This window comes from Natator depressus, chromosome 24 (genome assembly GCF_965152275.1).
Source record: "Natator depressus isolate rNatDep1 chromosome 24, rNatDep2.hap1, whole genome shotgun sequence".
NCBI classification, from domain to species: Eukaryota; Metazoa; Chordata; order Testudines; family Cheloniidae; genus Natator; species Natator depressus.
In genome coordinates this window covers 9,488,528-9,545,223 of record NC_134257.1, presented here as the reverse complement: position 1 = coordinate 9,545,223, position 56,696 = coordinate 9,488,528, and the positions used below count along the sequence as shown (strand labels likewise).

Sequence of the window (56,696 nt, the reverse complement as noted above, 5' to 3'; positions counted from 1 at the left end):
CTGGGGGGAAATCTAAGACTGGGAGTGAGTTGGGGTCACTCTGCAGTATAACCAAGACTGGTAAGAGCACCCAGACTTAGCTGGGAGTGACTTGCATGCTGGAGGCTGTTTGTGAGCAGTCCAGCCTGGAGGTTACAGCAGCGAAGCAGTGTAAAGGGCACCCCAGGCTGACACAGCTATTCATTGGTCTGGATTGAACTCCAGGTATGTCACACCTCCACAGGAACAGGGGGAGGCATACGGGGCATGCACAGCACTGACAGACACTGCAATTCGAAAGAACCTGATTTTGCATGCATGAGGCATGTGCACATGTACGGCGGGATCCACAGTGACAGTAACTGGAAGAAGCAGAGGCACTGTCAGGGGCCAGGGAGGAGGGGCAGTGGGAAGGAGCTGAGGACTCTGTGGAGACCAAGAATGCCAGTTGGTAGGAACCAGAGTGGGGAGCTGCGTAGTAGGTGGAACTGAAAGCATTGGAGCCTGGTCATGGGAGGGCACCAGGGATGGTTGTGGGGGAGCCAGAGTAGAAGGGACCTGCAGGCCAATAGCTTAGGGAGTCTGTGCAGATAAGCAGGGTGTAGGAGGCAGTGTGGCCTAGTGAACAGAGCACTGGACTGGTTCTATTCCCAGCTCTGCTGCTGGCCTACTGGGTGACCTTAAGCAAGTCATTCCCCTGCTCTGTGCCTCAGTTTCCCTGTCTGTAAAACATGCAGTCTAAAGGCCAGAGAGCCATGCCAGCGTGGGCTGCACTTGTTCTCCCTCTGCTGTGAGCTCAGCTAAGCAGAGACAGACCTTCAGTGCAGCACTAGGGGGTGCTGTGTATGGGAGTTTCCATTTTGCAGCTATGGGACAATGCCCGAGATTCTAGTGTGCCATAAATAGAAAATTAGAAATGTGGATATGGAATCAAAAAGCAGGTGATTTCATTCCTCCTGATAAAGCAGTTTCCGCCCATTTCTTATGCAAAAAATATCAGCTGCCCATAGTAGGTGGCAGTCACTTCCACCCCAGCAATTAGACCATACATAGACACATGACCAAACGGTACCACTAGAAGATCTGGTTAAGAGGGTTGGTAGTAGCAGACACCTTGCAGGCGATACAAATGGCTTAATTCTGTAATGTCTCGTAGTGACAGTGGCAGTGGGTAAGCCAAGATTGGGCAGGACATGAGCAATGTATCGAGTGCCGTAGCTCGACGAATTTATTGAGAACAAAATCTTTAACAGCTTTTGCAAGGCTTCGAAGGCTCCAGCTAAAGCAGGTTTCACTCAGCAGCCAAAATGCTGGGAAGGCCATCAGCCGGCAGAATTGTTTTCTGCCCCCTACTGGTGTGTTCTCTGCAAAGAGCTCTCCACTGTTCTGCTGCCCAGGTGTGCTCCTCCCCAGAAGTCTGCATACTAGTGTTACCAGATGAATTAAACCTTTCACTGAACAGACGTGTCTGTGAGTAACCAGACATGGAACGCTCAGGGGATGGAATTCTAACACCGCCCCCGAGAGATCCTGGATATGAAGCTTCCCGAATGGGCTGGGAGGCTCCCAGTTGTGGGCACCCACTCCCCCTGTTGCTTTCATTGACAGAGCAAGGGAATTATGCGGGGGAGGCAGTCCAGGCTACAGCTCTAGGGTTGACTGAATCGTACAGATCCTTGGGAATAGGCCAAGACTTTAGCCACAGAGACCCTGCGTGCAGCATGGTCACTGTCAGAGAGGGGACGCTGGAGCAGATGAACAGGACCTAGGGATCCCTTGCTGCTGACTGGAAGAGGGGTGCATAGGGTTTTACAAGGATCGCCAGCCGAATATCAGATATCTGCCAATATCAGGTGGCACATGAGGTCTCTACAAGAGCCAGTGATCACCATAATAATTGTGATTAAGTTCTGATACTGTTTAAGGAGTTATGAATCTGTGCAGAAAATTGTGTTCTTAAGGGCTTGGAGTCCATGAGGGTACGTATCTTGGAAATGTTCCTATCTGGTAGGACGTAGCTGACACTTATCTCCCTGTCTGGCCATGGGACTGTGTTGTCCGCCTATTGGCACAATGAGCCAGATGCCAACTGAGAGACTGTGAAATCTACAAGAGAAACAAGCAGGGGGCAGGACGGTCCCGTTTATGAATAAAGACAAAGGCTTGGTCTGGTCTGTCTCAGCATGCAAAAGGATGAACTGAATCCTTCCCCAAGGAGGCAAACTGACAGCATGCATATCTCTTGGAGGGAGGGTCACAGGTGGAAAACACTGCAAGGATTTTGGGTGAGCAATATTTTATTAGGCATGAAATTTGCATGAGCAAGACTTCATTAGACATGATGCTATCTTATTAATCTAGGCTCTAAAATGTGTGATGATTTAATGTCATATGCAGCCATTTGTTTCCAATCTCTCTACTTGCTATGACCGGAGTCTCTGTGCTCTGTTAAATAAACTTAGACTTGTTTAGAGTGACATCACAGTCTAAGTGCTGTGTGTTAAGCAGAGCAGTGATGCGGGGTGGAGTTGGTACACTGGCGAGTATAGTTTCTTTAGAAGCAGCTGATCAGTGAATACTGCGAGTGGCCAGTGGAGCAGGGGCTGGATGCTCCACGGAGACAATGGGAGCTCTCAGGGGTTGGTCTGTGGCTACTGCTAAGCAGAAGAGGGACAGCGGGGCCTGTGTTGGCCTAGAGGGGAGGGCTGATGGAGTTGGGGAACAGAGCTGACCCTGGCAGGCACAGACAAGGCTATTTTGTGTTAAGGGCAGGTGGTAGCGAGGTGCCAGCGAGGTGCCCACAGCCCTGGATACTCCCAGGCAGCATCACAATGGGGCCTGGATCTGATTCTGCGTGGCTCCTCCCATCCCCAATTCTGAGCCCAGCTGCATTTCCCTGGGGCTTTCCTGGTCATGAGGAAAAGTGGGAGCAGGCATCCCCCAGAAATTCACGCCCTCCCACCTGGAGTCACTCCCCAGCCCACGCCCCACAGCAGCAGGGCACGGGTCAGGGAGTCATGTTGGGCTCAGAGTCCTCAGCCCTGTGTAGGCAGCTGCTGCTCTTTTGCCCGCTCAGGACGTATTAACCCTTTGGGAGCCACAGCCAACCCCTCTGCCACATCCCCCTGTCTGGCAGTGTGGGAAGTGTCAGGATGGATTCAGCGCCACAGTGGAAGCTCCTCTCCTCTCAGTGCTGTCTCTGCTCCCACGCGGCAAGGACGTTCACTGTGAGGATCCCAGCCAGCAGGGTTCCCAGCACCCCCAGCACAAGGATCCCCTTGGCATGGCAGTAGGGCAGTGACATGGCCTGGGGCAGGGTGGGAACCTGGAATAAATCAATGGTTAGGAGATTTCCTCAGTCTGGAAAACCCATATCCGCACCAGGTGCTGGGAGCTCCAACTCCGAAGAGCCTGGATGGGGATGGGACGCAGATGCCCAGCTGTTCCCGTTGGGCCGGATGCAGCACAATGCTCAGTACCCCCAGCCATAGATCTTCCTGCCTAGCACCAGGATGGGGTGTAGGAATTGGGGAGTAGCCCTTTAAAAAGCCTGCAAGCCCTCCAGTGGTGCTCCCTGTGCCCTAGAACCCAGCCAGAGCAGCAGTGTGTATATATAAGAGCCAGCCCTGCACAGGCCGTTCCGTGCAGCATGCGCTCAAGGGGGAGGGATGGAGCGAGTGTCACCTTCACAGGCCGCCTTGGGGGAGGCGCTGGCTGAGCTGTTGCTAATGGGATTCATGGCCGTGCAGGTGACGGGCGAGTCCTCATCTCCCAGTCTGTGCTGGACCAGCACAGATTCCTCAATGGAGAAAACAGGGGCCCCTGCTGAGCGTGTCCAGATGTATTTGATGGTCTTGTTCCCCTCCCCGGCGCTGCAGGTGAAGGTCACATTGCAGGTGCCGTTCCCAGCCATCATAGACTGGATTCTGATCTCCGGCTCCGACAGTTGCTCTGGGGCCCAGGTTGGGGGTGGGAAATACAAAATAACATTGTACAGAGGCTGCTGTGGATAGAACCGACTGCAGGTCCCTCCCTGCGACAGCCAGAGGCTACAGTGGTGGGGAGTGCTGAAACCCGAGGGTTAATGGCCTCCCACTTAGAGACTGATTCCCACAGGTGAGAACAATGCCAGCCTCCCAGAGGTTAGCTGAGCCCCCCTCCAGTGGCAGACCCTGATTCTGTAGGACTTTCAGTGTTAAAAAGTAAGAAAAAAATCATTATCCGCCTGCGTTTTGAGGTGAGATTTTCATAATGCTCTGAAAGGTGCAAATAGCTGCCATGGGGGGCGTGTCTGATCTACAATCACAGATCCCCTTAAAACCAGTGGAGGCCAAACATCCTATTTCAGGCTCCACAGAAGGAGCCACCCAGTCCCTTTATATCAAAAACCTCTGCTACAAACAACAGAGGGAATGCCCAAGGAAGGTCAGAGCTAAGCTGAGTGGGCTGAGGGGTTTCTCTGCTTGTAGATGCAGGGACTAGGAGACTGGTAGCAGGTGGAGTGTGTTTTACGCACTATCTACTCAAGAAAGACTTTGCCACCAAGGCTATATCGGAAGAGGCACGCCAGCCAACTCTCCTAGCAGAGAAGTGGCTTATATCAGCAAGAGTTCCTTAGCTTATACTAGCTCACCCGATGACATAAACTATTCCAGCAACAGGACCTATTTGCTGGCATAAAAGCGTCAACACGAAACCTTTTGCCGGCAATGCTATGGCAGTTAGGAGAAGGATTTTTCACACTCATGACTGACACAAGTATGTCAGCAAATCTTTTAAGTGTAGCAGCCTGAGCTGCACAAAGCGAGGAGGAGGAGTGAGTGTGACAACTCTGAGAGGGAACAGAGATATGGGGCTTCTTGGGCACGGAGCCCACTGGAGGGGCAGATGTGGGGGTTCTGAGCTACCTGCTCTTCTGTATTTCTACTACAGCCAGGGAGATATGACTCTATGGACGTTCTTTGTAAATAAGCAAGATGGCACCAGAGTACCCCTCCCTTGGAGTGTTGATTTCTCCTCCTAGCAGAAACAGCCATGGATGTTGGCAACCCGCTCAGGCCCAAGAGGCAACGCTCCATATGGCACCCAGTCATAACAACTCTCTGCTCTGTGAGGGCATTACAGAGCCTGGATTTGTAAGGATTTGTGGGACTAGAACCCAGCTCTGCAGAGCCCAGGACAGCTACATTGCCACTGGGAGGCGGTAGAGAGTCATTTCCAAGGCGCACTAGGGAGATCAAGCGCTGCAGGAAGTACCACCCGAAGGGACTAGAGTGACAGCACCCTGCAGCCTTCTGATTGGTGCAGGCTCACTATTTAAACTGAGGGTGGACTAGGAAGTTATCTGGGCACCTACATAAATTTCTGGCCTGCTGTGATGTCACACCTCACCTTGCTTTCTGATCTCTGACCCTGGCCTGACCCGACCTGACCCTCACCTCCTGATTCAAGTTTGGTAACTATCTCTGATCTCTACTCTCTGACCCTAGCCTGACTCTGACTCTTGCCTACGAAGCCCAGCTTCAGCATTTACTCTGATCCCTGCTTGCTGATTACCACTTCATGGATATCCTTGAACCTGTGGGCACTAGCCCAGCTGTGACCACTAGGTCAGACCACCTACACCCTGGTCCTTTGCACTGGGCCACTTTCTATAAGAGCTGACCTTGCTCTGCTGTACCCAAACTAAATTTCTGGGGCCCAGTTGCCAACTCTTGTGACGTTATAGCAAGTCTTATGATTTTTAGTGTTGTTTTTTTTCATCCTCCTAGTGCAGGAGGATCTCAGCTTTCATTTAAAAAAGAAATAAGTCTGTAGCTTTCATAGCTGCAGGGCAAAGCTTGGTAGCCTGAAGCAAGTGAGACCCTAAAGGCCCCAAAGCCAGAAGGCAACTAACCCTCCACTCCAACATTTATTATTTTTAACATAATCTCATGATCTTGGGGTCCTGACTTTGATTTTTGAATATTTGGGCCTGGTGATACTGTCAGAAAATCACTGGCAATTTTTAAATCAAGATTGGATGTTTTCCTAAAAGATCTCCTCTGGTTAAAATGCAAATCCTTTTGGGGCAGGTTATCCAGGAGGTCAGACTAAAGGATCACAATGGTTCCTTCTGGTCTTGGAATCTATACAAATTTTATGCCACCTGCAAGCCCAGCCCAGCCCAGCCATCTTTGATGCTGACCAGTGCTGAAACAGCATTACAAGGTTTCTGCAGAGCTGGGGTCTATTTTAAGCACAAATCCCCCCTCCACCTCCACACACTCACTGTGAATGTGCAGGTCATAGCTATAGAAGATATTGCTATCTGCAGTTGCTGTCTCCCAGCTGTACATGCCAACGTCTGCCAGCATCAGGTTGCTGATCTCCAGCGAATAGCTCTGGTTGTGGAGTCTTGCTCTCCCTCGATATCTCTCGTCCTCCATCGAAACGTGGGGCAGCGCTCCAGGGGCCCCTGGAGTGATAACTGCTAAAGGCCTATGTGACGCATAGGCTTCAGCATTGGCAGGGGAGGGGCCGTGCCAGGTGATGCTTTGGAAGGCTCCAGGATTGAGGAGAGGGAAAATGACAGATTCTCCCAGAATTCCGTTCATTGACACTGGGAGACAAGATACTGTGAACGGACTTGCATCTAACACAGAAGACAAAGGAGACTTGAGGAAACTGACCAAGTTCTGTCCCCCCACTCCCTTCCAGCCCTGGTTTCCCAGCCCTGTCACTTGAAGGGGGCTTTCTGTACAATGGTAATAAGCCCCAGCCCTTCTCTAGCATGGCCCAGGCTGGAGTTTTTCACTCACAGGAGTGATTTGGGTCTCACAGCCCCACTGTGCAGCAGAGAATTACAGTCCCAGCCCTTTACAATTCCCCCTCCTGTGCCCCCTGCACAGGGATTCATGGTATTCAGTGGCATTGAGTCACCATACTGGACAGCAGAAGCTCCAAAGAGCCAGCCCCGAGCTTGTATCTCTGTTTAGCAGAGAAGGAAATGGAAGCCGGCGGGAAGGGGCACAATGAGTCACTGGCAGAGCCAGGAATAGGAGCAGCTGGATTCAGTGGCCATGAGTCCAGGCTGAAGGTTTCATGCTGCTTCGCACCTGCCCCATACTCCCTGCTGCCCGTGCAGGGGTGTCAGGGCTTCAGAGAGGCAGCACGTCTCGCAGCACAGCCCTCCTGGCTGGCTCCCAGACCTGCGTTCTCTCCTTCTTCCCCTAGGCTTCATGAAATACGCTAACTGTGACCAGAGTCTTGTGCACCCAGCCATCTGAGCTGCAGCCTGTTCCTCTCTATGCCCAGCCATCGGAGACACACCCCATTTTCCCTCCAGCGCAGGCTGGATCTCAGAGATGGATTACTCGACGATTGCCTGTTCTGCTCATACCCTCTAAAGTTCCTGGCCGTTGCCACTGTCAGAAGACAAGATACTGGGCTAGATGGACCATTGGTCTGACTCAGTATGGCCGTTCTTATGACTTCAGACCAGCTAACAATGGGAGCTTCTGTGCTTCTCTTTCTTGCTATTAACCGGAGTTGACTTTGGAAATAATGTCCCCATCCCCTTGATGTAACTCCCCCAAGACTGATGGGCCCCACAGGGTGGATATGGCCCTGCGTCACTTACCTCTGGGCTGGGAAACCATAAGCAAGAAGAGAAGGAAGGCACAGGGAGCTCCCGCCATTGGTGCAGGGTGGGCTGCAGAGCAGTGAGCAGTTGAAGGGCAGGTGCCCCAGCCAATCAGTCAGAGACTGAGGTGATCTGAGCATCTGGGTCTGGATGACAGGGATTCTGGGATCGCCCCACTGAGCAGTGAGGGCTGTGCGAGAATAAATCGAACGTCAGCAGCTTCGAAGCTTCCTTCCCGTCATATCTTGATTTAAGTAAGGCTCTTGACAGTCCAACATGACATCTGCATAAGCAAACTAGGGAAATATGGTCTAGATTAGATTACTAGAATGTGGGTGCACAACTGGTTGAAAAACCATATTCAAAGAGTAGTTATCAATGGTTTGCCATCAAACAGGGAGGCAGTATTTAGTGGGGGTCTCACAGGGGTCAGTCCGTGGTCTGGGTACTATTCAATATTTTCATTAATTACTTGGGTAATGGAATGGAGAATACGCTTATAAAATTTGCAGATGACACCAAGCTGGGAACAGTTGCAAGCATTTTGTAGGACAGAATTAGAGTTCAGAATGACCTTGACAAATTGGAGAACTGGTCTGAATTCAACAAGATGAAATTCAATAAAGACAAGTGCAAAGTACTTAATTTAGGAAGGAAAAATCAAATACACAACTACAAAAATGGGGAACAAATGGCTAGGTGGGATTACTGGTGAAAAGGCTCTAGCGATGATAGTGGATCAAAAATTGAATATAGAACAATAATGTGATGCAGTTGTGAAAAAGGCTAATATCACTCTGGGGTGTATGAAGAGTGCCATATGTAAGACACAGAAGGTAATTGTCCCACGCTACTTGGCACTGACGAGGCCTCAGCAGGAGTAGTGTGTCCGATTCTGTGCACCGCACTTTAGGAAAGAGCTGGACAAATTGCAGAGAGTCCAGAGGTGAGCAGCAAAAGCGATAAAGGTTTTGAAAACCTGACCTGTGAGGAAAGGTTAAAGAAACTGGGCATGTTCAGTCTTGAGAAAGGAAGACTGAGGGAGGACCTAGTAACAGTCTTCAAGTACATTAAGGGCTGTTATAAAGAGGATGGGGATCAATTGTCCTGCATGTCCACTAGAGGTAGGACAAGAAGTAATGCACTTCATCTGCACCAAGGGAGATTTAGGTTAGATATTAGGACTAACTCTAAGCCCTGGTCTACACTAGGACTTTAGGTCGAATTTAGCAGCATTAAATCGATGTAAACCTGCACCCGTCCACACGATGAAGCCCTTTATTTCGACTTAAAGGGCTCTTAAAATCGATTTCCTTACTCCACCCCTGACAAGTGGATTAGCGCTTAAATCGGCCTTGCCGGGTCGAATTTGGGGTACTGTGGACACAATTCGACGGTATTGGCCTCCGGGAGCTATCCCAGAGTGCTCTATTTTGACCGCTCTGGACAGCACTCTCAACTCAGATGCACTGGCCAGGTAGACAGGAAAAGAACCGCGAACTTTTGAATCTCATTTCCTGTTTGGCCAGCGTGGCAAGCTGCAGGTGACCATGCAGAGCTCATCAGCAGAGGTGACCATGATGGAGTCCCAGAATCGCAAAAGAGCTCCAGCATGGACCGAACGGGAGGTACGGGATCTGATCGCTGTATGGGGAGAGGAATCCGTGCTATCAGAACTCCGTTCCAGTTTTCGAAATGCCAAAACCTTTGTCAAAATCTCCCAGGGCATGAAGGACAGAGGCCATAACAGGGACCCGAAGCAGTGCCGCGTGAAACTGAAGGAGCTGAGGCAAGCCTACCAGAAAACCAGAGAGGTGAACGGCCGCTCCGGGTCAGAGCCCCAAACATGCAGCTTCTATGATGAGCTGCATGCCATTTTAGGGGGTTCAGCCACCACTACCCCAGCCATGTTGTTTGACTCCTTCAATGGAGATGGAGGCAATACGGAAGCAGGTTTTGGGGACGAAGAAGATGATGATGATGATGATGAGGTTGTAGATAGCTCACAGCAAGCAAGCGGAGAAACCGGTTTTCCCGACAGCCAGGAACTGTTTCTCACCCTGGACCTGGAGCCAGTACCCCCCGAACCCACCCAAGGCTGCCTCCTGGACCCAGCAGGCGGAGAAGGGACCTCCGGTGAGTGTACCTTTTAAAATACTATACACGGTTTAAAAGCAAGCATGTGAAAGGATTAATTTGCCCTGGCATTCGCAGCTCTCCTGGATATACTCCCAAAGCCTTTGCAAAAGGTTTCTGGGGAGGGCAGACTTATTGCGTCCTTCATGGTAGGACACTTTACCACTCCAGGCCAGTAACATGTACTCGGGAATCATTGTACAACAAAGCATTGCAGTGTATGTTTGCTGGCGTTCAAACAACATCCGTTCTTTATCTCTCTGTGTTATCCTCAGGAGAGTGAGATATAATCCATGGTCACCTGGTTGAAATAGGGTGCTTTTCTTCAGGGCACACTCAGAGGAGCCCATTCCTGCTGGGCTGTTTGCCTGCGGCTGAACAGAAATGTTCCCCGCTGTTAGCCACAGGGAGGGGGGAGGGTTGAGGGGGTAGCCACGCGGTGGGGGGAGGCAAAATGCGACCTTGTAACAAAAGCACATGTGCTATGTATGTAATGTTAACAGCAAGGTTTACCCTGAAAGAGTGTAGCCACTGTTTTATAAAATGTGTCTTTTTAAATGCCGCTGTCCCTTTTTTTTTTCTCCACCAGCTGCATGTGTTTCAATGATCACAGGATCTTCTCCTTCCCAGAGGCTAGTGAAGATTAGAAAGAAAAAAAAAACGCACTCGAGATGAAATGTTCTCCGAGCTCATGCTGTCCTCCCACACTGACAGAGCACAGACGAATGCGTGGAGGCAAATAATGTCAGAGTGCAGGAAAGCACAAAATGACCGGGAGAAGAGGTGGCGGGCTGAAGAGAGTAAGTTGCGGGCTGAAGAGAGGGCTGAAGCTGAAAGGTGGCGGCAGCGTGATGAGAGGAGGCAGGATTCAATGCTGAGGCTGCTGAAGGATCAAACCAGTATGCTCCAGTGTATGGTTGAGCTGCAGCAAAGGCAGCTGGAGCACAGACCCCCGCTACAGCCCCTGTGTAACCAACCGCCCTCCTCCCCAAGTTCCATAGCCTCCACACCCAGACGCCCAAGAACGCGGTGGGGGGCCTCCGTCCACCCAGCCACTCCACCCCAGAGGATTGCCCAAGCAACAGAAGGCTGGCATTCAATAGGTTTTAAAGTTGTAAACTTTTAAAGTGCTGTGTGGCATTTTCCTTCCCTCCTCCACCACCCCTCCTGGGCTACCTTGGTAGTCATCCCCCTATTTGTGTGATGAATGAATAAAGAATGCATGAATGTGAAGCAACAATGACTTTATTGCCTCTGCAAGCGGTGATCGAAGGGAGGAGGAGAGGGTGGTTAGCTTACAGGGAAGTAGAGTGAACCAAGGGGCGGGGGGTTTCATCAAGGAGAAACAAACAGAACTTTCACACCGTAGCCTGGCCAGTCATGAAACTGGTTTTCAAAGCCTCTCTGATGCGTACCGCACCCTCCTGTGCTCTTCTAACCGCCCTGGTGTCTGGCTGCGCGTAACCAGCAGCCAGGCGATTTGCCTCAACCTCCCACCCCGCCATAAACGTCTCCCCTTTACTCTCACAGATATTGTGGAGCACACAGCAAGCAGTAATAACAGTGGGAATATTGGTTTCGCTGAGGTCTAAGCGAGTCAGTAAACTGCGCCAGTGCGCCTTTAAACGTCCAGATGCACATTCTACCACCATTCTGCACTTGCTCAGCCTGTAGTTGAACAGCTCCTGACTACTGTCCAGGCTGCCTGTGTACGGCTTCATGAGCCATGGCATTAAGGGGTAGGCTGGGTCCCCAAGGATACATATAGGCATTTCAACATCACCAACAGTTATTTTCTGGTCTGGGAATAAAGTCCCTTCTTGCAGCTTTTGAAACAGACCAGAGTTCCTGAAGATGCGAGCGTCATGTACCTTTCCCGGCCATCCCACGTTGATGTTGGTGAAACGTCCCTTGTGATCCACCAGAGCTTGCAGCACTATTGAAAAGTACCCCTTGCGGTTTATGTACTCGCCGGCTTGGTGCTCCGGTGCCAAGATAGGGATATGGGTTCCGTCTATGGCCCCACCACAGTTAGGGAATCCCATTGCAGCAAAGCCATCCACTATGACCTGCACATTTCCCAGGGTCACTACCCTTGATATCAGCAGATCTTTGATTGCGTGGGCTACTTGCATCACAGCAGCCCCAACACTAGATTTGCCCACTCCAAATTGATTCCCAACTGACTGGTAGCTGTCTGGCGTTGCAAGCTTCCACAGGGCTATTGCCACTCACTTCTCAACTGTGAGGGCTGCTCTCATCTTGGTATTCATGCGCTTCAGGGCAGGGGAGAGCAAGTCACAAAGTTCCATGAAAGTGCCCTTACGCATGCGAAAGTTTCGCAGCCACTGGGAATCGTCCCAGACCTGCAACACTATGCGGTCCCACCAGTCTGTGCTTGTTTCCTGAGCCCAGAATCGGCGTTCCACAGCATGAACCTGCCCCATTAGCACCATGATGCATGCATTGGCAGGGCCCATGCTTTCAGAGAAATCTGTGTCCATGTCCTGATCACTCACGTGACCGCGCTGACGTCGCCTCCTCGCCCGGTATCACTTTGCCAGGTTCTGGTGCTGCATATACTGCTGGATAATGCGTGTGGTGTTTAATGTGCTCCTAATTGCCAAAGTGAGCTGAGCGGCCTCCATGCTTGCCTTGGTATGGCGTCCGCACAGAAAAAAGGCGCGGAATGATTGTCTGCCGTTGCTCTGATGGAGGGAGGGGCGACTGACGACACGGCTTACAGGGTTGGCTTCAGGGAGCTAAAATCAACAAAGGGGGTGGCTTTACATCAAGGAGTATTTCAGGCAGGACTTCACGGAGGGTTCCAATAAGAAATGGTGCACCTAAGTTATTATTCTTATTGGAACAAGGAGGTTAGCCTGGCCTCTGATTGATACATGGCTAGATTTACCTCGCTGCACCTTCTCTGTGAGTGACTGCAGTGTGACCTAGAGGAATGAGTCCCCTAGACGGGGGAGGAGGCAAATGAGTACAAAACAAATCTGGTCTATTTCTTGTTTTGATCCACTCCATCTATCTTTTACATCTTTGGCTGGTAGCAGACGGTGCAGAAGGACTGCATGCCATCCACATCTCATGGCTGCTCGGCAGAAGACGGTACAATAGGACTGCTAGCAATCCATATTGCCTGCCTGCTCACCATAAGACGGTTCAATAGGACTGACTGTAGGACTAAAGACAATGACCTGGTCAAGTCACTCCAACTTTAGTCCCTGCGCCCATGTCTGCCCAGGCGCTCCCAGCCAACGCGGCCAGGAGCACCTTGGACATGACGAGGACGGCTACCAGTCGTATTGTACCGTCTGCTGCCACAAGGCAATGGGTTGCTGCTACTGTGTAGCAATGCAGTACCGCGTCTGCCAGCACCCAGGAGACATACGGTGACGGTTACCTGAGCGGGCTCCATGCTTGCGGTGGTATGGCGTCCGCACAGGTAACTCAGGAAAAAAGGCGCAAAACGATTGTCTGCCCTTGCTTTCACGGAGGGAGGGAGGGAAGGGGGGACTGACGATATGTACCCAGAACCACCCGCGACAATGTTTTAGCCCCATCAGGCATTGGGATCTCAACCCAGAATTCCAATGGGCAGCGGAGACTGCGGGAACTGTGGGATAGCTACCCACAGTGCAACGCTCCGGAAGTCAACTCTAGCCTCGGTACTGTGGAAGCACTCCGCCGAGTTAATGCACTTAATGCACTTAGAGCATTTTCTGTGGGGACACACACACTCGAATATATAAAACCGATTTCTAAAAAACCGACTTCTATAAATTCGACCTTATTCCATAGTGTAGACATACTCTCAGGGTAGTTAAGCTCTGGAAGAGCCTTCCAAGGGAGGCTATGAAATCCCTGCCATTGGAGGTTTTTAAGAACAGGTTGGACAACCCCCTGGCAGGGCTGATTTAGGTTTACATGGTCCTGCCTCGCATAGGCAGCTGGACTAGGTTCCTTCCAGCCCAACATTACTATGATTCTCTGTTCTCCCCTGCAGCAGGACACAGGTTATATGCCCGATCTCCCCACCCCTTCCTGCCTGCCACTCCCTGCAGCAGGTCTCCATGTGGCAATAAAGTCCTTTGGGATGGGGCTCTGACACCGCCCCTTGGGAGATGGTTTCCCCAGATGGTACATCAACCCACCAGGCCAGCTCCCCTGAGACTCAGCCTGGACATGCCCTTCCTTGGCACATTCCCATTGTTCCAGGGACTCTCAGTTGGTCATGCTAATAACGCCTTTCCCTCCATGGCGCTCAGGGCCTGTCAGATCTTTGCAGGCTCCCACGGTGTTCCTGTCTCAGTTGTCACATGAGCATTCCCTCCAGATTTAGCTCTTTTAATCTTTCCTCCCTCCAGCCCACTGACCCTCCCCATTGCTCTCCCCTGAATCAGCTCCAGATTGTCCATCTGCCTCCGGCCAGGGCAGAGGGCCAAAGATTGAGGGGCAAACCCCAAGCGCGCGCACTGGGCGTTGTAAACCAGGACAGATCTATTTACATGGGGATGGGGTCTGCTGCTCCTCAGGAGCAACAGCCAGGGGTTCGGTTGAAAGCACTGGGGCTCCAGGCTGGGAGGCAAGGCTGAATGGACAGAACCCTGGATCAGCTAGTCTCTTGCCTGGAGTAATTATAAAGGAGAGGAGGTCAGCGGTAAAGGCATTAGACCAGTTTCACAGCCAGGGCTTCCCCCCTGAAGGAGTTTTCGGGCTCTACTCAAAGCAGAGCATCAGGGGATTGTCGTTTGCCAGCCCCTGCGACCTTTAGTTTTCCGCCTTGAAGGGAGAGAATCCAGAAACCAGGTTTGTGCAAAGCTGCTGAAAGCTCAGCTGTGCTCCAGGGTCATCCCGTGGGAGCAGGGGCCGTAGGGAAGAGGAAGTGACCTCGGGAGTGCAGGAGAGGTTGGGGGTTGTCTCAGATTCACAGGGTCCAGGCTACGCCCCAGCCTTGAAGCAGTCTCCTAGAAGTCACCCCTTTCGTGGGCTGGACCCTATGGGCCCACGCTGCTCCACAAGGGTAGCCCTGCAGCCTCAACAGCTCCAGCGAACCCTGGTTCTCTCCGGAGCTCCCTGCAGTGAGTCCTGCCAAAGTCAGACTCCTGAGACAGACTTTACATCTTTAGGCAGTGATGCAACTTCAGCGAGTATTTGCAGGGACGCCAGGCAGCCGTGTCACAGCAAGGGGACATTTATTAGTCACCTGGAATACAACATCTGGAAGTCTTTAGGTTAGCGGCAGAGAGGTAATCTTGAGAGAGAGCTCATATTGGAGAGAGCCACGTGGCCTGAGATCGATGTTCTGCTGAATACAAGTAGTCTCTTCTTGTCCCTTGTGTGTGTTCCCAATCCCAGCAGTAACCTTAACACTCCGCCACCTCTTAACTTTGTTCTGCAGCACGGGGCTTTTCGCTGTACTTCCCCGCAGAGAAGTGGGTAGGTGGGGGAAGTAGCTTACTCTAGGAGTTAACGTTCACTCAGTGTGGCTCCCATTCAAAGGTGTTGATTTTAGCACAGACAGCCCTTGTGCCTTGGTATCTCAACCTTCTAGTCCTGATCTCCCATGTCCCAGGGAGAACATGAATTCTTTCCCCACAAGGGATAGCGATGCCGAGGGGGGTGGGTACAGGGCCACAAGAGAGTTCACAAAGATATTACCAATGATTCCTACATTTGTCACAGGAGGCCAGCTGTCTTACAAGGCTGAACCTTGGACTTCCAAAGTACAGCGTGGGTTGGAATTCCTTCCCACCCTTCCCCAGCACCGAGGGGGCATAGGAGGACGATCCCCCGATAACCAGTAAGAAACATTATCACAGGAAGAGAGTCAACCTGTGCCGAGCACAGGAAACAAGATAACCAACTCCAGCTACACGGTGCCTGGGAACTTATCTTCCTCACTGGCAATGAAACCAGGGTGGATAAAAATCAATGATTTTTTTAATTTAAATCGGATTTTTTGATAGGTTTTTTCCTCAAAAAAACATTTTATCTAAACATAGTTTTAATTAAGATACATTATAGCTCAAAGATATCTCATCATGGAATAGTGATTATAAATTCTAATTCTATAGTATGAGACAATATATTCATGTAATGTTTAAGAAAAGTTTTGTAAATGAGTTCCAATAATTCATGGATTAGGGACCCAATTTTATGGAGTTCCACAGGCTTCTGTACAGATTATTTAGGTTAATCTTTCTATCTACCCAATGGGACTCAGTGCTCAGAAGATACCATCAGAGATGCTTAGTTTTGCAGTTCTCAAACTGTGATTTGTGTCTCCAGAGGTAACATGCTTAACAGCAAAAATGTTTATTTAAAAACAAAAATGTTTTAAATAAATAAATAATATATAGAGGTAAGAAATAATAAATCTCAACTCTATTGTCCCTCTGCAAATCTGTGTACATAGAGTCAATCCCTTACTTCTCTCTAAAAGTGCAAAGTTTCAAAAAGTTCAATAAATAGAAGATTGTTGGGGGTGGAATAGATCTGGACAAGGAGAAAAATTCTGGAGATAAATGTGAGAAGCAAAGGACATATGCTTGTTTTGTTAAAATATTATATGTTTGCTGTTGAAGAAAAAAAATCCAGAATACTTAACGTTGTTGTTTTAGTTAAATAAAACAATTTAAGTGTCTGTCTGGTGATGTTCTCCTCCTAATACAGCATGGCAAGAAAATCCTCCAAATATTATCATTAACTTGTTGAATTGGAGATAGTTCACCTCCCAGTGACTTCAAAAATATCTGCTTCAATTACCTTTGGTAAATGAAATAACCAAACAATCATTCATTTTCTGATATAGCTGTAAAACTAATCTGAAAAGTTTTCAAAATAAATCACTGTTTAAAAATGTATAGTGTGTACCTTCTAAAAATGAAACACATCTATCTCTGAGTTGTGAAGAATATGTATTAAGGTTATAACCAACAAGAATGCACTTTTATGTAGAAAACCATGACTAAATCGAGTCTTCCTGACTCGTGATTTAAATCACAAATCCACCTTGAATGAAACCATCACTGAATGCTGAGTTCAGCTCTGGTGTCCACACTTTAAAAAGGATGTTGACAGATTGGGAAGGGTTCAGCAAAGAGCTACAAGAATGACTGAAAGTCTAAAGAATCTCAATCTATTTAGTTTATCCAAGAAAAAGTTAAGGGGTGACTTAATCATGGTCTCTCAGTACCTAGATTTCAGACACTGGAGGGCTCATGGGTGGCACGTAATGGAGGCTGGGGAAGGCTAAGCCTTCCTAAACCTTGCGGGGTGGGAGGGGGCAAAAGCAGATTACCTCACTGGCCCATGGGGACCATGCCCTGGGGTCCCAGCCAATTTGGGGCCCCTGGAAAAATCTCCCCCTGCCATGGTCCCAGACGGCAGAGGCACAGAGCTTTTCCAGTCTCAGGGCCACAGCGGGGCAGTGGTGGCCAGAAAGGAGCCAGTGGGGGTGGGTCCTCATGGAGAAGAGGTGTAGTGGGAGCAGAATGGGGACAGGGCTGCAGTGGAAGGGATGGAATGAAGTAGGGCCATGGACTGGGTGGCAGCCATGGGGTGGCACTGTGGTCCCAGCTGGGCCAAGCTCTCAGCCTTGCCCCTCCTCCCCCCCAGGCTCTCAGCCCTCCCCTCCAGCCATGTCCACAGGGGAGGGGGCACTGAGAGCAGCAATCGGAGGTGTGGCCTCGGCTGGGAAAGGCAGGGCCTCAGCCGGATGGGGTGGAGCAGGGGGCTAGCCTCCCAAGGGGAAGCTTCACCTGCCGCACATGAGAGGGCTCTTTAATCTAGCATGGGATTCTCAAACTTCATTGCACCATGACCCCCTTCTGACAACACAAATTACTACATGACCCCAGGAGTGGGGACTGAAGGCTGAACCTGCCAGAGCCCCGCTGCCCTGGGGGGGGGGGTTGTGTGTGCAAAGCCCGAGCTCTATCACACCGGGGCCGGGGGGGACGAGGAGGAGGGCAAAGCTGAATCCCAAGGGCTGAGCATCCCCCATGTGATCTGCTCGGATATTTCTATGGCTGGCACGTAGTTGCACTTGCACAGACTGTTCTCTCCGCAGGCACAGGAGATCCAATGCTTTTTGCCTGCTCTAGTACCTCTCTGTGTGCCTGGAGCCAGCATGGTTAGCTGCACGCAAACAAAGGTGAGCTGCTAGGTGTGCTCACCAAGGGGAGCAACCAGGAAAAGACATTTCAAAACCACGCAGGGTTTTTAAAGTGGAGGAGGCAGGCTTCCAGTCTCTGTGACCCCTGCGCAGTGGAGTTTAAAATTGCGAGCAGAGCAGTGACTGTCATGAGGACTGGGGCATTGTGGGGCAGCGACTGAAGGACCGTTAGGGTCAACACAGATCATGTAATGTCTACACTCGCATTGTGTTGACTAAAGTAGTTTGACCATGGCACGGCACCTTTCGGAGAGGTGGTTTTACTGCATTGCCAGTATGGGCCACTTACGTAGGCCAGAGACAAATTTAAGCATAAACACATGCACAAACAGGTCCATGCATGGCGTCGTACATCAACCTAACTGTAACGTACACCAAGCTGGAGTTAACTAACATGAGATACAATCCTAGTGAAGACAAGGCAGTTTTATGATTTTCGGACACGTAAGCCGTTTGGATTAATGCTATGGGGGAGCCTAGTATTCACCTTGACCTGCTAACTCATGGGAAATTAAGAACATCCATACTGGGTCAGACCACTAGTCCATCTAGCTCAGAAGCCTGTCTTCCAACAGTGGCCAGTGCCAGATGCTTCAGAGGGAATGAACAGAACAGGCAATTGTTGAGTGATCCATCCTGTCGTCCACTCCCAGCTTCTGGCAATCAGTGGCTATGGACTCCCAGAGCATGGGGTTGCATCCCCGTCCATCTTGGCTAATAGCTATTGATGGACCTATGCTCCATGAAGTTATCTAGTTCTTTTTTGAACGCAGTTATACTTTTGGCCTTCACAACATCCCCTGGTAAGAAGTTGTACAGGTTGATTGTGTGTTGTGTGAAGTACTTTCTTATGTTTGTTTTAAACCTGCTGCCTATTAATTTCATTGAGCAACCCTTGGTTCTTGTGTTATGTGAAGGAGTAAATAAAACTTCTTTATTCACTTTCTCCACATCATTCACAATTTTATAGATCTCTACCACATCCCTCTTCACTCATCTCTTTTCCTAGCTGAAAAGTCCGAGTCTTTTTAATCTCTACTCATGCAGAAGCTGTTCCATACTCTTAATGATTTTTGTCGCACTTCTCTATACCTTTTCCAATTTTAAAATATCTTTCTTGAGATGGGACGACCAGAACTCCATGTAATATTCAAGATATGGGTGTACCATGGATTTATAAAGTGGCATTATGATATTTTCTGTCTTATTATCTATCCCTTCCCTAATGGTTCCCAACATTCTGTTGGGATTTTTGCCTGCCACTTCACACTGGGCAGATGTTTTCAAAAAGCTATCCACAATGACTCCAAGATCTCTTTCTTGAGTGGTAACAGTTATTTTAGAGCCCATCATTTTGTATGCATAGTTGGGATTATGTTTTCCAATGTGGATTACTTTGCATTTATCAATATTGAATTTCATCTGCCATTTTCTTGCCCAGTCACACAGTTTTTCCCTTTGTAACTCTTTGTAGTCAGCTTTGGACTTAACTATCTTGAGTAATTTACTATTAATTGCAAACCTTGCCATCTCATTATTTACTCCTTTTCTAGTTTATGAATTCATTTATGAATATATTAAGCTGGTCCCAGTACAGATCCCTGGGGGACCTGCTATTTACCTCTCTTCATTGTGAAAACTGACCATTTATTCCTACCCTTTATTTCCTATCTTTTAACCAGTTACTGATCCATGAGAGGACCTTCCCTCTTATCTCATGACTGCTTACTTTGCTTAAGAGCCTTTAGTGTAGGACCTTGTCAAAGGCTTTCTGAAAGTCCAAGTACACTATATCCACTGGATCACCCTTGATCACGTTTGTTGACCCCCCCTCAAAGAATTCTCATAGATTGGTGAGGCATAATTTTTATTTTAAAAAGTCATGCTGACTCTTCCCTAACAAATCGTGTTCATCTATGTGTCTGATAATTCTGTTCTTTACTATAGTTTCTACCAATTTTCCTGTCACTGAAGTTAGGTTTACCAGCCTGTAATTGCCAGGATTGCCTCTGGAGCCTTTTTTAAAAATTGGGGTCACATTAGCTATCCTCCAGCCATCTGGTACAGATGCTGATTTAAACAATAGGTACATACCACAGTTAGTAGTTCTGCAATTTCATATTTGAGTTCCTTCCAAACTCTTGGGTGAATACCATCTGGTCCTGGTAACTCCTCACTGTTTATCAATTTGTTCCAAAAAACACCTCTACTGACACCTCAATTTGGGACAGTTCCTCAGATTTATCATCTAAAAAAGAATGGCTCAGGTGTGGGAATCTCCCTCACATCCTCTGCAGTGAAGACCAATGCAAAGAATTAATTTAGCTTCTCTACAATGGCCTTATCTTCCTTGAGTGCTCCTTTAGCACTTGGATTATCCAGGAGCCCTACTGATTGTTTGGAGGGCTTCCTGCTTTTGAGATACTTAAAAGTTTTTTTGCTGTTAGTTTTTGAGTCTTTGGCTAGTTGCTCTTCAAATTCTTTTTTGGCCTGCACTTTTGCACTTGATTTGCCAGAGTTTATGCTCCTTTCTATTTTCCTCAGTAGGATTTAACTTCCAATTTTTAAAGGATTTTTTTTGCTTCGAACTGCCTATTGTTACTTTATTCTGCGTTTTTTTTTATTTTGGGTATACATTTAATTTGAAACTCTATTATGGTGTTTCTAAAAAGTTTCCATGCAGTGTGCAGGCATTTCACTTTTGGGGCTGTACCTTTTAATTTCCATTTAACTAGCTTCCTCATTTTTGTGTTGTTCCCCTTTCTGAAGTTAAATGCTACTGTGGTGGGCTTCTTTGGTGTTTTTCGCCCCATAAGAATATTAAATGTAATTATATTATGGTCACTATTACCAAGTGGTTCAGCGATATTCACCTCTTGAACCAGATCCTATGCTCCATTTAGGACTAAAACAAGAATTGCCTCTTCCCTTGTGGGTTTCAGAACTAGCTGCTCCAAGAAGCAGTCATTTATCTCTGCATTCATCTCTGCATCCCCTCCTGAAGTGACATGTACCCAGTCAATACGGACATAGTTGTGAAATCCCCCATTATTATTGAGTGTTCTATTTCTATAGCCTCTCTAATCACCCGAAGCATTTCACAATCACCATCACCATCCTAGTCAGGTCATCAGTGGAATATTCCTACTGCTATACTCTTATTATTCAAGCATAGAATTTCAATCCAGAGAGAGTCTATGGTACAATTTGATTCATTTACGATTTTTACTCTGTGCTTTGGCTTCACTAGGACTTCACCTCAAGTTCGCGAAATTGAGTAAACACTATTTTCCCTACTGAAACAAGACCTTTCCATTTTCTTACACTTGCCTTAGGATGGGCTGTTTCTGGCTCCAACCCATGCAAAGTCCCCTGGCTCCAAGCCTAGTCCATGTGATCTCTCATAGCCCCACATCACTTCAGGGCCCATACCATAGTTCCTCCAGCTGGTCCCCTAGGCAGGGGAAATCATGGCTGTCCTCCAAGAACCTGTTTCCCTGGGCCAGGAACTGTCTTCTTCGGTATCTGTCTGCACTGCACTTAGCACAGTGGGTTCCTGATCCTTAACTGGGGTCTCTTGGCACCACTAAAATAGATGAGTAAGAGCAACAAGAATCATTTCGGTCTTTTCTGGTTTCAGGCTGAAGGATTTTTCTGCGTGCCTCTACGTATGATTGTTCACGGTTGGTTTTTTTCAGGGAGTTGGGAGTCAAATCCATTTGGGGAGCGGCAGCCCCGATTATTGTGGGGGGCAACGGTAGGCATGCCACTCACCGCCTTTTACAAGCCACACCTGGGATGAGGAAGGGCTGAACTGGGTCAGGGTGTTTCTGAGCTTGTGGTTTCTATAGGGTGGGCACTAAGATGGGGGGGCACCCATGGTGTGGGGGTCCCCCCAAAACGGGGAGCACTTGTAAGGGACCTCCCAGGTGTGGGCACCTCAGAACTGAAAGCACCTGGTAAGGTACTTGTGGGGCTAAGCTGAGGGCACCTCTGGGGGTGTGCAAGGGGGGGGCGAGCTGGGGACACTGACAGGGTGGATATAGGAGAGGGAGGCGCCCAACAGGGGACACCCCAAACCCGTCGCCCCACGCGCACCACCCGCCTCACTTTCATCCTTGGCGCCTAAAGCGTCCACCGAGCGCCCGGCCGGGACTACAGCGAGGGCACCGCCGCCGCTCGCGCCTCGTCCTGGTATTAACTCCGTCATATCCCTCCGCCGGAAAAAAAATAATCCGGGCGGGGGGTGGGGTTCCCCCTCCCCAAGCCAGTGGATCGTTAATGATCGCTCGAGTTACCCCGCGCTGCAATTGCCGCCGCACTGGGCGGCCCCGTGGGAGGGGGGGGCTAATTTTAGGGCGCGGGAGCTGGGGGCCCGTGGCGGAGGGATACAGCCGTGAATCGATAGTGCGATTGCCCCCACACATTGTTACTGCCCCGTCCCCCTATAACGGTTTGTGCCCCCCTCCCCCCCGCGGGGCCGTGTGACGAGAGCAGCTCCAGGCTTTGAGCGGCCTCTTCCCCCACTCAGTGTATCCCTCCGCCGCGGGACTGGGGGGGGGCTCCTTCCACTTCCGGGTCCGCCATTTTGTCTCCCTCCCTCCCAAGCAGAGGGGGGGCCGTTAAAAGCAGCTAACCCCAGCGACCCTCCCCCCACCCGGGACGCCCACGCTGGCGCCGCCGGGGGCTGCCTCCGCCTCTCAAGGGTGAGTGTGGGGGGGGTCACTTTGGGGGAGGAGGCCCCTTGGGGGGGTGCCCTGCCTGGAGGGGAGGCTGGGGGTTGAGGTCTTTGCTCCCCGAGGTTGGGGCTAAGGGAGGGAGCCTGAGGTGAGCCGCCGCTGGGGGGCTCCTCGCTCTGGGTTGAGAAGGGGGAATCCCCGTGGGGGGCGGCTGAGGGGCTGGCGGGGAGCGGGTGTTGCAGAGCCGTGGAGGTGCGGGCGGCTCCTCCCGGACCGGGGATCAATGGAAACCCGCGCGGGGATTGAGTCGCGTCGCCTCTCGGCTCGGAAGGTGAAAGCGACGCTTCTGGCCGGAGCGCTTCTCCAGACACCTGTGGCTGCTGGGGAGGAGGGGCGCCTCAGGCGTCAGATCCGAGGGAGACCCGAATAGGGTGGGGGGGTTGTGGGCACCGGCGGGACGCCGGGCTCCTGATGGATGATGTTTGTCGTGACTCCGGAGTTAGGTTGAAGCGCGATGCGAGAAACGGCGGGTTTTGGAGTTTTTAAAATAAATCCACCCCCCCCCCAGCGTTAAGCCCCAGTCCCGCAAATGCTTCCACCCATGATTAACGTTATGACTCAACCGAGCTGTTCGTGCGTGTCAAGTTAAGGGTAAAAGTGTTTGCGGGATTGGGGCTTAGAAGACTGTTAAAGGAGCATTGGAAATGCAGGCTGTCCTACCAAGAATCAAGGTAAGTAAAGCTAAGGCCGTGATGATCCTGCTAACTCTTGCCTGTGTTTACACACGTGCATAATCTCCTCAGAGTCCATGCTTATGTACAGAAAGGCCCTGATCCTGTAGTGAGCTCTGCACGTGGGTGCCTATGCTCACTGTAGGGTTGGGCCAAAGTTAAACATATGGGAGCGTTTGTGGGTATGGGGTCGTACCTGCAAGGTTCAGCAACGAATACAGATTGCTTTAGCATGGTGCAGAGCTTATTTAAAGTGGCCCTTCTAAGATGTCATCATGCAAGCTGAATGAACGATTAGAAATAGAGCAGGGATTTTTTTTTCTTCTTTCAAGTTTGTTTCCCTGAACATCAGGTCTTTATGACAGAGCTAAAAATTGTCACACTCCTGCGTTTTATGTTTAATACTTTGCCTATAATAATTGTCATTTAGGTTTAAAATACTGTCTTGTAAAATGGGATGCCTCCGATGAAGTGAGCTGTAGCTCACGAAAGCTTATGCTCAAATAAATTGGTTAGTCTCTAAGGTGCCACAAGTCCTCCTTTTCTTTTTGTGAATACAGACTAACACAGCTGTTACTCTGAAACCTATATTGGCTATGTTACTTGAGGAGAATTAGGGTTTTTTTAAAAAAGATTATTTTACTGACATTTACTTACTTGGGGTTATTTATGGTATATTTGGACACTTCTGTTGAATCGTTCAATGAAGTGGTATAACTTTTTTCATAAAGCTTTTCTCTCAGTTAAAGACCTGATGGATTCACTGATTGACTATGCGATTCAGTACTGGTATGCATAGACATTCACTTGTAGGCATTTGAAGAGTCTCACACCTAAATTAATACTTAGGCTTGAAGTCAGTTCTTCATAGGAATGAAATGCCACTGTATCTGTGTCAGACAAGAACTTCAGATCCCCTGATTACCGTATTTATTATACCTTTAAAGTATAGCTTGAAAAACAGAGGCAGCGTTGCTTAGTAGACGTAGCACAGGACTAGAACCCAGGAGTTCCTATTTCCAGCTCTAAAACGGACTACTTTTATGAACGTGGACAAGTCACTTCATTTTTCAGTGACTGCCAGCTGTAAAACGAGGACAAGGATACCAGCCCCTTAGCTCGTGGAGGTGGGGTGTTTGTGAAGATGAAGTAATTAATCTTTGTAAAATGCTGTATATACGAAGTGTTGCTGTTGCTATGGTAGACTTCAACCCAGGTCCATATTGAGCCTGTGAAGTAACAGGGGTACACGTGAGCCATTGGTCTGTGTCCGCTGATGCAGTTGCCAGATCAGGGTTGCATTTTGCGTTCCTATCATGTTGCAAGTATTGAAGATTAAAAATATGTATATTTTCATAAACACTTAACTCATTAAGTAATTTAGTGGCCATATCCGGCATAGATTGATTTCCAGTGTGCATCTATGTCCTAGTCTAGCTGATGATATTTTAGTCACATTGCACATTTAAAGTGTTTTTTTTTTTCTGTTTTAAAATGCAGCTTTCTGAAAATATTTGTTCCCATGTATAAAGATGTCGTTAGTGGACCTCGGAAAGAGGTTGCTAGAAGCAGCTCGCAAAGGGCAAGATGATGAAGTTAGAACATTAATGGCAAATGGTGCCCCTTTCACCACTGACTGGGTATGTTTTTAATAGAAAAGGCTACTTTTTCCAAAAAGGTATTTACTCCAACTAAAATATAGAACAGATCCTTTGAGGGCAGCCTGAGGGGGGTAGGTGATAATCTTAGAGTCCTAATTTAGCTCCTGGGCACCCTCTCTCTGTAACTGTGTGATGATGACCAGACTGATTAACTGTGATGTTTCATTGCTGGGAAATTCAAGCAACAAGCATTTCTAGTCATGCACTTTGGAAGTGTTTATGCAGACTTTGACCAGCTTTCAGGATCAAGGCCTATGTTGGCTGACCCCTGTTATTCACAGGAGGCCTCCTGCAAGAACTTTACTATCATGGAGTAGCCCCATCAGAGTAAATGGGGCTAGTCCTGGGTAGTAAGGTTAAGTATGGGTCTAAATAGTTACAGGATGGGGCCAACGCACGGCATTCATGCTCCTGGTAAGTTCCCAGTGTAGCCAGTTTGGGTGCTGCTGTTATAGAATGTTGAGCAATATTTTACCTGTTCTTGTGTATGCAGGTGTTTGATCACTCCTTTTAAGTCTTCTTTAAAGTGATCCTTAAATGTCAATGTTTTTCAAACTATATTAACTTGCTAAGTACATTTAAATACTGAATTTAAAGCTTCGAAGAGGGAATTAGAGCACTAAGACACCCCTACTGATTGGCAACTAATGCCTTTTTTGATTTTTGTGGATATGTTTTAAATGTTCCGATGAAGTGAGCTGTAGCTCACGAAAGCTCATGCTCAAATAAACTGGTTAGTCTCTAAGGTGCCACAAGTACTCCTTTTCTTTTTTCATTTAAAGTAATTGTATATCAGATCTCATTTGACAGAACTATAGTTCAGTGATCAGTTTGTTAACATAACATTTGCCTCAGTGCATGTGATCACAATCTAATTTTGTTTGCTTTCTACACACAGACTGTAATCCCAACTATTCATTTATATAATTTGTGCTTGTTGCAGGGTCAGTTGCTGATTGGTTTGCCCCCTTCTGGCACCACAGCCATCCCTCTGCATTGGGTTCCCCCGGCCAGCAGTTGCTCTCAAGGCCCCATTGTGATCTATCCATTACACTCAGCCTTCTACCACTTCCTGACATTCAGCCCTCTGGCCAGGTTGCTCTTGGTTTTTCCCCTTGCCCCTGTGCATTTAGGGGTTTGTACCTCCCCTACTGTGCGGGATGTGATGGGGATGTAATTATAGTTCTTTAAAATTGTTGAACGCATTAATGGAGATAAATATGTGCTTCCACACCTACGTTGAACAGAACTTCTTTAAAAACATTTTTTTAATATACAGCTTGGGACATCACCTCTTCACCTTGCGGCCCAGTATGGCCATTATTCGACAGCGGAAGTGCTGCTTCGAGCAGGTGTTAGCAGAGATGCTCGAACCAAAGTGGACAGGACACCACTGCATATGGCTGCAGCTGATGGACATACACATATTGTAGAATTGCTAATTAGGGTAAGTGAGATGTTGTGTATCAGTCTGCAGAATATAAATTACATTGTAATGTCCCTTATGAGGCATTTCTCTCTATGTGAAGAAGTTATTGGTAGATTAATGCCAATTAAATATTTTTATTGGTAGGATGAAATACAAAACTTCTTCCCCCTCTTAAGTATCATTTAAAAAACTTTTCTAAGGAAACCTGAGAATTGTTCAATGAAATCACTGCTTAATTTAGGACTTATCTACACTGGCAATTAACAGCGCTGCAACTTCGTCGCTCAGGGATGTGAAAAAAACACACACACACCCCTCCCCCCGAGCGTGGCAAATGGCAACACTGTAAAGCACTAGTGTAAACAGTGCCCCAGTGGTGGGAGCCGCGCTGCTCATTGAGGTGGCTCTCTCCCAGCTCTGCGCCGCAGCCACACAAGGCATGTTAAAGTGCTGCTGCAGTGGAGCTTTAGAGTTGCAAGTGAATCATAGAATCCTAGACTGTCAGGGTGGGAAGGGACCTCAGGAGGTCACCTAGTCCAACCCCCTGCTCAAAGCAGGACCGATCCCCAATTAAATCATCCCAGTCAGGGCTTTGTCAAGCCTGACCTTAAAAACCTCTAAGAAAGGAGATTCCACCACCTCCCTAGGTAACCCATTCCAGTGCTTCACCACCCTCCTAGTGAAAAAGCTTTTCCTAATATCCAACCTAAACCTCCCCCACTGCAACTTGAGACCATTACTCCTTGTTCTGTCATCTGCCACCACTGAGAACAGTCTAGAGCCATACTCTTTGGAACCCCCTTTCAGGTAGTTGAAAGCAGCTATCAAATCCCCCCTCACTCTTCTCTTCTGCAGACTAAATAATCCCAGTTCACAGAATCCTAGAATATTAGGGTTGGAAGGGACCTCAGGAGGTCATCTAGTCCAACCCCCTGCTCAAAGCAGGGGCAATCCCCAATTTTTGCCCCAGATCCCTAAATGGCCCCCTCAAGGATTGAACTCACAACCCTGGGTTTAGCAGGCCAATGCTCAAACCACTGAGCTATTGCTCCCCCCCTCAGTTCCCTCAGCCTCTCCTCATAAGTCATGCTCCAGCCCCCAATCATTTTTGTTGCCCTCTGCTGGACGCTTTCCAATTTTTCCACATTCTTCTTGTAGTGTGGGGCCCAAAACGGGACACAGTACTCCAGATGAGGCCTCACCAATGCCGAATTGGTGGGATAGTTCAGTGGTTTGAGCATTGGAATGCTAAACCCAGGGTTTTGAGTTCAATCCTTGAGGGGGCCATTTAGGGATCTGGGCCAAAAATTGGGGATTGGTCCTGCTTTGAGCAGGGGGTTGGACTAGATGACCTCCTGAGGTCCCTTCCAACCCTAATATTCTATGATTCTATTCTATGAATAGAAGGGAATGATCACGTCCCCCGATCTATTGGCAATGCTCCTACTTATACAGCCCAAAATGCCGTTAGCCTTCTTGGCAACGAGGGCACACTGACTCATATCCAGCTTCTCGTCCACTGTAACCCCTAGGTCCTTTTCTGCAGAACTGCTGCCTAGCCACTCTGTCCCTAATCTGTAGCAGTGTATGGGATTCTTTCTTCCTAAATGCAGGACTCTGCACTTGTCCTTGTTGAACCTCATCAGATTTCTTTTGGCCCAATTCTCTAATTTGTCTAGGTCCCTCTGTATCCTATCCCTACCCTCCAGCATATCTACCACTCCTCCCAGTTTAGTGTCATCTGCAAACTTGCTGAGGGTGCAATCCACACCATCCTCCAGATCATTAATGAAGATATTGAACAAAACCGGCCCTAGGACCAACCCTTGGGGCACTCCGCTTGATACCAGCTGCCAACTAGACATGGAGCCATTGATCACTACCCGTTGAGCCCGACAATCTAGCCAGCTTTCTATCCACCTTATAGTCCATTCATCCAGCCCATGCTACTTTAACTTGCTGGCAAGAATACTGTGGGAGACTGTATCAAAAGCTTTGCTAAAGTCAAGGAATAACACGTCCACTGCTTTCCCCTCATCCACAGAGCCCGTTATCTTGTCATAGAAGGCAATTAGATTAGTCAGGCATGACTTGCCCTTGGTGAATCCTTGCTGACTCTTCCTGATCACTTTCCTCTCCTGTAAGTGCTTCAGACTTGATTCCTTGAGGACCTGCTCCATGATTTTTCCAGGGACTGAGGTGAGGCTGACTGGCCTGTAGTTCCCTGGATCCTCCTCCTTCCCTTTTTGAAAGATGGGCACTACATTAGCCTTTTTCCAGTCATCCGGGACCTCGCCTGACCACCATGAGTTTTCAAAGATAATAGCCAATGGCTCTGCAATCACATCCACCAACTCCTTTAGCATTCTCGGATGCAGCGCTTGCGGCCCCATGGACTTGTGCTCGTCCAGCTTTTCTAAATAGTCCCGAACCACTTCTTTCTCCACAGAGAGCTGGTCACCTCCTCCCGATGCTGTGCTGCCCAGTGCAGGAGTCTGGGAGCTGACCTTGTTCATGAAGACAGAGGCAAAAAGAGCAATGAGTACATTAGCTTTTTGTACATCCTCTGTCACTAGGTTGCCTCCCCCATTCAGTAAGGGGCCCACACTTTCCCTGACCACCACCTTGTTGTTAACATACCTGTAGAAACCCTTCTTGTTACTCTTAACATCCCTTGCCAGCTGCAACTCCAAGTGTGATTTGGCCTTCCTGATTTCACTCCTGCATGCCTGAGCAATATTTTTATATTCCTCCCTTGTCATTTGTCCAATCTTCTGCTTCTTGTAAGCCTCTTTTTTGTGTTTAAGATCAGCAAGGATTTCACTGTTAAGCCAAGCTGGTTGCCTGCCATATTTACTATTCTTTCTACACATCGGGATGGTTTGTTCCTGCAGCCTCAATAAGGATTCTTTAAAATACAGCCAGCTCTCCTGGACTCCTTTCCCCCTCATGTTATTCTCCCAGGGGATCCTGCCCATCAGTTCCCTGAGGGAGTCAGTCTGCTCTCCTTTCTTCCTTGTGTGAGGATCCTGAACTCGACCATCTCGTGGTTACTGCCTCCCAGGTTCCTATCCACTTTTGCTTCCCCTACTAATTCTTCCCGGTTTGTGAGCAGCAGGTCAAGAAGAGCTCTGCCCCTAGTTGGTTCCTCCAGAACTTGCACCAGGAAATTGTCCCCTACACTTCCCAAAAACTTCCTGGATTGTCTGTGCACTGCTGTATTGCTCTCCCAGCAGATACCGGGGTGATTGAAGTCCCACATGAGAACCAGGGCCTGTGATTTAGTTAATTCTGTTAGTTGTCTGAAGAAAGCCTCGTCCACCTCATCCCCCTGGTCTGGTGGTCTGTAGCAGATTCCCACCATGACATCACCCTTGTTGCTCACACTTCTAAACTTAATCCAGAGACTCTTGGGTTTTTTGCAGTTTCATACTGGAGCTCTGAGCAGTCACCCCCAGCCCCATATCATGCCACCTTTCCTTCTGTGGTGCTACTGATGGTGGCGCTGCTTTCAAAGCTGGGCAGTCGGCCAGCAGCCAGCTCTCCAGCAGCTCAGCTCTGAAGGCAGCGCCGCTGCCAGCAGCAGCACAGAAGGAAGGGTGGCAATACCATGACCCGCTGACAATAGCCTTGCAACCCCCTCTTGGGTCGGGACCCCCACTTTGAGAAATGCTGATTTAAAACAGTGTGATGCCTGTGCAGGAGAACGTCAGGATGACATTAAAGCAACACTGTTTGCTTAAAGAATCCTATTGTCTGAATTGTTTTACCTGTTGTAACAAATAATACCTAGGATGAGTATAATTGTAAGAGATTTGACAGCGTGTTGGGTGGGATCCATGAAGGGACTTAAACATTGCAATGCTGAGCGTGATGGTGGCACTTAACTTTTAGGTGCCTAGACACTCACAGGAACAACACTGTGATCCACAAAGCTGGGCTAGGCGTTTATATTCCATACAATGAATGAGGGGAGATAGATGTGTTAGAATGCAATCCACAAAAGCCAGCATGGTAGGCAGCTCCACCCTAAGGTACCAATGGGAGACGCTAATGAGGGGGGTGTGCTATGCTCCGCTCTTCTATTGGAGATAGGTGCCTGACTCTGGGCTGCAGGGAGGCATCTGTCTATGAATGGGAACCTGCCACTTGGAGTCGTGCCTCAAGCACTTCTGAGCATGCCTGCTGGATCAAGCCCTGCATGTGTCTTAGGCAGCTGAATGTCTGTCTGTCTTCCCCTTTGTTCGAACCATGTTCATGCTGGGGCTTTGGTGGGAGGTAGGCATCCAGCTGCTCACAGGGCTGTGCACATACTCAGAGGCAGGAACGTAGGTGCCAAGGGAACTCTTACTCTGACAAAAGGAGGCACTGACTGAGTTTAGGCACCTGTAGGGTTTGGCAGGAGTTTTGTGGATTCCAGTGGAGCCAGAACTGGGACTTAGCTGCCTAAGTCTGGGATTTAAGTGCCGAAGTACCTTTGTGTATCCCACCCTTTGTTTAGCCTGTTTCTCTGTTTCTCTTGAATCAGGGAGAGGCCATGCACTGAAAAAAACACAGTAGATGAAAGCAATTCTTTTTTCTCTCAGAATGGTGCTGATGTAAATGCCAAGGACATGTTGAAGATGACTGCCTTGCACTGGGCAACAGAACACAACCATCGCGATGTTGTAGAGTTGCTTATAAAGTATGGAGCTGATGTTCACGCTTTCAGCAAGTTTGATAAATCAGCCTTTGATATAGCCCTGGACAAGAACAATGCAGAGACTCTGGTAATGCTGCAGGTGGGTTAAGGAGGAAAAATGTTAGCTGATAATTACAGGGAAAGTACGTTATCTGCCTACAGAGTTTGCCAGTGCGATGAGAATGAACATTTCCTACAGAAACTTTCTGTTTTACATGCCTGAATCAGAATTGTGGTAACTTGTATAAAATATTGAAATGTCAATTGATATTAGTTTCTTCATCACTGAGATAGTAGATTTGGAGAATAATGTCCCAGATTTCTGAGCTGCATTAGTTTTCTTTGCATGCACACAGTTCTTCAGAAACTCTGCTTCAGAACTCATGGAATTGGCTTTTTTGTTATTGGAATGTTTGTGGAAACATGCCTCTGGGAAATGGGAATGGAAGAAGCAGATTATTTTAATTTTATTACAAGGTTGATTAGTTAATGTTTGGAAAAGACTATTTAGTTAGTGGGCTTGATTCTCTGTTGCCCTGCAACTTGTGTATTGATTTACACTAGTGTAAAACTGACAGGTTTCAGAGTAACAGCCGTGTTAGTCTCTACGTAAAAATAAATGGACACAAATCAGATGTCAAGAATTATAACATTCATAAACCAGTCGGAGAACACTTCAATCTCTCTGGTCACGCGATTACAGACATGAAAGTTGCGATATTAAAACAAAAAAACTTCAAATCCAGACTCCAGCGAGAGACTGTTGAATTGGAATTCATTTGCAAATTGGGTACAATTAACTTAGGCTTGAATAGAGACTGGGAGTGGCTAAGTCATTATGCAAGGTAACCTATTTCCCCTTGTTTTTTCCTCCCCCTCTCCCCCCTCCTCAGACGTTCTTGTTATACCCTGGATTTGTGCTGGAAATGGCCCACCTTGATTATCATACACATTGTAAGGAGAGTGATCACTTTAGATAAGCTATTACCAGCAGGAGAGTGGGGTGGGGGGAGGTATTTTTTCATGCTTTGTGTGTATAAAAAGATCTTCTACACTTTCCACAGTATGCATCCGATGAAGTGAGCTGTAGCTCACGAAAGCTTGTGCTCAAATAAATTGGTTAGTCTCTAAGGTGCCACAAGTACTCCTTTTCTTTTTACTAGTGTAAAATGCTGCCATTTCTGATTTGGTAGTATTTTATACCTACTTTTGCACCAGTGCAAAGCAAATACAATTATTTGACTACACAAGGTGCAGAGTGGCAGAGAATCAGGTATGGGTGCCAAGTATTATTTCTCTTATTGGAGATGAGATAAAAATGTGTGCCTAATTGCATTTTCTTCTTAAGGAGGCAATGCAGAATCAGGTGAACATGAATCCAGAGAGATCAAATCCTGTCACAAATACAGTGACTGTTGCCTCACCATTTATCCTTGCATCAGGGGACGTTCTCAATCTTGCTAGTTTTGTTTCTTCAGCAAACACCAAAACAACCTCAGGTAAGATTCTGTGAACATGTAGGCGAAAAATGTTTCTCCAAAATATTTCTTGTGTAAAGGTTTTTAGAAAGCTGCGTCTCTCAATTCAGTCTTCTGAATTGTAGAAGGCAGATGTTCCAAGTTAGTAGAGAAAGATCTTTAAAACATATTGGAATGCACCAAAATACACACTTTATCTGTAAAAGATAATGGGCTAGAACTTCAGCTGGCATAAAAAGCCTTGTTCCATTGAGTCAGCAGAGAGCTTTGCTATTTTCACCAGTTGAGGATCTGGCTCAGTATGTATTATAAGCAATAAAATAGAACCTTCATAACTTGGAAAATGTTAAGGACTCAAACTACAATGCACTGAGAGTTAACATAAGAACAGTCCATACTGGGTCAGACCAAAAGTCCATCTAGCCCAGTAAGTATTCTGTCTTCCGACAGTGGCCAATGCCAGTTCCACTGGTAAAATTTGAGTAGGTAAGATATTCACCATTTGGTCCCTAATCCCTAAATTTGTCAAGGATTCATTCAATACTCTGTTTTATTACTTATTAACTGGAAGAGCAGAGTGAGTCATCTTGTGTATTTGATTGTTAAATAAGGAAACAAATGAAAAATCATTGCAGAGAATGTATCTTGGGTGTACAGATTACTCAACTTATTTTTTCCTAGCCAATAGGTTAGAGATAATATACAAAAATGAGGAAGCTAGTTATTTCCGTAAATTTGTCTGAAAAATTCATTTAAGGCCGAATATAAATTCTTTTCTTTACGTGAGACTTTATAACGTGTTGTTTTTTGTTATATTTGGGAAATCCAAACTACTGTTTCTTTTCAGTCTTAAGGAGGCTTCTAAATACAAGGTTTATGAAGCAAGTTGAGGGCCTGACCCTGCAAACACTTCTGCATGTGAGTAACTTTTGAAGCTAATGGGACTGTTCACATGCATGAGTGTTTGCCAGAGTTGATTGGAGCAATATTACAAATGTGGATGTTTCCTGTTTTCAGTTCTAAGGGCCCAGTGCTGCAATTGGATCGGTACAAGTGGCACCCTAATCCTGTGTGTGGCACCATTGACTTCAGTGAGACTCTGAACTTACTTTGAGTAGAAACTTTCCATGTGGTTTACTCCTTTAATAAATAGACAAATCCCATAATTAACACTCCCCTCCTCATCTCCCCTCCCCCCCCCCCCCAAAAAAAAAAAAACAACCTGAGGATTAACAGTGCTTCACATGGATAATGTCACACCTTTCCCTAAAACAAGGACATTCCTGCAATATATGTACCCGGTTAATGTTAAAAATATGAAAAGGCCAATATATTTTTTTTTTCCCATTTTGTTCTTTTTGAGTGCCACACTCTAAAACTTTACTCCTGTCAATAATAACTCCTGGTCTGTTGTGGGGATAAGGGTTTGCTGGCCCCATGTCCTTAGCTTTTCCCTTATTTGCCCACAGAGGGCACTAGAGACTGTGTACTTCAATCACAGCAAGTAATAGTTTAACTTTTTTCACCAGTTAAGACACTTTTTGTACCACTTCTTGCTCGTAGGTGACTAAAAAGTTTATTTAAAACTACAAATTCCTTAATGAGGACAAATGTCTTTTACTTGCCTGAAGAAATTTTGTTCAGAAATAACAGTTACAACTTTCTGAAAATAGCATATTGAATATACTACTTTTGGTCCCACTTAGATGTCTTTCTTCTGTTCAGTCAGTACTGAATCCAAGTGTAATGGGTTACTGTGCTCAGTTGAGGGAAGAAGCTTCTCGCACTGGAATTGGGATGATTTTTATTCCTTGCACAAAGCCGAATCTGCAGTCCAAGAACTTGATATGCTGACTCTGATAGTCTGATAGTTCCTTTGTTGCGTTTCAACTGACTGGCTTATTTTTTGAAGCTGGTTTTCAAACTGTACGTTGAAATTGTGAAGTGGTTATAATCGACTGATTTAGCTTTCAAGAAAAAACTCAGTTGATTTGTAACAAACAAAATGTGTGTTTTCTAAAAAGCAATGCTGAATGGAGTCAATACTTTATAGATTGGCAAAATCTCTCATTAAAAGAATTTGGGTTGTATAATTAGCTTATGTCAACAGGTTTTTTTAAAAAAAGTTTGGCATTTGCAATTCTGTAATTGAAATTAATGTGAGACTGCAAAGTCAGGTAAAATTAAATGTATCGCAACCACTTTTGCATAATGCTAATGTGTTCAGCCTGTGTAGTCAGACTGCGTCTAGTCTGTGCTGGTGAGGCCCTGTATTTTGATCATGTGTGGCTTTTGAAAACATTGTTCACATCTGTTCAGAATGAAAGCTAAGTGTGGTGCCAAAATCTGGATTTTGATAGCCCAGTGGATTACCATCTGACCACTTGTAGGTGATCTTCGTGACAATGCTGGAGTAAGTCACGTTAGCTTGCATCGATTTACTCAATTTAATTCCTTTGCATTGTTTCAAATACATTTATTTTTAAATCCAGTGAAATGAATATTAAATATAAGGTAATTATTTCAACCATGTTCTAAGAACAGTATGTGGGACTGTTTCAGATCTTGAAGTTATGTATGCTAGGTATGAATTGTAGGCTGGAAAAACTGCCCCAGTAGAGCAGTAGGTTTTTTTAGTAAAGTTTAATATTATAGTAGAATACTCCGACTGCAAATCTCCTTCACTTGCCTTCATTTCCTCAAAACAGGTGATTCCCGTGTCTCTACAGTGCAGTTTTCAAACTCAACAACCTCTGTGCTTGCCACGCTTGCAGCCCTCGCTGAAGCATCTGCTCCCCTTTCCAATTCAAACAGATCTTCAAGTAAGTGGAATGAATCTGGTGTTGACATCAATATATTTAATCCCTAGTGCATCATTTGCAAGAAATCGTAAAGAAATTGGGTTACTTAAGTATAGCTTGTAAAAAGGATTTGAATTCATTCAGCGTAACTCGAGAGTTGCAAAGTGATATAATATTTGGCAGCAGTTGCAAGGCTAATAGATTTATCTGTTATCATAGCTCATAGATATTTCTACAGACTATAGTTGCTCCTTTGAATGAAGCACCAAAGTTGTTTTTACTAACCATTCTTTCATTCTATCCTGTTTCGACCTGGATCCTGTTAGAATTGTTCTGTCCAGCTAAGTGTTATAAAAATAGAATAGAACACAGCTTGTATCTCTGTCAGATGCTCCTTACTACACAAATATGGACCAGTGATATTTTTTTCAAACTCCAGTTTTACAAAACAGTTTGGAATGATTTTATCGCCACATCGATATTTTGTGTGTTCCCCCGATTTTACAATGCCTCGATTTTATTTAGTTAGTTTATTTTTAAACAAGTGTTAGGATTTCTTGAGGACTTGGTAACATTTGGGTTCTTTTTATGCATACCATAGAGCCTCAATTTTATGAACATCACGAACAGCCATTTACAGGAACCATTTTTCCTGACAGTGGGGGGTGGGAAATAATAATGGTAAAAGTGATGTCAAGCGAGTTGTCACCCCTTTATGTTCCAATGCCATCAATGTATTAGAAATTGCTTTGCAGTGGTTTTGAAGGACAAAAAGAAAATAATTCATGGCACCAAATTGCAATTTATGCACTGTGCCTGCTGTAATTTTGAGATGTTCATAGAATTGAACTTTCTGATTTTATGATCTCCTTAGTCCCCAATTAGTTTGTAAAATGGGGTTCTACAGTACTTTATTCTCAAAAAAAATTTTGTGATGCTCAATGGCAGTGATTCTCAGCCCATTTACCATTGTGGGCCACATATGCAGCTCTCTGTTATGTGGGCTTTTATCCACACAATATATATAGTACCTACATGGCCCTGAGGATGTCACGTGCCACAGCTGTGTGCTGATTGGGTCATGGGTTGAGAGCCACTGGTTTATGATGTATTTACAACGTGCAGTGTGTGAAAACCACCAGTTGACTTTAGAATTATCAAGTTGGCCATCTTTTTTAAAAAACAAACCTTATGTAATAATCTTTAACATTTGAACCCATTTTTTTTCAGGGACTGAGTACTTTTTACTGTATTCGTTGTATTTGTGAATGCTGGTGCTTTAAATTCATCTAGGTATCTGAAGAGAATTATTTTTACCATTGAAAAGTTGCTGGGGTTGTATTGGTATTTTATTTTGTCCACTTTAGATTTTTAACATTTGCCGATTACTCCATACCAGATGCTTCAGTGTTTGGGGTTTTTGTGCAGTAAACATTGACTCATTTACTCTACGCTTATTTTTTTAAAAAGAAAAAGCTAACTCGAGAGTTTTGCTCTGCTTTCTCCAGCTAACACAGAGGAAATAGTGGAAGCAAATTCTGTAGATTCTGCAATACAGCAGGTGGTTGGTAGTGGAGGTCAACGAGTCATTACAATAGTAACAGATGGCGTTCCACTGGGCAGTCTCCAAACAGCCATTCCTACTAGTGGTATCAGCCAGCCGTTTATAGTGACCATGCAAGATGGACAGCAAGGTAAGAGGCTGCTGAGTTTAGAAAACTGTAAGCCCGTTTTAGACTTTCCTGATGTTAAGGGGGGGAAAGAATAGCTATGGTAGATGCATAGACCTAGACTTAGGTCTATGAATCTCAGGAAACTAGGGATGGCGGGGGAAGGGGAAGGAAAAATGATGAGGCCATTACATAGTTCAGCTTGCTCATAATGTGCTGCTACAATTCGTACCTTCCAAGTGAGCTCTCTAAAAGAATGGAGAGGAGAATTAAGGTTTATGACTGAGGCTAGTTACATAATCATTCTACTTTAACACAGATAAGCACAGTGCTACATTTTTATACGAGTATTAATAGTTGAATTAAAATGAGTAAAACATGTATAATAGAATTTATTTATGGTAAATATTTATTAGGTTATCTGGTGCATTCCCACCAGCTAGGCTAGGATTGTTTCCTGCTACATGATTGTATGTGTCCTCTCCAATCTGGATTTAAATAACTCAACCAATTGTGCTTTTACCAAGATCCATTGGGTGATTATTCCAGAGTCTAAGTAGAACTTGGTTTTAAGACATTTTTCTTGATTGTCAGGTTAAGAATACCTTTTCATCCCATTATTCTAATTGTATTGCCGTAGACCATCCTAATCTGTCAGTTTCACAAACCAACACACCTATGTAAAGTTATAGGTAGTTTAGAGATGTGCAGACCAGTCATAATGAATTACTTACTTTCATTTCACCGCTGTTTGCAAAATGTCCATGAATGGAAAGCAATTTTCTCAAATTTATTCAGAATTATTTGCCAAATGTCTACACATAATTATTGATCTGTAGCTTGTCTGTCAATGTTCCTGATTAGAATTCTTTTGATAAAACACAGTAGTTCATATCTGGAAAATTCACAAGTTTTATGTACCCTCTTAATTCAATTGCTATACTATTGACAAGAACAGGATGATGAAAGAACTATAGTATTCCCTAAAATAGGGAGTGTTTTTAACAAAAACATTCACCTTTGCTGATTTAAGATTCTCCCAACGAGTTTCAGAGCCCATTCACCACCTTTCAATAAATGGAACATATAAGAAATGATCCTGCAAGATGCAGAGTGCTTTGAGAATGCCCTCAGCACCTCTTAGAATTGGACCCACACTTTTTCCAGAGTGCTCCAGTTGTCATTTTCCACTTAATTGAAATGTAGAAGTAACAAGCTTTGTGAATCCTCTGCTGATGGACGTAGAGCTTCTGATCAAGTCATGGGTTCGGTTTCCTTGTTCAGATCTTGCATTAAGACATCCTATTTCCTACAGCAAGAAGAAAGGTGGTGAATGGGCTCTGAAACTAGCTGGGAGAATCTTAGGAATTGCTGATTAAGTTTCCCACCACTTCTGTGCGGAGCAGCACCTCTCTCCTACATTAATTTCAAAGTAGTCTGTCTCTGGATTTATGTATAAAAGCATCTATAATCCATTGTATATTCATTTCCTGCATTTAATATTCCTTGACTTGTAGTTCTAACTGTACCTGCTGGTCAGGTTGCAGAAGAGACTGTTATTGAAGAAGAAGAAGATGATGATGATGTAGAAGAGGAAGAACATCCACCAGTGAAGAAGCAAAAAGTTGACCCAAATGTAAATGATTTGGAGGAAAACAAGGTAAAAGTTCCTGTTTATAACGTTCATAGAAAGTGGGTGCAGTCTAAAGTATCAGGAAAGGAAACTCCACTGAACTGAGAATGTGGAGTTTCAAGTATTGTTACAAAATAACACTCAATATAAATGATGTGGCCCAAGTTGATTTTAAATTTAGTCAATGATCATGCCTTTGCCATTTCTGAAAACTCTCACTATAATGTTTCCCATTCTTTCTGCTCAATCTGTATGATCAGTTATTAATATGCAATACATGAATACGACCTAACTCTTATGTAGTGCTGTTCATTAGTAGATATCAGATGCTTTACAGAGAAGGTGAGTATCATTGTCCCCATTTAAGGGGAGGGAAACTGAGGCGCAGAGAGGGGGAAGTGACTTGTATACTGTCACCCAGTGGCAGAGCAGGGAATAAGAACCCAAGTCTCCTGCATGGCAGTGAAGTGCTCTGTCCACTACTTGCCCCATGGCCTAGTGTTAACAATTGAGTCACTGGTGGTGGAAGGAAGATTCTCTTCCAAGTCGCTCTTTGTGTAATGTTGTCAGTTATTTTTTGAGCCCAGGCTATTGAGTTGAAGCATTGTACTCTGCTGTATTATTTTGAACTCCCTCTAAAACTGCAGAGATAAGACCCAATGTGAGACTGACCTCTCTTCACATTCCAGTTGCAGTTTTAAAGAAAGTCGGATAACTTATCCAGCACCCTCCATTTGGAAGGATATGTACTTTTGCTGGCAGAACTTACCTTTTGATTTTGGGGGCCACTAGGTGTTCTTTTTTTGTTTAGTCTATTTTTCTATCCCTCTCCCCAGTTGCCAACACTGTTGCTTTTGCATCTGGATTATAGTGAAATATGGAAACCCCACAAATCCCTCCTTATGGGTTCACTTATACTAGAGAACTGTCCCTATCCTACCTTGCTGAAAAGACCAGCAGACAGATTCTGCCTTAACATATACCCTGTGCAACTTGATTTCACTTTAACATAGGCCAGGAATCAGCCCTTAGGTGATAAATCTCAAACAGGGCTGGGTTGTACCAATGAGTAGAGGCAAAAGGCTTTGTATCCCTATGCCCTGAGACATCCATTATCTCTCTATGCACTTGGTCTGTCCTTTCTTACCTGTATCTAGGTATTGTTTATGAGTGCTTGCATCCCAGATACAGGCTCAAGCTGCTGACTCATCTGGGCATTAGTCAGAGGCTGTCTTGTTTTGTAGGACGATAACGAAAGGGAAATGTTACAGCAGCAGTTGCAAGAGGCAAACCGAAAGGCGCAAGAATATCGAAGCCAGCTAATGAAGAAAGAACAAGAAGCAGAGCAATACCGGCTAAAGCTTGAAGCCATGGCAAGACAGCAGCCCAATGGTGCTGAGCTTACAGTGGTTGAAGAGGTTGCTGAGGTGGATGCAGTTGTGGTATCATCGGAGGAAATGGAAGGGTCTGCAGCCACTGTGGTGGAAACAGAGCAGCCTACTGACATTGCTGTGGAAACTGTAACGGCGTAACCTGTGGGTTACCAACTCCGTTTTAAAAGGAAAAAACATTATTTTAAAGGAGATGCTGTTGACAAGCAACATTGTGAGCTAAGGGGTCTAATGAAAACCCTCCATGCAACTGGAATATTGAAGAACTCAACTGCTTGTGTGGTCCCATTCAGAGGGATAAAATCTCTCCTGCAGCTCATAACATTAATTTGCTTTGAACACAAAGCCAAAGGTGCTTTTATAGTTTGATGTTGAGAGAGAGGTATTTTTAAAAGTACCCTAATAAATTTAGCCAGCAAGTGACCAACAAGCCTATTTTGTGACATAGGTCTATAATGTGGGAGGGAAGGGGATGGGGGTGGGGGAGAAGAGAAGTACCTCATTGCCAAAGTAGCTGGTAATAGCGCTCAGCTGCCCTGAATTTACTGCACTGAAAACAAATGTTATGCAATGACATATTTGCACCCTTGTGTGTAGTTCTTATCCGATTGGAAACCACAATTTGGAGTCTCACAAAAACAGTCTGTTTGGGGGTATAAACTTTTCATTAAAAAGCTGGCTTTTATTGGAAAGCAAACGTCGTTGCTGAAATGAAAACACTATTGACAACATCTTCCAAAGCCCTTTGAGAGAAGGTGGAAAATGGATTGGTCTCTGTAGATAACGTTTGTTTCAAAAATGAATCAAAAATACAGTACTCCTACAAGAACAAAGCACAGGCTAAGTTTGCATGAGCTCTTTAGCATTTAAGCAATTTGAGATATCAGGGAATATTAAAACTGCCTTTTTTTGGTCTGTCTTTGAAAGAGCTATCTACATCTGAACCCTTGACTACCTAAAGGGATACCAGGTAAAAATTAGACCCTTCAGTTTTATGAAACTTGGTCAAGTTTTCTTTTTAGCATTTTTGTGCTATACAATGGCACCAACTCTGTTTATGTATGCAAAATAAAATGTCTCTGAAGTTTGTGTTCTAAGACAGTCTGGGAGGTTGATATGCTTCTGTTTGGAAGTGGGTAGGCATCTCACATCTTTACTAATCAAAATTGTCCATTTTAAATATACTAAAATGTTTGTTTTTTTTAAACAAGTGACTGATCTTACTATTAAATGTTTATGGGTGTTTTTTCTTTACTATTTGCTTGCAGACCCATAGAGTAAAGAAGTTACCTATATCTGTTGCCAGTTGCAGGCTTGGAGATTGTATTTTAAAGTGAGAGACGTGTATCAAATGCAGAACTGTCTGTCTTTTCTGGTACAGGACTGAAGCAAAATTATTGGAAGTGCTATGATTAACTGTGGGAACTATTGTTTATGGTATGGTAGTCTTAATAAATGATCATGAGTAAAGCAATTTAAATTGAGGAAAAACTTCACAAGAATGTAGCCTGACCAGTTTGCTGCAGAGTTTAGAAAGTATTAAATCACTTCGATCTTGAAAAACTGACATGCCACAGAAACTGATACTGCTTTCTTGACAAGTTTTGAAAAATTGGTCTTCCCTTTCCAAGGCAAGTATTGTTAAATTCATGGCTTCAGTTTGCATAATACAGTCTCTCCTGCTTAAGTTCTGCTGTTTGTGAGGATTGGCAGTATTCATGGTGGTAATTCAATTTCATGGTTGCAAAGGTCTGTCTTGTATTGTTTTTTCCGTTATTTCCAGCAGTGTGTGTCCAGATAATGTGGCTTTGTGTTGATACAGATACCTCTTTCATTACATTTTTTTTGTAGCAGACATGCCCAAGTTAAGACATTTGAGATGAATGGTGCAGACTTTTTTTAGTCTACAAAGATACTAACTTCTGGAGTCCTGAACTGTAATCCTGGGCATGGTCATAAGTGAAAATGAATTGGCCTCTGTGTAGTAGAGACTGGTTCACATCAGAAAAGCATGGCTCAAGTTCATAGGATAGTGATTACTCAAGAGTGCTTTTGACTTGATCGCAGTGACATTGCAGGTCATGTCTTGGGACGAGCTGTGGAGGCCTATTTGAATCAGGTTTTGCTCTGTGTAGTAGTTAGTCTCTCGCATTAATGAGCATGAGATTGGCATATATTTAAAAAAATGTAACTTCAGCCTGTCTTTGCAGCTTGAATCCTATAACTATCTATTCTGAAGCAGTAGCATCCAAATATTTGATCCATTTCCTGTTCAAAATGAATTGCCTCTGCTCACTCGGGAAATGTGAGGTGCTTCAATCTTTCACATAAATTATTTTTGACCATGCATTTTGGCCTAAAAGTTCTCCATCTATATATATTGTACCAAATTCTACCATTACACCCATGCACCCTCATTGTCTCCACTTGGATTGAATGGTTGAAATAGAGCAGAATTTGGTGTATACGTCCACACTGCAGAGTAAATGTGTAAGTTGTATTTATTCTGTACATACGCTTACAGTGCAAAGCTTCTTTTAGATAGTGCAGATAGTACATTGTGCCTTTAGAAATGAAGGAAGAACTATCCATTGTAATGATGGATTAATATAAATCAAATAGTTTTAATTTGGTAGTCTTATTAGAAAAAGAAGTTTCCTGATTAGGAGATAAGCATTGTTTAGTTTTCATTTGAAAGAAAGAATTGTAGAAGCTAGGTCTCTTCCAACCCTGTTTGGTTACCAGTCCATATCCCTGTCAATACAGGGCTACTATATTTTTTGAGGTTTTGCTCAGTCTCGTGTTAAATGGCACAAAACTGGGGTATTTGCCAGTTAGACTTTGGAATAATTTCCTTGTTGATTTCACTGTTGGGAGTTTTTCTTCTTGTCTGGATGGACTTCTTAGGAACGGTTTATTTTGTCGAGCTCCCCATCTTCCCCCAAAGAGATTGTTGGTTGCTGGAGTTATAAATCAGTAACTAAGGGATCTTACATAGTCACTCTGATCAAATCTTTGCCTCTGTGCAGTTTCAGTGGAAGCCATGAGAGGTACTTTGACTCCTTGTTGGTAGAAGATAGGAGAGTCAAACTCTTCTATTTAAATTTTTCCTCTATTTAGTTCTTGTGGATAGAAGGTAATGGTGAAGAGGCCCAGACTTTTAGAAACAAGCATACGGCTTTGGACAGCAACTTCAGAATGAGAAACAAAAAGAGCCAACTTTCTTTGATCAAGCCAGTCACGGCTAAAATATCATTCTATGAAACTTGGTAGTGCCCAGATTCCTCAACTGGGATTGAGGACGTGTTGCAGTAGGTGCTGTACAAACGCACAGAATGCAATACCTACCCCTAACTTTTAATCTAAGAAAGGACAAGCCAAGCAAAGGCTGGTCAGCGATATAAACCCAGTTAAAATAGCCATTGAAAAGAATTTAAATGAAACGAGGTCCTTTTTGGAAAGTTGCATTTCACCAAATTCTAAAGTGTCTCCTTGGAGATGTGGTGGATGTAACAAGAATCGAAAAGCAAGATTCAGCAAAACATGCTGTCAGTCCTCTCACAGCTTGATTGGGGATAGGAAAGAAACTGGTTTATAAGATGGAGAGGGGGAAGGGGGGGAAATGTGAGCCAAAGTTATGAACAGTTTGTTGGAAAGAGTTTAATAACCTGTAGTCTTATGGACACTTGCTATTTGCAGAACATACAGGTAAGAGTGTAATCTGCCATCCTGCAGAAAGACATTATAGCAGCAGTGTCAGTATTGTAACACAGCACACTGAGTTCAGTGCCATCTTGACTCACATTTTATATATCCATTCTAAGGCAATAACCTATAAGGAGGGTGGTTGCACCATTTATGCATATACCCAAAGTAGGAAGTGTCCAATATTCATCTTTCTTTTAACATAGTGGCCCAGAGTCACCCCTGCTATAAGCCCCCTAAAATCAATGGAGTTACCAAGATGAATTTGGCTGTGTTTTCGTCACTTATTGTAGTGCAATTCAAACTTTACAGTCCATAAATTTCAGAAACATTTCCTGGTTTTTTTTCTCTGAAATATTGTGCAATTTAAAGAGATGCCCTGGCAGTTCAGTCCAAGCAGAAATTGTGTGTGTGGTGTGGTTTTTCTTGTTTAAAACAGTTGGCTAAGTTTTAACAGTATTTTAGTGGTTGTTTTCACTAACCGCTTTAGGAAAGACTTATGAAACTACTTTCTTTGTATTGTAAAAACTACCATGGGACTTACTGGTTTTATGTATCAAAGTGCATTTATTTATAAGCAGTGTAACTATTTATAAAAGACTTTATATCTTTTTCCAAAAGATGTTTTGAGGAAGGCTTTAATAATGGATTTTTTAAATTAATGAAAGGTTAAAGAAACAGGACTCCTAATTATTTTACATTGTCACTATATACGTCAATCCTATAAAACAGAACCAGTGTTTCCTCTGAATTGAAAAATACATTAATTTCCTTTGGTTTGTTTTCTGTACATGTTATAATTGTCTGAGCTGAAATTTTTTATTGTACACTGTGAAATTGCATCACAATGGTAATCCAGAGAGAATTTGATTCAACAAAATGTTTAGATTTAAAGGGACACTGTCAAGTTTAAAATTATATTTGCCTGAAAATTGTGCCTACTGTAGTTACTTGTAAGACCTAAGATTACAATAACTGAAAAGCTGGCAAAAAAAAAGTCTGCATTTGACAGCACTTTGTGTATAGTCATTTTAACTGTTTCCCCTGTGTTTCAGTTTTGCTTAAAAGACCCTTCTACTGGGAAACAGAACGCCTCCTCTCTCTCTCTCACATGCACGCACTCTCGCTCTTTTTTTATTTAAAAAAAAAATTCTGAATATACTGTTTGAGGGGGCTGGGATTTAAAAATGAGTCAATTTTTTTTAAAGAAAAAAGCACAGTATTCTTTTAATGTTGTATGGTGTAAAAAATTCACCATTTTGTGTTTATATTTTAGAAGTTTTCACACACCATGTCTGAATTAAGACTGCAGCACATGATAGATGCCCAGCATTCAAAAACACAATTTCCAGCTTTTGTACACCCTTATCCATGGCAGTTATATGATGAACGCTGGCTTTTGAACAGAGAGGCAGTGCTATATTCTGGTTAAGGCAAGCCTAGGTGAGGCTACATAGATATTTTATGGGTTGTTCTTAAATAAGGGACAGGGGGAAAATGTAGAGATTTGTCTTACGCCCAGATCCTGCCAGCCCTTGTGCATATGAGTGATGTTATGCAGGTGAATAGTCCCACTGAAATTATGCCTGGGTGTTTGCAGGATCGAGGCCTGCATTAGCTCATCTCCTCCAAACCTCACAGATTTTTAATAGAGCGATAAAGGATTACAAAAAGTTTAAAAGCCTAAAATAAGCCCTTCATCTTAGCCTGTGTGCAGAAAGGGAGCTATCTGTACATAGCACTTAATTAAAAAAAGAACATAATCCTCCCACACAACCTGCCTGAATTTCCAACTCAAGAGACCAATGTACAGGTTCTGTCTTATTTTTGGATTTGCATTTCTGAGTGGGAGAGGCAGGAGAAATTTGACTGGTTTCAAATGAACATGATTCAAAACTGCTATTTTTAACTTAATTGGTTTCTCCTTTTTTATATTAAGATATTTTTAGGTGACTAAACGTTACCCTAAAGTAAAAGAATCCCAGAATGGAAACGCAACATTTAGCAATTCAATGGGTCTGCACACACAGTCCTTACTCAGGTAAAACTCTTCAAAATCCATGAGATTTGCCTGAGTCCTGACAGTAGGGATTAGGTTTTCACCTGCAATCTAGTTTAATTCACATCCATTTAACATTCCTCATATGAGGTGAACATGATTTGGTTGTAATTGGGATAGAAGTTGAGTTGTGCCCCGTGTCTATTTCTACATCAGGGTTCCATTATTCTAAACAGTGACTTAAACTTTGCAAAACTTCTCCAATGGAGAGGAAAAGAACATTAAGCAGGTTGTGTAAACTTTAACCAAACTCTTAGATTCCTTTAGATTTTAAATAATAAATGCCCACCCAAAAAGCTCTTGTGTACTCAGATGGGAAATTTCCTATTGGGGAGTAACTAAAGCTGTTCTGGTATAACTTCCCTGTGTGGACACATTTTTATTGTAGAATAGTGTCCTCACAGGGAGTTACACCAGACCAGTTATTCCACTGCAGCTATGCTGGGAAACTTCCCCATGTAGACAAGGCCTTAGGTTACATCTACACTGCAATAAAAGACCTGCTGCGTGGCTGTGGCTGGCCCAGATCAGCTCTCCTGGGCTCGGGCTGCAGGGCTAAAAATTGCTGACTATGTGGCATAGCTCCAGCCTGAACCTAAACATCTATGCTGCAGCTGTGAGCCTGAGTCAGGTGACCTGGGCTCTGAGACTTGGTGCTGTGGGGTTTTTACTGCAGTGTAGACGTACCCTCAGTCACTTAACAAAGACCTCTTGGAGTTTTCCTTTACTCTGCCACCTTCACAGCCTGACCAGTGTTCCCTGGCTTATCTTGAGGCTTGCAGTTCTCTAGAGAGAAATGCTCAGATTCTGTAACCTTACCTGTATCAGATCAGAATTTTTAACATCCTAGGGGTTGTGTGTATATTTATTATCAGTATGGCAGAATGCTATTTGCCACTTCATTGCAAAAACTCCATTACAAATCCAATTAGCACTGTGATTAAGCATTTAAGTGCCCAGAATTGTAAAATTCTTAATAGCTTTATGTACAGGATGCCTTTAGAAAGCTTAAGTATTCTTTTTATATTTAGAATGTTTTCAAATGTTAAATTTAAACGTGTGTGTATATATACATTTTTGTACCATGTTTCCTAATAAAATGCCAGTCATGTATATGCTTGCCTTTTTTCTTACATTCAGTATGGGTTACTATAACATTTGTATCTGCATTTGAGATTTTATTCAGCATTTTGGTACTGTGATTAAAAATCCCATAGGACTTTTTTTCCCCTATGAGTGTATTTCTGAACTTTCAGTAGCAAACTGTTTAGTGTTGCTGTGAGCTGTTAAACGCTTTTCTGTTCCACCCCAGAGGTGGCTGTATTTTAGTAATGAGTAAAGCGATCCCAGATCTCCACATTCCTCTTGGACTCTTGAAGAGGAACAAAGTGATCAAAAATCTCTGCAGTATCTCTGCCATGCTGTCAGATTACCTCCCCAGTAGTCAGAGGGGTCAGAACTAGTGCCCATATCTGATGCACAAAAGGGTTGTACTTTCACACTCCACTCAGCACTGGAGTGTGAAAGTACAACCCTTTACCATCTACCCTTCCACAAAATACTCAGGCTGCTACAGTCCTTTGAGAGTAGGAGTCAAGTTTTGATCCCTATTCCCTTCTCCCCCATGGATTTGCTCAGTAAGTTTCGACGAGGTTTTTAGCTTTGTATAGAACTGGTATCTCTCACAGCTGTACCATGAGGCTTAATAATCTAATGTATTTATTTCTTCAAATGTTTAAAATCCTTAGCCCACGCTCTCCTCTACAGTCTTGACAAAGAACAGGGAAATGTGGCTTTTGCAGCAGGTCAACAAATCTGGGCTCTGGGAGACCAAAGCAGGAGAGGGGAATGAATTACAAAATCAAAGCTGCTTCATGGAGAACGCCCTCTTGTTTATACCAAAAGTCTCTGCAGAGCTGAACTGTAGCAGTGTACCATGTGGAGAGAGGGAGTCTCTCGAGACAGTTTCTGTAGCACTTTTAGGCTGCAAATCAAAGTATATTAATATGTTTATTACATGTGGATTTCTGCATGATTATGGGTGATTTGACCTCAGTATTAGACTGAGGGCTGAATTCTGTTCTGTTACATAGGTGTCAAGCCACTGACTTTAGAGGAGATACTCCCAGATTTACACCTATGTAGCAAGAGAGCAGGCTTGAGCCCTGGGCTTTTCTGCAACTGATAACTGCAGCAGCCTCACAACCTCCTTGCAAGGAAAGACTTCACAGAAAGACTATGTGGCAGCTAGTGTGTTTTGTTAAGAGATTTCTGTGCATCTCATTTTTCATACACTTCTAAATGTCTGATTCCTAACAAATGGATCCAGGTCGCAGAAAATAAATCCTGTCCCTGATGTTTTAAATGATGGTTTTGATCTGATGGAGATTATTTGTTTTTGCTCAGAAGAGATTAAACCCTGGGGAGCCACCTGTAGTTAGAATGCCCCTAGTATTGGATTTGTCTGGTTTCAGAGAGGCTGTCTGCTCAACGAGAGAACAAGGAATAATCTTTAAAATTCCAGGTGTACTGCCTCTTTTGCAGTGAAGTATTGACTAACAACTCACATTTTATGGGTAGTTATGATCCATTTCGCTTCTGCTGCCACATTGATTTATAATAGCTTAGATGTTCAGCTGAAAATAATTATTTTTCCTGAGAAACCACTGAAGAGTAGCAGCTTGCTGCCAGAAGATGAAAAGCGCAGGGTGGCTGATCTAAGCATTTCCTGTCCCTCCATCAGTACGTTAACAGGTTAGATTTCAAGGAAACCAGTGCTCGCTCAGAACACTAAAATAGCCAGGATTGGCCTCCAGCATAGGCAGCGTCAAGCAAAAAGGCTTTTGGCTTCCTGCTACAGTATGTCTGTAGACCTCTGCTGCCCAGCTGATTCATGTTGGGAAGGGAGGAGAGGTAGGTCAGAGCCTCACCATTGTTTCATACCTTTTGTCAATAGGTGATAGAGAAACTCAAGAGAAGAAGCGCTACTGTAAAGCACCTGCCTTTGTCCCAGCGTGGTGCTGCCGCAGCCTGCATGACTCTCTTTACCTTGGCATTGAACCTCACCCCAGAAGTCCCAAATGGTAAGAGGTCCTACCCCAAATGCGTGTGAAATGGTTCCTAATATTTTGGTCTTAACCAGTCTTTCCTCTGCAGTCCAAACATCCATTCAACCAGAATCCAGGAGACCAGGCTGTAGGATCCAGCAGTGGAGGGGAACCACGGTTAAGGGGCAGATCAGCTAGAACGTCAGGGCTGCTCCCCTGCAGTGGAAGCAGCGGGGTGGGTGGCAGAACTGAAAATGTAAGTCCTTTCTCACCTCACCATTGGAGTCAGGGCAGCTGCAGGAGGGGAAAGGGTTAAGAAGTCAACTTGCCCACCCGCCCAAGACCACCCCAACGGTGCACTGGCAGTTGGGTTTAAGGGGCAGGGAGTGCTACTGCAACCAGATCCACTCATGTGCTCCTTGGCATGTATCTTGGAAAGGAGGGGTAAATAGCGCTCCTGTACCTATTTGCCCCAAAATTCTTGTGGCGTGTCCACACTGCCCCAAATCCCTCACCCCTTACAAGCCCCAATCATGGACTAAACATCTATGAATCACGCTCTACTGGAGCCACCCTTTGTCCCGGGGGACAAGAGAAACAATTATCCACTGTTCAAAAGAAGACCAGGTTCCGCTGGACAGAGACAAATGGTGCCAGCATTTAATGCAGTTGACTGTGCTTTTCCAAGAAGATTGATCTTGGCTAGCTCAGGCAACTGGTAATTTGATGGGGAACCTTTCGCCTCTAAGGCGTGGGTTTGTATCTAAACGGTGCAGCAGCATTTCCAACCCAAGCTTTCAAGAACCAGGAGTCAGGCCCTCCCAAATCATCTGTCTGGCTTTAAAATAATGAGATTTTAAAATACACAGGGTGGGGGCTTTTTATTTGCCTTGTGGTTTTTGAGTAGTTAGGGCTCATATTCTTTTTTAGCATTTCTCTTGAATAAGGAGAGCTAGAAACTTCCCTTTTAAAATATATATGTAAAAAATTAAAGCTGAGATTCCCACATAATCACCTGACTCCAGAAGCTGGGGCTTTTAAGAAAAACCTCAACAATCATGAGCGTTTAGCACCACAAAGAAATCCAGCTTGGACTGTGCTATTTTCTGTAGCTAAAGAGATGTTTGTTTTCCAGGGCCTACTGAGATTCACACTGTAAAAGGATTTCAAATGTTGCCCACCAATGTGCTAAAAAGCAGTTGGGGAAAATGATTGACTCAAGGCGAAGAAATCACACACAAATATTCAGACACTGCTCCTCAGAGCTGAGTGGTTTCTGGAAATGCAATGCAAGCAAAAACGTATTGCTACCAACCAATGATTCAGCTAGCCAGCAGAAGGCCCCAGCCCTGCAATTGGACCCCTGTACTCACACATGGATGTTAGCTGCTCCTGTATAACTGGGAGCACAAGTTATGAAAAACATCTTTCCTTCTTTTACCCTCCACGGTATATAATGTGTAAACCCAGAATTGGGATGTAGGAAATCTAGGTTCAAAGACCAGGGTGCTCTCTCATCGCATGACCTTGGGCACATCACTTTCAATCTGTGTCTGTGCTTCCCCATCTGTGAAATAACACATCACCGTGGTAAAGCCCTTTGGAGAGCCTTGGCGGAAGGTAGCTGAAATGTGTTGTTTAGAAACCAAGAACTTGGGGCAGCTTTAGAACAACCAGGACTTTATTGCTAAACCACTCCTTTTGGGGGGGGGGGGGGTTAAGCATCTAGATTTGACTTTTGGTTTCAGATTTAAAAAAAAAAAAAAGAAAAATTAAACCATCAAAACAAAGAACGGCCATGTCAGATTTGTAACTGTAGTCAATAAACATAAAAAACTTGCCCCGACATTTCACCGTGAATAGTTGGAAGAGCAAAGGTGACCACCCAAGAGTTTAACGTGGCTGGGGAGGAAAACCAAGCCACAGCTACTCCTATCTGTGCAGCATACGTCCAACCTGTGGACAGAACAGAAGTTATCGCCTTTGATAGTACTTTGTGGACCACCTGGGAGTTAATTGTCAAGTTACAATGTGAAGACAAGTGTTGCTCATTAGTGAAGGGAGCTATTATCAGAGTTGCTCAGAGACTTGTGAGGAGATGTAAGTCCCTAGATCTCTAGACCTTGGTGACCTCAGTAGGTACCAGGGTAATCAAATCTGGAAACCGCTGCCTGGTCTGACTTGTTGATTCTTATCCCATTTCATCATCCCCATCCCTGTGATTCTTGCACAAAGACAGAGGTTGTAGGATAGAATGTGCCTTAATTGGATTAGGTTCAACACCACCGGCTGACTCCTCATGTGGGATGACTATGTGACTTCTTGCTAACTGGCCAACTACCCCATCCAGATTTTCTCCCTTTCTAGACGCAGGAGTGTTGGCCATTCTCAGGTCCCTCCCTAACCTTGCATGGGCCAGCGAGACTCTACAGGTGTACAGACTGCATCCCTCAGTCCACCTCAGAGCTGCGAGAACGAGTGCCATCACAGCCGGCAATGGGAAGGAGAAGCCAAGGAGAGCATCGTGCCCGGTGTAACCCAGATGGGGGCTAGAGTTCGGGCGCCATGTGTTGTCCTCACAGAAGGACAAAGCTTCCCTTCTTCCCTAGTGGGACTTGACTGGGGGTTGCATGAGCAGTCAGAGGGCTGATGGTCAGTGCCTGTGGTTACATCCTTCCAGCCAGTAGCACATGCCTAAGGGCTTGCTTTGACCTCAGGGCAGCCACCACCAGGATATGTTCCTATGTGCAGGTAGCACGTTGCCTTGAAAGCGAGAGTCCTGGCAAGCTATGCAGGCCGGGCCTCCTGGGTCATGGGAATCCATGCTCTCCGTTTGTTAAGAGCCCCCCTGCAGCCCCAGGCTCGTGCTCAGGGGAGGCGGTAATCGGAAGTGTCTTTCTCCATGTAGTCTGTCCAGATGGAGGAGGGCATGCTCCGGTATGGGTCCAGCAGGATCCGGAAGCAGCGGACAATCAAAAGACCCAGGAAGATGAAGAGAAAGAAGACAAAGATAACGGCTGCCTTCTGCTCTAAGGTCAGGGATGGGGTCGGAATGGGCTGGGCAGCTCCCGGCACGGACAGGGTGCTGCTGAGGTCGTCCTCTGCCATGGTGAGGAGCGACGGGCCTGGAGGGTCGTCACTGGCTACTTACTGGGCCTGCAATCAGAAAGTACCTTCTCACTGATAGATCCCCAGGGCACTAAGCAGCCCCATCCTCAGCCAGGGCAGTTTAGTCCCCCAGGGCTTTGCTCAGCCTGGTTTCAAGCATCCCAGGCACTGGGGCTCCCACCTTTTCCTCTGCGCTGTATAGGTGGGGAGTGGCCCTGTACCCAGCTCTAAGGATCGCTGCAGTGTAGGGAGCCATCATGGCCCTTCTGCTACCTCCAAGCCCAGCAGCTGGGGCAGAGGTGCAGCTGGAGGGAGGAAATGGGGCATCGGTGGGGTTTCCTGGCTTCTTCCACCCCACTGGGGGTAACAGCTCATCATGGCCACTGCCGCTGGGTAATTTAGAGTTGCCTCCGTACTCCCTCAATTATAATCCCCAGCTCTTATCTGGCACCTTTCAGCAGCAAAACGTTTTGCGTGGAGGGCCAGTATCATTAGCCCTATTTTGCAGATGGGGAAACACTGGATTGTTTGGATAGGTTGGATATTAGGAAAAACTTTTTCACTAGGAGGGTAGTGAAACACTGGAATGCGTTATCTAGGGAGGTGGTAGAATCTCCTTCCTTGGAAGTTTTTAAGGTCAGGCTTGACAAAGCCCTGGCTGGGATGATTTAGTTGGGGATTGGTCCTGCTTTGAGCAGGGGGTTGGACTAGATGACCTCCTGAGGTCCCTTCCAACCCTGATATTCTATGATTCTATGAAACTGGGGCACGGCACAGGGAAAGTGGCTTACCCAAGATATCCGCGCCCCCCCACCCCCCATGACAGAGCTGGGAATAGAAACCAGGTCTCCTGATTCCTTGTTCTATCCACTAGGCCATGCAACCTCCTTTGTGGCAGCAGGAGACACTAAGGTCTCAGAGGAGTTCTTTGGCCCGCTGCTGTTAATTTTTAATCCATTTTGGAACAGCGGGGAAATTCCAGAAGACTGGGAGAGTGCTACTTGGAATGAGCCGGGTAGGCCAGTTGGTTAGCTTCACTTCAGTCCTGGCAAAATAATGGAAAAGTTGATACAGGATTCAACTGATCCCCTGTTAGAGGATAGCAGCACAATTAATACTCTTCAGCATGGTTTTATGGAGAATAGGTCATGCCAAACAGACCTGATTTCATCTTTTGAGGAGCATACCTGTTTGGCTGCTACAGCTAACTGCATAGATGTAACAGACAGACTTTTGTAAGGTGTTTGACTTAGTACAGCACCGCATTCTGATTATGAAATGAGCCCCATGCAGTCTAAATCAGGCAAAAGTTCAATGGATTAAGAACTGGGTAACTGACAGATCTCCAAGTAGTTGTCAATGGGCAATCTTCATCACCTGGAGGGGGTTCAGCAGGAATCTGCACTAGGTTATTCATCAATGATCTGGAAGTAAATATAAAATCACTGCTGGTAAAATTTGCACATGACCTAAAGATTGATGGAGCGGTGGATACTAGTGCATCCAGAGCAGTCACACGGCACGATCTGGATCGCTTGGTAAGCTGGGTTCTTTCCACCGAACTGTTTTAATACAGCCACATGCAAAGGTATCCACTGAGGATCAAGGAAGGCTGGCCATGCCTACAGAGTGGGGGGCAGTGTGCTGGAAAGCAGAGACTGTGAACAGGATCTAGGGGGCGCAGTGGACAAGCTCTGGCCATGTGCTCTTGGTGTCATGCTGGGGTAAAAGGCTGATGCGATCCTTGGATGTATAAATGGGAGGAATGAGCGGAGGTAGGGAAAAAGAATGAGGAGTCCTTGTGGCACCTTAGAGACTAGCAAATTTATCTGGGCATAAGCTTTCATGGGCTACAGCCCACTTCATCATATGTATGCAGTGGCAAATACAGTGGGGAGGTGATTTTACTTCGGTTTGTGGCCTTAAACTGTATTAAAAAAAAAACCACCCCGTTATCTTCTGGGCATAAGCCATTATCCCCTGATATAGAACAATGCCCGTCTCCCACACCCAGACGCGCTTTCTGCGCAGCTGTTGCACGCACGCGATACGCTAGCACACCCCTCTGTGACTGAGAGTAAAAGAGCTAAGGTAGTTAGGCACCCAACTCGAAGGGCAATTCAGGGGGTTTGAGGCACCTGTCTCCCTCAGCTTCCTTTGACAATAGCCTGTAGCTACATATTACAGACACCCACCCACACACCCCGCTGGAGACAAGGGCTACATGGAAATGTAAGGTCCGTGGACATTTCCGAGTAACCGGTCTCTAAAGGGGACTGAAAATTAGTAAGTAAAATGAGATCCAAAAGCGTCATGACCGAGAAGGCAATGGGGCTCTATCGTTCTTTGGTGCTATTTTGTTGGCGGGTGTAAAGCACTGTGGGGAGGCGGACGGGGGAGACAAGCAATTTAATGCAGGGCCCTTGCTTGTGCTCTGCTGTTTATCTCAGCCTTTAGCATCATCTCGTCTTTCCACGCCGACAGCCTGGGCCGTGGGCTTGGTTTGGGCGTAGAAGGGTTGGGGAAAGGTTGTTTGGGGTGTGTTTAGACCCAATCTCACCTAACCCCAGCGGGGATCCGCGGGGAAATGTCGTTAGGTCTGTGCTCCATCCCGCCTGCCAGGGGAGTCTGTCAAGTGTTCTGAGGGTAAGAAGCTCCAGCAAAGTAGGAATGAAGCTAATAGGAGAGAAGCCAGTTATTGGGGAGTTAGGTGGAGGGAACAGGTGACTACTGGTGAGTGGAGTGGAAGGGGCGTTGACAGTCAGGATTCCTGGGTTCTGTTCCCACACCTCCACGCCTGTCCCAGAGATGGGAATAAGATCCTGACTCCCTCCCCTGCTGCTCTAACCACTAGGCATCCTCTCAGAGCTAGTGGTTAGTCGGGGGGCTTGGGAGGCAGGGCTCCTGGGTGCTCCCCACGGCTCGGGGAGGGGAGTCGAAGGGTTAGGAGTCAGGACACTGGAGTTCCACCCCTTGCTCTGACATTATGTGCGCCCTAGGGCCAAAGTCCCTACCCCACTTTTCTGTGCCTCCCCAGCAGGCTGGTTACAGGATAGCACAAGCAAGTATCTGCCAGGCCCTGGACGGCCAGGCTGTCATGTGCTCTCCCGATAATGTCACAGCAAACCTGGTGGCTGAACTTTGTGACTTTGTCCTCACCCATAACTATTTCACATTTGGGGACAATGTATACCTTCAAATCAGTGGCACCGCTATAGGTACCCGCATGGCCCCACAGTATGCCAACATTTTTATGGCTGACTTAGAACAACGCTTCCTCAGCTCTCTTCCCCTAATGCTCCTACTCTACTTGCGTTACACTGATGACATCTTCATCATCTGGACTCATGGAAAAGAAGCCCTTGAGGAATTCCAGCATGATTTCAACAATTTCCATCCCACCATCACCCTCAGCCTGGACCAGTCCACACAAGAGATCCACTTCCTGGACACTATGGTGCTAATAAGCGATGGTCACATAAACACCACCCTATACTGGAAACCTACTGACCACTATGCCTACCTACATGCCTCCCAGCTTTCATCCAGACCACACCACACGATCCATTGTCTACAGCCAAGCTCTACGATACAACCGCATTTGCTCCAACCCCTCAGACAAAGACAAACACCTACAAGATCTCTATCAAGCATTCTTACAACTACAATACCCACCTGCTGAAGTGAAGAAACAGATTGATAGAGCCAGAAGAGTTCCCAGAAGTCACCTACTACAGGACAGGCCCAACAAAGAAAATAACAGAACGCCCCTAGCCATCACCTTCAGCCCCCAACTAAAACCTCTCCAACGCATCATCAAGGATCTACAACCTATCCTGAAGGACGACCCATCACTCTCACAGATCTTGGGAGACAGGCCAGTCCTCGCTTACAGACAGCCCCCCAACCTGAAGCAAATACTCACCAGCAACCACACAACAGAACCACTAACCAGGAACCTCTCCTTACGACAAAACCCGTTGCCAACTGTGTCCACATATCTATTCAGGGGACACCATCATAAGGCCTAATCACATCAGCCACACTCTGAGGCTCGTTCACTTGCACATCTACCAATGTGATATATGCCATCATGTGCCAGCAATGCCCCTCTGCCATGTCCATTGGCCAAACTGGACAGTCTCTACGTAAAAGAATAAATGGACATAAATCAGATGTCAAGAATTATAGCATTCAAAAACCAGTTGGAGAACACTTCAATCTCTTTGGTCACTCGATTACAGACCTAAAAGTTCCAATTCTTCGACCAAAAAAAACTTCAAATACAGACTCCAAGGAGAGACTGCTGAATTGGAATTAATTTGCAAAGTGGATACAATTAACTTAGGCTTGAATAAAGACTGGGAGTGGATGGGTTATTACACAAAGTAAAACTATATTTCCCCATGTTTATTCCACCCCCCACCGTTCCTCAGACATTCTTGTCAACTGCTGGAAATGGCCCACCTTGATTATCGCTACAAAAGGTACCTACCCCCCCCCCCCCCCCCGCTGGTAATAGCTCACCTGAAGTGATCAGTCTCGTTACAGTGTGTGTGGTAATACCCATTGTTTCATGTTCTCTATGTATATAAATCTCCCCACTGTATTTTCCACTGAATGCATCCGATGAAGTGAGCTGTAGCTCAAAAGCTTATGCTCAAATAAATTTGTTAGTCTCTAAGGTGCCACA

At 45.6% G+C, this 56,696-nt stretch overlaps 2 protein-coding genes across 4 annotated transcripts; one reads left to right on the top strand and one right to left on the bottom strand.

Moving 5' to 3' along the window:
* Nucleotides 1-3,166: 3,166 nt before the first annotated feature.
* Nucleotides 3,167-7,658, bottom strand: LOC141977444 (SLAM family member 9-like). The gene is made up of 4 exons (XM_074938941.1): nt 7,601-7,658; nt 6,251-6,613; nt 3,663-3,930; nt 3,167-3,302 (listed from the first exon to the last, which is right to left on the bottom strand). Exons 1-4 carry the CDS (start codon nt 7,656-7,658, stop codon nt 3,167-3,169), a joined length of 825 nt encoding a protein of 274 aa, XP_074795042.1.
* A 15,596-nt stretch (nt 7,659-23,254) lies between these two features.
* On the top strand, nt 23,255-56,488 carry GABPB2 (GA binding protein transcription factor subunit beta 2). Of its 3 annotated transcripts, none has more exons than XM_074938265.1 (10): nt 23,255-23,340; nt 24,841-24,980; nt 26,281-26,448; nt 31,017-31,211; nt 32,460-32,610; nt 35,298-35,411; nt 36,899-37,084; nt 38,578-38,720; nt 48,805-48,931; nt 51,804-56,488. In XM_074938265.1, the coding sequence occupies exons 2-10, from the start codon at nt 24,873-24,875 to the stop codon at nt 51,926-51,928; spliced, it is 1,317 nt and encodes a 438-aa protein (XP_074794366.1). In that variant the 5' UTR covers nt 23,255-23,340; nt 24,841-24,872; the 3' UTR covers nt 51,929-56,488. The 3 variants fall into 3 exon arrangements, with proteins under 3 accessions (XP_074794366.1, XP_074794369.1, XP_074794365.1); XM_074938268.1 differs by having other exon boundaries at nt 23,256-23,340; nt 50,031-51,934; XM_074938264.1 differs by lacking the exons at nt 48,805-48,931; nt 51,804-56,488 and adding an exon at nt 39,938-40,519 and having other exon boundaries at nt 23,325-23,340.
* The last annotated feature ends 208 nt before the right edge of the window (nt 56,489-56,696 follow it).

Excerpts from the sequence above, each read along its gene's own strand:
- LOC141977444 (XM_074938941.1), bottom strand. The coding sequence starts at position 7,658 with ATGGCGGGAGCTCCCTGTGCCTTCCTTCTCTTCTTGCTTATGGTTTCC. Across the intron at positions 6,614-7,600 it reads TATGGTTTCCCAGCCCAGAG|ATGCAAGTCCGTTCACAGTA; the intron begins GTAAGTGACGCA and ends CTTCTGTGTTAG. Across the intron at positions 3,303-3,662 it reads CCCAAGGCGGCCTGTGAAGG|TCCCACCCTGCCCCAGGCCA; the intron begins TGACACTCGCTC and ends TTTATTCCAGGT.
- GABPB2 (XM_074938264.1), top strand. The coding sequence starts at position 24,873 with ATGTCGTTAGTGGACCTCGGAAAGAGGTTGCTAGAAGCAGCTCGCAAA. Across the intron at positions 24,981-26,280 it reads CCCCTTTCACCACTGACTGG|CTTGGGACATCACCTCTTCA; the intron begins GTATGTTTTTAA and ends TTTAATATACAG. Across the intron at positions 26,449-31,016 it reads TTGTAGAATTGCTAATTAGG|AATGGTGCTGATGTAAATGC; the intron begins GTAAGTGAGATG and ends TTTTTCTCTCAG.